The 72,089-nt window shown below is 33.9% G+C and overlaps 2 protein-coding genes and 1 long non-coding RNA gene across 4 annotated transcripts in view; 2 read left to right on the top strand and 1 right to left on the bottom strand.

Moving 5' to 3' along the window:
* The first annotated feature begins 10,243 nt into the window (after window positions 1-10,243).
* Window positions 10,244-21,532, top strand: LOC143258593 (docking protein 5-like). Of its 2 annotated transcripts, none has more exons than XM_076517794.1 (8): window positions 10,244-10,293; window positions 10,396-10,479; window positions 12,963-13,065; window positions 14,015-14,237; window positions 14,812-14,928; window positions 17,333-17,522; window positions 18,501-18,654; window positions 19,245-21,532. In XM_076517794.1, exons 3-8 carry the CDS (start codon window positions 13,006-13,008, stop codon window positions 19,551-19,553), a joined length of 1,053 nt encoding a protein of 350 aa, XP_076373909.1. In that variant the 5' UTR covers window positions 10,244-10,293; window positions 10,396-10,479; window positions 12,963-13,005; the 3' UTR covers window positions 19,554-21,532. The 2 variants fall into 2 exon arrangements, with proteins under 2 accessions (XP_076373909.1, XP_076373899.1); XM_076517784.1 differs by having other exon boundaries at window positions 12,963-13,071.
* Window positions 21,533-28,411: 6,879 nt separating this feature from the next.
* On the bottom strand, window positions 28,412-59,563 carry LOC143258603 (E3 ubiquitin-protein ligase ZNRF2-like). The gene is made up of 5 exons (XM_076517808.1): window positions 59,159-59,563; window positions 53,088-53,440; window positions 32,802-32,897; window positions 31,592-31,697; window positions 28,412-29,969 (listed from the first exon to the last, which is right to left on the bottom strand). The coding sequence occupies exons 2-5, from the start codon at window positions 53,428-53,430 to the stop codon at window positions 29,912-29,914; spliced, it is 603 nt and encodes a 200-aa protein (XP_076373923.1). The 5' UTR covers window positions 53,431-53,440; window positions 59,159-59,563; the 3' UTR covers window positions 28,412-29,911.
* Window positions 59,564-70,585: 11,022 nt separating this feature from the next.
* The window catches only part of LOC143258589 (uncharacterized), a 49,385-nt gene continuing 47,881 nt past the window's right edge, over window positions 70,586-72,089 (top strand). The window contains exon 1 of the long non-coding RNA XR_013032401.1: window positions 70,586-70,832. This is a non-coding gene — a long non-coding RNA (uncharacterized LOC143258589). The remainder of the gene's footprint in view (window positions 70,833-72,089) is intronic.

The raw sequence follows: 72,089 nt of genomic DNA, 5'->3' as shown, positions 1-72,089 counted from the left end.
AAGGTCTCTCGATTTGAATAAACATAAAATGCAAGAACAACAAGGGACCTGTTGGTCCATCTAGGATGCCTCATCCACTAAACTGATTTATAAAATAAACTAAAACCAGCCCTTGTAACTCAAAATATTTATCAACACTTTCATTCAACTCTCTTATTCAATACATCCACCACGTTCGAAGACAGTCCTTTTCAAAGGCTAACTCACCTGCTAGAACAGTGAAACTGTTTTAGCTGAATATGACTGCTACCTCGCCAAAATTTATATTTGTGTTCCTAAGTTTAGGATTCTCCCCAATAAGTGTGCAAAAAGTATATATTGCATCAACACTATCAGTTCTCATAATCAGCTGGAATACCTCAACCAGATTCCCTCTTTCTTTTCTATTTTCATAAGAAAACAATTTTACACCTCAGGTATTATCCAAGAAACTCTCCCAATCTTTTAAAACAATTAAATGTCCCTCCTAAAACAATAAGCCCTAGACTCAAAATATAGTACTCCAAATGTGCTCTAGTCATTGACCTATATAACTTATTTATGGTTGTATAACTAAGTACGATAATGTTTAGTATGCAGTGATGGTTCGGAAAAAAATGGCTGCTGTATATTATGTATTTCTCACCTTAGTCTCAAATCTCTCTTGTAGAATCTAAAATGCTTCTATAAACATCTAACTTAGGTTTTCAAAAACTATTAAGACACTAAGTTTATCAAAAAAAACACACCAGTAAAATAGAGGGCCAACAAGTAGCATAATCGCCAAATGTTCTGCTGATTATTCTGATTTTGGCTTCAGAAGGACTTACTTACCAGTAGTTGAAGTTGTAGCGATGATTTACACACCACAATGTTGAATTTTAAGTTTAGGAGTCCAGAAGCAGTGTAGCGTTTAACTAACATTAACACATGGTGTCTGTCAAGACGACTCATCACGTCAGGTTGTGAAACTACTGTCTCCATAGCGAATGCCATTCATCAGTATTGATTGTTTAACACATGGTGTCCGCCAAGACGACTCATCACGTCAGGTTGTGAAACTACTGTCTCCATAGCGAATGCCATTCATCAGTATTGATTGTTTAACACATGGTGTCCGCCAAGACGACTCATCACGTCAGGTTGTGAAACTACTGTCTCCATAGCGAATGTCATTCATCAGTATTGATTGTTTAATTTATAAAAAAAAAAAAAATGTACTGTGTCCAATCACGTGGTTTGCCATGTTTGGATTGAACACAATAATGAAAAATTGGATTCGGATGGTGTTATGTACTCCGTACGGTTTTTCTACTGCACAATGTAGTATTGTTTTGTTTTGTTTTCATTTCGCGCAAAGCTTCGCGAGGACTATATGCGCTAGCCCTCCCTAATTTAGCAGTGTAAGACTAGATGGAAAGCAGCTAGTCATCACGACCCACCACCATCTCTAAGATTATTCTTTTTACCAACGAATAGTGGGACTGATCGTGACATTACAACACCCCTACAAGTGCCCTAACCATACCGGGTCTTCCATAGAGTAATAATAGTAATAGTGTTTGTACGAGTAAACAGGCTGATTTTATTACCAGAAACAAAATAAAATCTCTATAAAGTAACACAGAATGTCGGTTGGTCATTTCATTATAAGGGGTTGGATTCCCCTCGGTGGGCTGAGCAGATAGCCCGCTGTGGCTTTGCTATAAGAAAAACACACACACACACACACTCATTTCATTATAAACTAGTGTTTGCAAGATAATTCATTTGAACACATGTTTGAAATCCATAACAGAACTTGATAACATACTTTTACTTAAAAAAAAATGAAATTCTGTGGCAATTGTAAAATTAATTTTATCAGCTAACGCGCTTAAAAACACCTCATACTTTCCCTTCCATGAGATCGACGTTACTTTATATATAAAAACCACCAGAATACATGCTCATGTGTCACGTGCGAACTATTAGTACTCCAATATATATGTAAAAATGGCTCGTTTGGGTTGAGAAATTTTTTTACGTAGAGGAGCGAACAACGTTTAGACATTCTTCGGTCATCGTCAAGTTCACAAAGAAAGAAAGAGGCAACTGACCGGAAGCTGACCACATGTTTGAAAGGGGTTGTGTAACTGAGTGTCGGGATGTAGAGGGCGTGCTTAGATGTTTGAATATGTAATTTTATATTATTTTTAATATTGGTATAAAGGTGTTCCTTTGCATTGGTTTATTTTGGGCTTGAGTTGTTTAATAAGTAAGGCTTCTTTAATTTTGCGTTTGTTTATGTGTCTATAGTGCTTTCTCTACCCATAACCAACCGATTTTACATACACATGTTAGTACTCCAAAGTAGTAAGTGGAAAATGCGCATGCGTATTTATAGCCAAGCGCTTGCCGAAGAGTTCCGAGTCATCACATGGTAAATATGAAAGCAGAAGTCGAATAGTGTCACAACTTCTTCGAAGTGATTTTTTTAATACTTTATGTATTAATAGATTGATTTCTAATATTTTATTTAGTATTAAGTTAAATTTTATTGGAGGTAGTTGTACACCTTTGTCATAAAAATATAAATATATACCTTTATAATTTCTATTCAAACAAAAACCTCGTGCGTCTATTTCAATATAGACTATGGAATTATGAATATAAATATATTAAAATTGTATGTAATATCCAGTGAAACAGAAACCCCGTGAACTTATCTAAATTTATATTCTACAATTTAATGTTATATTTACCGATGGTCACAATGCAGTGACCAATCCAGTACGGGTGCCGTTACCCGGACCCAAAAATATTGGTATTGACCCAAATAACAACGAACAAACACAGAGAAAAGCCATTTGACATGCGCACTAATTTTAAAGATGGCTGGCCAGACAGGACAGAATTGGGGTAATTCTGATCTTTTATCCAAATATTATTGCGTACATAAATTAGTGGTAAGTCTAAGCACTGAAAATTATCTTATTCGCACCCAAATACTATTTATAATGTAATAAGTATTTTCTTCATAATACAACTTCTATTTAACAAACAAACACCATCCGCCATTTCCTATAAAGTTTATTTCAAAGTGTTCATACAGAAAGTCAGGAAACATGCACACGACCATTTCCAAAAATCACCTGATATTTGTTTTTTGCAATCAAGTGAGGTAAGGAAAAACGTCACAAATGCAGCTATGTACACAATATATTCACTTCTATATACTTACTTGTGTTTATAAATGTTAAAACGGCTGGTTTGGGTCGAGAAATTTTTTTATGTAGAGGAGCGAACAACGTTTCGACCGTCTTCGGTCATCGTCAGGTTTGTGAAGAATGACCGAAGAAGGTCGAAACGTTGTTCGCTTCTCTAAAAAAAAATGTTCTCAACCCAAGCCAGCCGTTTTTACATATACATTTTTCTCTACAAGTGGGTTTTCTCGTCATTACTTATGTTTGTTAATTTAGTCTCTGTACTAACACTTACAAAAACATACTGATTTTCTTTAAGAATATTTAAAAGTAGCTTATATTTATGCCTTTTAAACAAACATTTGATTGTAAGAAACTAAACAGTTACAGAAGTAAATAGCGGAACTTACATCGTTGATGTGTAAGTATTTGCGCACGTGAATTTCAGGGTCCACAATGAGGGGCATTCTTTTAAAGATTAATCCAGCACAGACAATGTAAGATCTGTGATATATAAGTTATTTCAAAACTTGAACTACCACAGAATAGATCACCAACTATCGAAACAAACGAGAGTACGTTGGTTCAGACATTGTGTTGAACAAAGAAGTTCACCGAACCGGATTGTGACCTCGTACGGGTTAGCAAGCGTTCGTCAACAACCTGCTTTGAAACTGGTGTCTCACTTCCGTGTTGTTCCCGTAGCGAAGCTAGGTATATCTCAGATTCGTAACAGAATATATGTGTACGAAACACACGGTTAAAGATGTGTTTTAGCCCTGTTGAATACGTAAAGACAACGTCACTTTGATGACGTAGAATTTAAAGTCGTATTCCGCGGCTTTTCGTATGAAACTGCAATCTAGTGAATAACAAAACCACACACACATACAGAAACAGATGCGATGACCTCAGTCGTTTCTTCTCTACAGCCGAAGGTATCACAACCAGTTTTAGTGGATTAACGTATTTACAGAACAACAACAAAAACAAGTGAAGGCATGTATATCCATGTTGAGTAATCGTAAGGTTACGTCATATATAAAAAGTGTCCACTAACAACGATCACATACAAGCATGTATATGTTCGTTTGTTTGTGAATTTCGCGCAAAGCTACACGAGGGTCATCTACGCTAGCCGTCCCAAATTTAGCAGTGTAAGACTAGAGGGAAGGCAGCTAGTCATCACCATCCTCCGCTAATTCTTGGGCTACTCTTTTATCAACAAATAGTGGGATTAACTGTAATATTATAACGCTCCCACGGCTGAAAGGGCAAGCACGTTTGGTGTGACGTGAGTCCTAAACACCTAGCCATGTACACGCACGTATATGTATACCATTGTAGTTATATATATATATATATATATATATATGTGTGTGTGTGTGTGTGTGTGTGTGTATGCGTACGGGGACCGAGACCGGTGAGTCGTTTGGATAGTGTTATTCCCTCATCTTGATTTAAAAAAACCAAAACAGAAACAAATTATCACATTACTAGTATTCATAATACTGCATTCTAGTGGTATTTAGGTTAATTTGCAATGTTAGCTATCTCTCACATTACAGAAATGTACAGTTTTTGTTTTGTTCAGTATATAACTCATTTACTGACACCCCCTGTTATGGTTGTTTGATAGAAGATATATACTGGTTATTCGGAGGTATCGGGTATTGCCATTGGTTTCAAGTGTTTTTTTTGGTATCATTTGCGGGTTGTACCGATGGGTTTGTTTGAATAACAAACATCTTATTCTCGTTATATTCGGGACTGTGATATACCTTATTTGCGTCGGGACTGTGTTATACCTTATTTGCGTTATGAAATTTCAGTTTTTGTCAATCGATAAGTGTGGTTTCAATTTGACAGAAGCTAAATTGAAGACTGTAGTACACCAGCTGAGGTACCTGTCTTTTGTCTAGGCTATGAAATTTGAATAAACTTTCATGACAAATAATAAACAAAAAATAATCCTGTCACACATAGCATATTATTACAGAATCCTTTCTACCTCATCCAAAGTTCTGTGTGCCCCGCCTTGCCAAGCGTGTTAAGGCGTACGACTCGTAATCTGAGGGTCGCGGGTTCGTGGGGGAGTTATAATGTGACGGTCAATCCCACTATTCGTTGGTAAAAGAGTAGCCCAAGAGTTGGCGGTGGGTGGTGATGACTAGCTGCCTTCCCTCTAGTCTTACACTGCTAAATTAGGGACGGTTAGCACAGATAGCCCTCGAGTAGCTTTGTGCGAAATTCAAAAACAAACCAAAGTTCTGTATAAGCTTCACGATATGTGTGAACTTAAAACATGGTATACACTGTGTGATGTTCAGTGTGACATTGTTGGAAAAGGTGGAGGTAAAATTAGGGGCAGTAGGTGTACTTTCTGTAACTCCATTTCAAGACGTAGCTATTATAGTTATTTCAAAGTGTTTCACGTGTGAGTAATTAATTGACAGTCATTGGCTGCAAAAGTGTCTTAAAGGGCGAAGTTGAAACATCCTGCGTCAAAGTAGGAAGTGAATCTATCTCGGAAACAGCTCCTTAAGTCAACGTTATGGTGGCTGTTGGAGTAGAAACCCCAGGGAGAGCGAGCGCATTTTCTTTTTGATTTGTATGAGATCGTAACGCCATCTATGAATGTAGTTAAAGTTAACTTGTGTCGAAGATTATAAATGCTTAAAAACAGCAATAATTGGGGTGGGATGAAGGAGGTTGCGAACTCCCAATTAACACTATTCCAAACTACTATGTTATACACTTCTTTTTCACCGGAGGTGAAATTTAAAAAAAAAGCAAACGAATTTGTGACGTAGAGACCTAATGCGTTTTTTGTTTTTTAAATTTCGCACAAAGCTACTCGAGAGATATCTGTACTAGCCGTCCCTAATTTAGTAGTGTAAGACTATAGGGAAGGAAGCCAGTCATCACCACCCATCGCCAACTCTTGGGCTACTCTTTTACCAACGAATAGTGGGATTGACCATCACATTATAACGCCCCCACGGCTGAAAGGGCGAGCATGTTTGGCGCAAAGGGGATGCAAACCCGCAACCCTCAGATTACGAGTCGCACGCCTTAACACGCTTGGCCATGCCGGGCCTGACCTTATGCCTTCTTTGTTTGCTGACCCAATTCGTGCTGAATAGGAAAAACTAAGCCCACAGTAAAGAGGACATTCATTAGAATTCTTATGTGGTGATCTGTGTACAATATTTAAACGGAGTCGTTTTTACTTCATTTTTATAAAGACCCTTATGGTATGCATGTCTTTGGCTTACTGCCCGAGGCTTTACCGAAAAATCTTGAATGGGCGAAGCTTCAGTCAAAGAAATCATTAGACTTCCACGTCACAGATTCCTTTTTCAAATTCATCTCTGGGGGAAAATATATATAACATCTATTTACATATATGTATGATCATTACACAGTTGTACCACTGTTATTTAATAATGAATTCGACGAAATGTAACATTATTCAAATACCTAAATTGACTTACATAACCGAATGGTAAGATAAAATAAACTTGAAACCCGATAGATAAGTTGAAAATTGTTTTGTTTTGTGTGTGTGTGTGTTTTTTTACAACGGGCTATCTGTAACTCTTGGCCGCCACAGGGAATCGAACCTTGGATTTTTCTAAATTGAAAAAGCAAGCTTTGTGGTTAAAATAGTTCTATCGATTAGCTAGCTCTTCAATATTCACCCACCCCTTTCTGTATTTTATCTTCTCGTATTTCGGATCAGTTTAGTGGCTTACATATTGGCCTGGTATTGAAAAGTACTACCTACACCCGCAACTAACAAACTTTTTCTCTTTATACGACTCTTATTTAGGTAGAGTTGGTCACTCTTAGAATTTCAATTTTTTATATAGTTTCCTTTGAATAATATAGTTGAAGTGTCTTATGAATGTGAACTACAGAACCAGTAGCACGTGACATTCACAATGCCAAGATACTGGATAAAGTCCTATAGAACACGGACGATATTGTAATGGACCTTCTGGTGTGTTATATCCACCTTCAGAAAGCGAAAGGACGAATCTCTTACACAAACAGGTAACAACTGTCTTTGGAAATGCAAAAGGTTTGACAGCACAATTAACCATAATTTATTATGAAAGGTACAAATTTCTTACAGTGAACCTAAGAATACTAAAAGAATTAAACCTGTTAAACCATCTAAAGCTACGAATGAAAATATTCACAGATCTGATGACATGTTGGTGATATCCAATACGATCAATGTCATTTTTGTTATATCAAAATACACAAGTTAGAATGTGTGAGGAAAGTAATGCACGTCAAACAATTTCCTGGCATGTTTCGTATTTTGTCCAATTTTATGTAAAAGCTATGAACTATGAGCTACTATCACTCTCTTAAAACTAGTTAACCCTTTTTTACCATAAAGCGCTCTCTAAAAGTGCAAACAATAAATTTTTTATTCGCTTTTCCATATAATATATCTTTACTTAACCCTACGCTCTGACAAACAAATACTGTCGTTACGAAACATTGATTTCACTATGAAAAGCCCCAAAGTGGCTCAGCGGTAAGTCAGAAGACTTATAACAGAAAACATTTGGTTTCGATACCCGTGGTGAGCATAGAAAAAATATTTCATTGGGTAGCTATGCGTTCAAAAGTAAACAGTCTCATATTTTTTTGTTTTCCTGAGATGTAAGATTTCCTCACCTGAAAGTAATTGAATAATTATCACCAAATAATTAATCTTAGGAAGTTTTTAAATCATTTTTAACGACCTTTGTTTACCTCTAGGTGTCGCTAACAGCATTATGACTAGAGCCAGAATTATAATGGCGTCAAACTTGGGTTTTAATTCTATAACTTTAATTTCTTCATGAAACGTTTTGTGCACAGATGGCCCTCGTGTAGCGTTGCGCGAAATTCAAAACAAACAAACAATACAAGGTTATTATTAAACGACCCACGAGAGAAATTCAATACACGTTCCACTATATTATTATACTGTAAAAATATGAACTGTGACAAACGTTTTATCTATAAATTAACATAAATAAATAAAGTATTGGTTTGTTTTGAATTTCGCGCAAAGTTACACAAGAACTATCTGCGCTAGCCGTCCCTAATTTAGTTGCGTAAGACTAGAGGGAAAGCAGCTAGTCATCACCACCCACCACTAACTCTTGGGCTACCCCTTTTACCAATGAATAGTGGGATTGACCGTCACATTATAACGCCCCCACGGCTGAAAGGGTGAGCATGTTTGGTGTGACGAGGATTCGAACCCGCGACCCTCAGATTACGAGTCGAGTGCCTTAACCAACTGGCCATGCCGGGACATAAATAAAGTACATTTCCAAAAACATAAAAATATGAGGATAGAATCCATTGACATCGTACAAAGAACATAATTTAAAATTCCAAATGTCTGAAATGAAATCACCGCGAAGTATTATACGCTGGCTCTCCAACTTTATAGATAGAATAAAAGTTAGAATCAATGTATCGGACACCTTCTCGGAGTATTCTACCCCAGAAGCACGTGTCCCGCAAGGAGGGGTAATTAGCCTTATACTGTTTATCGTGTATATGAGTGAAATGTCAGATCCAAATCTCTGCTTCTTTTCCTAGTTTCCTGATGATGCAGCTATGTGTAAAATTTATAACCGCGACTAAATCACATGAAATAACTACAGTAATAAATAGAAAATCAAAATAAATGTTCCGAAAACACAAATTAAATTATTCTCGAAACCAACCAAGACAAGTAAACAGCCTCCAAAACTGTACCTAAATAAAACCTTTCTCCATGTCCAACACGGTTAAATGTAGCTAAATCACAAATAAACAAACTCCAGACAACATAAACCTCAGTTAAGAATACAGGGTTCCCAGTTTCACAAACGCAGCCGTTTCACACAATTGTGGAAACATCCCTGTATTGCTAGGCAGACTTTTAGATAAGTCAATGGACTATTTCAAAAACATATTTAAAGAAAAATGTATCACTAAGCACATTGTTATATAACCCCAAGGCTCGACATGGCCAGGTGGGATAAAGCGTTCGATTCATAATCTGAGGGTCACGGGTTTGAATCCCGGCCGCACCAAATATGCTCGCCCTTTTATCCGTGAGGGCGTTACAATTTGACGGTCAATCTCACTATTCGTTGGTAAGAGAGTAGACCAATGGCATATTTGGTGCGACGGGGATTCGAACCCACTGGGCCCGGCATGGCCAAGCGTGTTAAGGCGTTCGACTCGTAATCCGAGAGGCGCGGGTTCGATTGTTTGTTTGTTTTGAATTTCGCACAAAGGTACTCGAGGGCTATCTGTGCTAGCCGTCCCTAATTTAGAAGTGTAAGAAAAAAGGGAAGGCAGCTAGTCATCACCACCCACCGCCAACTCTTGGCATGGCCAAGCGTGTTAAGGCGTGCGATCGTAATCTGAGGGTCGCAGGTTCGCATCCCCTTTGCGCCAAACATGCTCGCCCTTTCAGCCGTGGGGGCGTTATAAAGTGACGGTCAATCCCACTATTCGTTGGTAAAAGAGTAGCCCAAGAGTTGGCGGTGGGTGGTGATGACTAGCTGCCTTCCCTTTTTTCTTACACTTCTAAATTAGGGACGGCTAGCACAGATAGCCCTCGAGTACCTTTGTGCGAAATTCAAAACAAACAAACAATCGAACCCGCGCCTCTCGGATTACGAGTCGAACGCCTTAACACGCTTTGCCATGCTGGGCCCAGAATAATATGCACATGTGTAAATAACTACCATCGATTCTTTAATTTTAATACCTTTTTATATGATGCATATGTCGCGCAGATTTTCTTTCTTTCTTACCAACGGTAAAATTGTAAATCTTGGTATATTGTTGAACGTTGATATGAGTTTTCAGAACAGTGGTGGAAATGTTGTAGCTGTTTTAAAAAAAAATATTTCTTACTCGACAAACTGTAACTCATAATGCAAAATGCTTATAACCACCAAGTAAACATAAAATGAAACTAGTAAGTCTAATACTGTGTTTAATAATATTTTTCATTTTGACTTAAAATTTACAAGACTATTTTGTTTTATTTTTAACGCTAGGGGTCAATGAGTTTAGTATTCCATTTGACGTCAATGTTTATGATTACCTTGTAAGTCCTAAATATGTTCGGAATTATGGTATATATACATAATTGGTAGTAAATGTTGTAACTTTTTGTGTAATTTAAAAATAAACTGTTTGTTTCTTATAGGAAAGAAGAAATAGCATTTTGAACGAACAGTGAAAAATAACACAAGAGAGAATTGTGTTTTATTTTATTTGAACTGCTAAAAAAGTGAGTACGAGGTTAGGCCTAACTAAAGGTCTTAAAAAAGTTGATTTTAACATGTTAGCGTAGGTTTAAGTTTAGGTATTATTATAGACTATATGAAGTGTATAACTCTGAGGTTAGTTTCTAAAGCCAGTAATACGATAAGTAATAGTCACAGGAATATTGAGCTTAAGGCATAAGAAGGTAAGGAATGTATGTTAAATGTTTTAGTTTTGGTAGTACTAGTATAATTACTGTCACAGTGTGTGTGTGTAAATAGGCTGTTGTTACATGATTAAGTTATCTAAACTGCAGCATGAAATTTAGACATAAGAATTGTATCTGAATTCTACTGTTTGTTTGTTTTTTCTCTTCCCTGATTCAGAATTTGATTTTGTGTCTATACTATTTTATTTTTTTATTTTTGTACTCAAATGGGAATAAAAGGATGTCATAAAATTGGATACTGTTTACACTTACAAGTTATGGATGGAAGATATGTAATATTGTTTTACTTATTCTTTTAATTTTGAAATTTTCCTAATTGTAAACACATTTGGTTTGAGGTACACTCAAGCACATCAATATGTTGTGTATTATTTAAACAATACAGTTTTTAGTATGGTTAGTTATGTAACAGTAAGTCAGTGTTTATGTCATTAAACTGCATGTGGTATGATTTCAGACTAGAATAGATAAGTTATAATAATTTGTATAAGAAAAAAAAAGACTTTGAATGTTTAATGATTATTCAATAAGTTAACTGAACTAGCAGGGCATATATTACACATCACTGTATGATGTTTTGTTTACTTGATTTAAACCATTCATCATTTACAAAGTACCAAAATAATTTTGCTAAACATATTAAACCAGCTTTTCTTATATGAATAATTAAATAATCAGTCTTTAGTTTCTGCAAACAATGTTTAAAATGTTTATTTCATATAAAATATCCCAGTTGTAACACCTAATATTACCGTGAAACTGTTACTGCCACTTCAACTATACTGAATGTTACTGTCATGATCATAAAGTGGTGAAACAAGTGAAGTATTTTAATTTTTAACACATCATTCAGTGAAATACAAGAAAGAATTTTACATGGATCGATATTTTCCATTTTACTGCAGTTACATGTTCATCTTTTGAAATAGAAATGTAACAATTTATGGACATTTCATTCATTAAAGTTTGTAGACAGTTATCTAGACTGGTTTACATTTTTAGAATTGAAGGAGACAGGCAACACACGAGAGAATCCCTTCTAAAATGTGAAAAATCTGTTTTTCATACTTTTCCCACTGTCATTGATAGTAGTTTTATCTTATCTGATACAGTTGATTGCATGTTTACAGAGTATTCTCTCTGGTTAAAGAGAACCAGATACTGCTGAAGGTGTTATTTTTTAAGTTAAGGTAATATAAATCATAATTGTACTAATTTCTTTTAAGTTATTGTAGAGAATACACAAGATGCTCTAGTATGGAATATATTTTGTGATTCATTTGGTTTAAATTTAATTTTAAGAAACTTAAAGTTTATATTAAGTATGGACAGGACTGAACCAGTTAAATATTGTGTAATATATATATTGTTTATTAAAATTCAGTAGGTAATGATTTCTTTTCATGCACTTGTTCTTTTGTTAGAAGTTTTAACACATAAAGTAGGTCAGTTCACAGTATAATTTGTATGACTTTATCTACAAGTAAATACAGCTTTCAGTGATGTCGAGAAACCCACTTGTTGAGAAATTTATATGCAAAAACGGCTCGTTTGGGTTGAGAAAATATTTTACATAGAAGGTCGAAACGTTGTTCGCTCTTCTATGTAAAATATTTTCTCAACCCAAACGAGCCGTTTTTGCATATAAATACAGCTTTATTGGTTATATTAAGTTAGAAATTTATAGGTCAGTAGCATAAGGGAACTAAAGAACATGGACCAATGCCAAATGTTTTGGGTTAGACACATATACATACATATACAATGTTCATTCTTTCATTGGTAAATATGTAGAGTACTATACATATTTTGACTCCTTTATAGCATCAGAGCCATTATGCACCCAAAAGTTGTCTTTTTTACATCTAGATTGTTTTTGTCTTGTTTTTTTAAATAAAAGAAATGCATGATTGTACTTGTTAAAAGATTTATCTCTATATTAACTCGTGTGTGTGTGGTCACTTTAGAAGAGTTTGTTACAAAGAGGTAAATTTACAGAAAATGGTTTAACAAAAGAAAGCTGGTAACAGGAAAAACAAAACATTAAAAGCTTATTAGTAAAAAATTAAACTAATTAATTTGAGACACACAAGTGATATGAGCTTTGATTTTTTTTCTTTTTTGTTTATTAAGTGTTTTCACGAATTAAACGTATTTGGATGAATGTTTGGTCTTGTCGCCTGTTTTATTTCTAAATGATGAATTTGTTCACTTGGACATTTAACTTTTAGAGTCCTCCTTAAATTCTAAGAATAACTACATTTTTATTTTATTTTCAGAGAAACTGAAATGTGTCACTCAGGGTAAAAAGCACACAAAAGAATGGCTACTGATACAAGAGACATTGCAAAACAAGGTTACACGAGAATACGAAGTCGTAAAGTAGGGGTAATATTTTTGTTCCTCATTATATATACCAACATAAATATATCTAGAAGTTTGAAGCATTTTGTGTTAGAAAAAAAGAAACACATTTTCATTGTTGTTCAACAGAAACAATAATTAATGATTATTTTTTAAAAGTTGTTTGTCATACTCTTTCTACAGAGAGTATTATGAATTCTTGTTTTAATGTCCAGTTCTAAAACATTTACATATAATTTAAAACTCAAATTTAAAATGTAATAGTGAAAATTTTAAAAATATTTATGTAACTATAAATGTTTCAGTAACAAAGTTTAATTTTATTATAATATATTTCTGGAAATTAAAATAAGTATATAGTATTTATAGGGCTGAAAAAATTTCTTGTTTGTGGCTTGTTGAAGGTTTTGGAAAACAAATCTAAAGAATGAGATGAAGTGTGGTGGTTACAGTAAGATTTTCAAAGGGAGCTTTTTATGTGCCAGTTGCTTGTTGTTTCATTTCTTTTAAAATTCTTGAGTTTATATACAGAAGTGTGTATGCTTAAATAGTGTGTGTTTTTGGGTGTGGTTGATAATGTATCCATTATCCAATTTTTCTTATAATATTAATAAATAACCTGTGTTATTTTAGAAGAGTTATGAAATGAAACTTCATTGGTTTTCAAATCCTATCTTATCTGTTTGTTTAGACTAACAGTAGATTTTAAATATAAAAGTGTGATTTATAAATGTTTAAGTGATATGATAATTGAAAAGATTTTCACATGCCAATAATCAATTTGTCATCTTTATTTCTAATCAAGAAGGATTTTAATGTGCAAACAATGCAATTGTTCTTTTTTAGGTTGTAGTATACGTTTTTCTGTCACCTCGTTTGATAATAATTATTTCAGTTTCATGTTCATGGTTGTGAACTATTTTTTAAAAAGAAAATATGATTATACCTGTCTTAACACTTGTTGAAGCTTTGGCAGAGAAGATGGATTGTATTACGACGAGCCTCGAGCAAAGGACCGTGTCGTCTTGAGAAATACACAGATGAGAAAACAGCTCGTAGTAGTGGTGCTCACAAGGCAGCCTTCTTGAATACAGTCAACAGTGTGTCAAGGTTGACAGCTAGTGTACGAAAACATGCCTTCATTATTTGCTTCAAAGATAACACCACGAAGAATTTCGCGTGTGATTCAGGTATTGTTTTTTATAACAAATCTCCTGTTGCTTTTTGTATCACTTCCTTGGAATATAATTTATATGAAACCCCTTTATTTTTTGTCTTCAAACCCACATGAGAAGAAGTTTCTCCTAAAATTGCATAAGCTTTTAGAAGTATAGATTTAATGCTGAGTATATCTGAAGTTTCATTGTTGTATTAGAAAGTTGAATGTTGTGTGTTGTTCATATTATTACAAAAGGTGTTGTAATAAGCTGTAATTGTTTAGATGTCAACTCATTTTATTATTATTACAGTTCAGCCAAAATATGTTCTAGTTAAAGAGACATTTATTTTCAAGATTTTAACAAGGAAGTTATTGATAGTGAAGTGAATATTTAAAGCCTACTTAAGGCCTTATGTCTTTAAAGTACTTTTAAACTTTTATGTAATCATGTGTTTTCTACAAATATTTGTTTGCATAACACTAATAATAATGAGTAATGAACCCTTTCAACATGCAGATGTTATGTGTAAATCTAACTTTTCCTATGTCAGGCTCTAAGTGTAACAATTTATATTTGTTCTTATGAGACTTCTTTTCTCCTTCAGATCTTGAGGCTGACACTTGGGTTAAAGTGCTGATTCAGGAGTGTTTCTTACCACAGCCAGGTCTTGCCACTGGGGAACCAGATGTTCTAAGTTCTGGCATTCAGAAGGAACTACAGGGTAAGGTGACCTGTTAAGCCAAAATGTTCAAAAATAACTGAAAGTTATTTAAAATAAGTCATTTCACACGAGCAGAACAAAAAAAGGTGAAGTTTAAGTGAAAAAAAATATTGAACTAATTACTGGTGACTTACAGAGAAAAGGAAACTGTGAAATGAATACTATTATTCCAGATATTAGGTATGAAATAAATGATATAATTTATAAAAATTGTGCAAAATTAAGCCGAGGAGACAAGGGTCCAGAGATTTAGAAGGTCAGTCAAACAACTTAGAATGAACTGTAAAATAAATAGAAGACCAGTACCATGATCTTCCCTGTTGATTAAAGTTATAAATTTACTTCAGAAATAACATGCTGTAGCAGGAAACCTGTTTCTTGTTACTGTTGGTATGCACTGACTAGTCTAGCTGTTTCATCACGTTTCTTTAAATACACTAGAAAATAACAGGTTTTTAGTATGTAACATAGTTGGATGTGATTTTAAAATGAAACAACTGTAGTAGTCAGCTCGTTTCATCTTTAAAACATGGGGATATTTTTCAAGTTTTTAGAAGCTTCTGTGTTAAGTTTACAAAAAGCTGCGACCCAGGTCTGTGTCAGGGTAAACGAACACTGAACATGTTAAAATAATTAATAACAATTAATATGTATTTTTGTATTTCTATGAGTTGATCAGTTTGATGTATCTGTAATGTAAAAATAGTAGTGTTTTTAGATTTAATTGTATATAATTGTCATAAGTAATGTATGAGGACTACTTTTTGCAATGTTAGTTTTTGTTTATTGTTAATTAATACAGCCAGGTTTTTCCAGAATTGTTATATTACGATACAAAGAGCTGTATCCCAGTATATTATAGACAAGCATTGTAACTGATGTTTGTGTTGCTGTGTGCAAGGACCTCTGAGTAGCATATCTTGCAAAATGCATGATTTAGTTACTAATGTGATACATCACAGAAAATAAAACTTTACATAAGAATTATTTTAAAGTTCCTGAACATCATAATTTGAACAAAATATTTAGAAAAAATATACTACAACGTGTTGTTTCTAAACAACTTTGTAATATTTTTATGTAGAACTTGTTTTGTACACAAATTAGTGAATTTTGATAGACCTGTTTGAAGGCTTAACAAATTCTTGGTCATTTAAAATCATTGAAATTTAAATAATAAAAACTAAATTTTGTCTAAATCATGTCTTACAAACTGTAATATTTTATTATGGTTCATTGACTGCCTGCTCAACCATCTGTTGGTTCACTGGTATATACCTTTATTTTTTATTTTGAGTTAATTCACACGCACCTTGGTGATTGCATCTAGAAGGTGTAGTTTCAATGTTTAAAAAAGGATAGCATCAACCTAGGCTTAATATTTTGCTTCCTCTGGAAAAAACATTACTAAACTTGTGTAGAGTAGAAGAAACAGTGCTGGGTTGTGAAGTAAAAAAGTAAATATCATTGTGACTTTTTTCAGTAATATTTGGAATCAAAGACAAAGTGTAATGGTGCCCATAGTTTCAGTACTGTCATAATTAGTGCTTTTCAGTTTTATGTCTCACAAAGTGATTCTTTTCTGGAAGCTTCCATCAACACTTCAGTTGTTAGAGTAATAAAATACGATATAGATTATTCAAATACGAGAGTTAGAGCCATGGGAGGGGTCAGTTGATCACCCTAGTATTTTAAAACTTATGATATGTTCACCATGTGCTGATGGTTTTAATGAGCACTTGTCTTTTATGTAAGTCGCCTAAGTTATTTGTGGATGAAACAGGTCACATATTTTTTTGGAAAAAAAACTAACTGCTCTGAGTAGAGCTAACCAGATAGTAATTATTTAATTTAAGATGACAGTAACATTAATATCACCTATTAGAAGATTTGAAGTTTTTCCTCAAACCCTGGTTTAAATGCACTGACCATAGTTTTATTAACCCTGTGATGTTGGGCCTAGGAGTAAGGGTACTTGACTCTCAATATGTGAGTCACAAGTTAGTGTCCTACCACTGAATCTGTTTGCCCTTTCAGCCCTGGAGGTTTCATAATGTGAAGACCAGTTCCACTTTTAGTTGACAAAGAATAGCCCAAGAATTGTAGGTGAGTGGTTTTGAGTTGCTGTATTTCCACCTAGTTTATCTCCTTTAGGTTAGGGATAGCTAGTGCAGATATCCAGTGAGTGGCTTTGTCTGAAGTTCAAAAATAAAACCTTGTGATGTTGTGATGAACCCAGATGTAGAGCATTTCAGATTTTATAAAGTATTGACACTGTTCTTCAACCAGTCTTAGATCTGCTACAGCTCTCTGAGAATGTACGAAATATAAAACATGATGTATTGATGTGTTTTTTATCTGATTATGTAAGGGAATGTAATATTTTCATTCATTTGGTTTACAGAACAGTTTCATGTTTATCTAATGCCAACTCCAAAACTGGACGTTTTTGGAGAGTGTCTGCTCCAAGTGACGCATGAAAATGTTTACTTGTGGGATGTGACGAACCCTCGATTAAAGTTGGTTTCTTGGTCGCTAACTGCATTACGAAGATATGGGAGTGATCCTACAAAATTAACTTTTGAAGCAGGAAGGTTAGATACTTCATATGAGAGATAGTACAAAGCTCTGAATTTAAAACTTTCTTCAGTTAACGTGTACAAATCTTTTGAATTGTTGATAAACATGTCTTGTATAATTATATTAATAGGGTTATTATTAACTAATTGTGTTGGTCAATCTTAATAGTATAAATATAGATGTACATAGAGCAGACTAAATTTCTTGTTAGTGTATTAATTTTAGTTTTATGTAGTATTATAGTGTTACATTGTTGTTAATAATTAACTGAATTTTTAGTTGAAACTGCTGACAGAATTGGAGTTAAAATACCACTAGAAGATAATGTGTTACAAGAAGTAAAGAAGAAATAAACTGTGGATTAGCCTAAAATAAAAACAAACAGGAAACAGATGTAAACCATTAATCTCAAACAAAGTACAATCTGGGTTTCATCTTTGTTCAAGTTTCACTGGATGACTTAGTGATGACAATCTTGGATTCATTAACTGCATAATATTCATTGTTGAATGTACTTGTGAAATGAATAGATAATATTAGTTGATAAAACCATGTTCCCCAACCTATTTCAATAAATGCTGCAGCTCTCTTGTTTTTTTTTGAGTGAGACACAAACAGTGCTGTTTAGGTAATTACAACTTTAGTATAGTTCCTGCTTGTATTATGGTAAATCTTTTTATATTAGCTTTAAATATTGCTGAAGTTAATTTTGTAGATGGTTATGTTATTTTTCTGTTTCTCACTTCTAAAAATTTTTATCACAAAGGTAATAGATAATTGTCACGAGCATTTTGCTCACTTGTACTAACAACCATTTATCTTTGTTGTACCATCTGTTGAGAAAATTCTGCACTACATCAGTTATTAATAAGTCATTTTTAACGTGCAAAGTCAAAATATCACTTTATAATGAATGAATGTTTTAAAGGTAATGGTAAAACTGCTAGTGATACCTATAAGAAGGTTGTGCAGTGTTTGTTTGTTTTTTGTAGACACTGTAGTACTGGAGAAGGGATGTTTGTCTTTCATACGTTAGAAGGTGAGAAAATTTATCGAAAAATTCACCAAGCTACATTAGCTATAGCAGAAGCACATCATCGGCATTATAAACAAGTAAAAGTTCCAGAAGGGACCCACAAAAATCAGGTAAGTGTCCACGGCTCACATTTATACCAAAATGAAAATTGTATGTGTGGTACTTAGTCCCACGTTTATTTACAATAATGAATTATTTAACAAAATCTTGTACACTGTCATTTATGACATATTAATGTTTTCCTTTTTCTCACTGTTAACTGAAAGTGAAATAATTTTTCATTATTCATTATCATGTTCTTAATTTTCAGGGTTAAGATGTTTTGTAAATTTTTTTTATTGGTTGTTTGCATGGTTTTTGTCTTTTGTTGTGAATGAATATAAATTGAACTGAATGTTTTGTAAGGGTAAGAATGGTAAAACGTTTAACAGTTGGAATATATTTTGACATTTAATTACAAATGTTTGAACCTGCAGAAGTGGTAACTGTGATGGTTTTATTGAATTAGTGAATGGTGTCCACATAATTTTAATGAAATAATAAACTTGCACATAAACATTTTGAATTTCTCACAAGTGATTTTGAGAAACAAGTTTCGTTTTTTGAAGAACTGGTTCTAAACTTTATTCTCCAAACAAGCACATGGCAGTCTGCAAGAATGTCTTGTTAATAATGTAAGTCTTACACCCAAATCTTTCAGGATGGCTTTTGTCTACAGAATGCCCCAACTTACAGCCCTATTGGTATGATGAACGTTGTCAGGGGAGTAACGTATTCAATCACGCACGACACCGAGTCGCCCGTTCATCGAGTTGATGCCCAAGAAACTGACCCTATAGAGCATGCCACTCTTACTGAAGATAAACAAAATCCAGAAGAAAAGTTGGAGATGGATATTGTTGATGGACTCAAGTGGACGGGCAACCAAGGGGCAATGTCAAAATGTAGCTTACGATCACACTTGTTGCAGTGCGAGTCTCACCATCGAGCATCTGGTGACTCAGAATAACATGGTTACTCTCTCTCTCTCTTTTTGAAATATTTATGGAAGAAAGCATTTGGTGAAACGTGGTGGTGGGACTCTGGGAAATGTACAGAAGAATGCTGTTACAGGAGAAGCTACCTTCAATTTTTCTGCAGCCAGAAGATAGTGATTCAACTCAGGGTTAACTGTGTTCTTCTACATATGGTGTTACAAACAAGTTAGTTCCTTTTACATCTATATTATGATGAGGTAATATTGATGTCAATCTCTTTTACTGTAGATGTATCTGGAAAGTTCACTTTCATCATTTATGGTAGTTCTGTTTAGTCAGTAGGGCCTTTGATAAGTAAATTTGAAACAAAATGTTAAATTGTTTTCTTCTAAAGTAGGCATACAGAAAGTTATTGTTAAACTTGTTGTTCGTTAGGTATCTGCTTGTTTTCACAGTATCAGGTACACACACTTTGTAGAGTTTAATCATAGTTGCACAGGTGTCTTTATTTGTTTAATTAAGCATTCACATTTTGAAACTGCCTTCTCAAGCATATTCAGAAAGTGTGTTGGACATTTACTTTGTTAGATAGAACTTGTGTTAAAAAGAAACAGAACTGACAGTCTCAATACTGTTTCAATAACAAAAATAAGTATAACAGTTACTTCTAATAAGAGAAACCTACTTTGACCAAGACTGAAAACATAATATAACCATTGGTAAGTAATGAAGTGTTAGAAATGTTAAGAAACGAGAGGCAGACATTGATATAAGTGGTGAGGCCCAGTTGCAAAATGACATGTAAAGCTAAGGTCTCATTTTCCCTGTTTAAATTTCCGTGAAGGTCAGTGGGAAGTTAAATTTGTTTGTTTTTAGTGGACATAAAATGTTTAACCTTTGGCAAACATACAACACTTCAAAAAAAAAACACAAAAAACCTTTGTAGCCATCACAAACATTATTGTTATAAGTGTCCCTTAAATGAAAGAATTCTGATGATGACTTGTGAAGACGTTCCATTCTTTATGTAGGAATGTGGATCTTTTCTAAGTGCTCTAACGTGTGTGTGCTCAAAGACGTGAATTTTTCAACCTCTGCGCTACGTTTTGTTATGACTAATCACGTTACTTTCGCACACACTTGGATATCCTGTTTTCATGTCTAATATTAAGTAATGTAATGTTAAATTTTTGTATCAGAGATGTACAAGAAAAGTTGTGGTGATGAATGAAGCTTTGTTCTGCATTAGTTGTGTGTTTCTTTTAAAAACCACAAGTCTGTGATTAGTTCTTAGCTGAAAGTTATAGTATGTATAGATATATTACTTGTATAAGATAAGTTGTTTTTTTGTTTAGGTTTTCAGAAATATTAAAACTTTTTGAAATGTAAGTACAGTTTAAATTAAAAGTACTTAATATTTTTAATTAGCAAAGTGCTTGGAATGTACTTTTATGTCCAGTAAATTTTGGCATGCAATTCCTGAAACTGTTTTAGGCTTTTTGTTGGGTGCCACGTGAATCACCTACTTTCCGTTGATGGTATATGCCCTTTCCACGAGTATTTTCGTCCCAAAGGAACTTGTAACCTTTTTGAGTGTTTCTTTGCCTTAATGTCTTGAAATAACTTTGAGTAAAATATAACATGTCCTATGACCAAGTATTCCCATTGTATGCACATAGTGCCTATTTTGTGCTCACAAAGTGTAAAAACTATGGGGATAGTGTTACTTGTTATATCAACAAATTGCAATATATATATATATATATGAAAGAAATCATTTTCAAATTTATTTACTAATTTCAGAGTGACGGTCACTATGTTTACATAAATGGTGTTACACTTTGATGGTAACACAAGTGGTAGTGTGATCATAACAATATGATGTGCATTTTTCAAATATTAATTTAAAAGGCTGTTTCTTAGTAAAGTAAGCCCATTTTTTAATTTGTCATAATTTAGGTACAGTTTAAGTTTGATGTAAATTATTGTTATATTAAACTCAAGTGACTTATTTTATGTAATTTCATGAGTACAACACAAATAATCTGTGACAACAAACTTTATATAGAAAATTATAACATTTTACTTTCTGATTTTGTAATTATTTTCAATCATAACAAAGATGAAGTTTTCACAAAATTTAATCTACTTCCATTCAACACGTTTTTCACCGTTATCATATTTGTTTCAAATTCCAGTATTTCTAGGTGTGAACCTATAAATTAACACACATGGTCAGAAAAAGTTCTGTTTTCAAATCTGAAAATTTAAATTTTCACAGTTTATAAACTACTACTAAATTTGTAGGGCATACTATAGAGATCTAAATACTTTGACAATACAGTTGAGTAAACAATGTTCTTTACTATCCAGATAATAATAAAAGCTAATGTTTCTTTTACTGCTAGCCCTGATGAGATGAGCTGCAAGTGTGAAAGGTTGACTGAAATAAAAGTCACTTTTCTTATTATCTGGAGAAGAAAGATTTTTTTCTAACTTTATTACTAAAATACATTCACAGGAACTGTACTAAAATACATCAACAAACATAGAAGATATTCACATAACAGCATTAATTTTTCTATAATGTTTGTACATTTGAAACAGCATATGTGGAAATTTTAAATTTTCTCTCATCACTATTCTTAGTTTACTTTCGTACAGTTGTTAAACATGTATATTTTGAACATAGATGCTTAAGAAACTTCGACAAATGGCACACATTATTAATGTCAAATTTATACAGAATACTAGTTAAAAATTGATTTAAAGCTAACACTCAAAATTAAAGTAATTTTTGAAATATGAGTAATCAAACTGATGGAATGTTAAGGCTATACTTGTCAAGAGAAAATAAATAATTTAAAATAATGTTTTGTTTAACTGTACAAAAAAACAGATGTGAATGGTGTACAATTTACATTATGTTCATTCATAGTCTCTGAACTAGAAGGTTCAACAGTGAATACCAGTAGATATTTTTCTACGTTATCTTGAGTATAAGAATATACTTACAATACTAAGCTACCAACTTTCTCAGAATGCAATTTGTGAATATATTTCAATATTATATATTATACAGATTATTTACTGTGCCAAAACAACTTCTCTAGTATGAATTTACTGAAACAATTGTTGCTGTATTATAAGAAAGCATCTCCTGTGTTATAAGCATAGCTTGTTAGTTTAATTGATTGACATATTTAATTACTTGTGAGCAGAAATTACATTATTTTTGACACATATATTAAACATATAATTAGTGTTTTCCAAGTTGTGGACATGCCCATATTTAAAGTTTGGATAACACTGGATTAAATTAATGTTTCAAATTATTTTTCTTAGTTATTGAAACAATCAATTCCGATAATACTTATCATCACAAATATAAGTAACAAATCAGTGTTAGTGTTTTTGTTTATTACATAAATTGACTAACTGAAACTAGGGTTTCTGATGCATGATGATAAGAAACCTGCTTGAAGTAAAAATGTTTTCTCAAGACAACTGGTATGGATATTATCTCTTTAAATAAAATAAAGTACAGAACAACTTGCAATAACCTATATTACAACCACGATAAGAAAAGTGTGGCATCTTGTAACAGGTAAGAATCTACGAGCATAAAGGTCATTGGCCCCAGATGAAGTATCTGTCTTGAAAATTGACAAATCGTTTACGCTATTTGCTTTTATGATATTATTTCAACCATTAACTTACCCGTATAGCAGAAGAATGAAACTTGTATGCGTGCTATTCCATATGGCAACAAATGGTATAAGTGCCAGGATGCAGGACTCATTTTTTGTAAATTTGGATGGCTGAAATATATGCTAATAAACTTTTCTTCATAAACCAAATGAATTATGGAAAGTGTTAAGGAAGAAGGCTGTGACTTGAATGTGGCAGCTTTACACTGGATACTTTTGTGATGAAATCAGTGTATGCTGCAAGGTTATCGTCATGATGCAGAATCATCAGGTAAGGCATGATTAGACACAGCAGTGTTGTAGTGAGGTTTCAGAATTGCTTAAACATAATGTACTGAGCCTCAGTAGAAAATCATTTGTAATGAAGAAAAAATAAGTATTTGAATTCATCTATTCATATAAAATACAGTTAGATTTGTGTTCTTAATTGTTACCTTCAGGGAGTACGCGTGTTTTGAGTAATGTAAGAAACACTATTGTGCTAATCTTATTTCACACTTTAGCACTGTCCTGTTACTACTGTTGTTAGGTAATTTGTTAGGTGCTCTCTTAAACTTCTGGCTGGAAATCTTGGTTCACCCTAGAAGAATCTCCACAAGAAAAGTCTTCCAAATCTTTTCATTACAAGACAGACATGTAGAAAACTCTGATAAAAAGACTTTCTGTAAGGTCTGGTTTTATACTATTTCTTTGAATGCTTACGTGTTGGGAAGCTTTAAGGGGGGTGGGGTGGTGGTTTTGTGTCCATTTAGAATAGTGAACCCTTTGAATCATTATGTGATGTACAGATCATTTATTGATATTTGACTTCTTCAGCAATACATCTAGAAACAGGAATCTCTTTGTGATGTCTAGTATTGTTAAAACCTTTTTTTACTCAGATGAAATTTAACATCTAATGTTTTTTGTGTCACACTAAGTACTGATGGATGCTATGTGTAACGTATTTATACAAGAACAAAGAAAACTGACTCCAAAGATAAGAGTAACACATTTAACAAAGTTTATTTGATTTTATCTTTTTACAAATAAAAGCAATCTGCCACTTCATTTCTAACATTTCACATATATATATACTATGTAAAACAAAGCCTTAAGAATTTTAGTTAGAAAAAATTTTAAGGGCATCTGTCAAATATGTTACTTTTATTCCAAAGATTTTTCTTTATAGTAACTAAAATACAGTTTAACCTTTTACCTGGTTGTTAAAACTTTCAATATGTGTTGAACCTAAGAACACAGTTCAAATCAACTTGTAACAACAGTATGTATGTCAAATTGTAATGAATAAGTTGTTTTTTAACTAGAAATATACAAAACAAATTACACTTAACAGTGTCACTTACTGCACCAGGTAGGTAGCTTTGATTTTTTATCATTTTACCTTTGGAGTAGTGTAGCCAAATGTATGTATTATTATACTGAATAAAAACTGTTTAACTGTATTTCAAATTATAAACAAAAATACTGTGTTTAAAGGAAGCATAAACTACAAAACACTATTCTAAATGACTAGAGTATAAAACACAAACATAAATCTAAGTGTTATATACACATGTAAGTCACCAATACAGACCGTATTTAATTTCCAAAACAGACTTTTTATGGTGATATCTACTCAATTATATTACAAGAGATCTGTCACAGTAATTGAGAGAAAGATAATGGAAAATAATTCTAAAAAAGCTGCTTCTTAGTTAAGAATTATTCACACGTCATTGAAACTTAGGATGATGATTCTCTCGAAACTGAAAAGTAAGAATTGGTCGACTTACCCTAACCAGTAACATCAATAGTTTATGTAAAACAGCTGGACTGAAGAACAATGTATACTGTAGTTTTTATGTAAATTTGTAAAAGCAGATCTGTTGGCTCAAATCAACACATAATAAAAATAGTTTTGCTCTAACGAAGATATTGCAAAGTTGACACAAACACAAATAACAAAACACAGTAGGTTACAGTTACATCTTCATAACAGACGTTTGTTCTGCTTAAAGCTACACAAGGTCTAACCGTTTGTGCCTTCCCTAATTGTGAAACAATAACTAGAAAGATGGCTACTACTGAACGCCAACTAATGTAATGGTAACTCCTTTTACCAAGTACTCATAGCCCCAAAGTGTGGAACTCAATCTTACAGCAATGGATTATGGGCCTTCTGATTGACAGTCCAGCCAGCTAACCACATGGCTATGTCTCAGAAAGAACAATTTGCATCACAGATTTACCTTCATTTAAAAGTTTTTTTGGTTAAATACATTTACTTAAATGGAGATTATTCTAATATCGATAACACTTGAAACAAAACTCAAATGAGAAAAGCTAAATAGGGTAACTAATATATATATATATATATATATATTAATGCTATTTGTACAACAGTTATTGGGCAGTGTAAGAGACTATAATTCCATTTCATACTGAGGCAGCTGGGCAGTGTAGGAGAATATGTAATGAGGGTAGTGTGTAGCAGCACAGTTTAGTTTTACACTAAGTTCCCCACACATAATACAGCTGTGGAAACAAAATGAGATGAAATCCTCAAATTTAAGATATTCAAAATAATTTGACTGAGAGCCTAACAATTTACTTAGTTTTAAACTTTACCCTATGATGTACATAACAGTTAAAAACTGCATAAGTAAAAGAAAGTGGTTTTAATTCATTGGCCAAAAGATCCCCTTTGGAATGGAATGGCTTTAAGTCAAAGCAGACTGCATTTTTAGGCTATTCTATTAATATATTAGGACTGTTGTAAGTATACGTGTAAGTTTCGTTATTACCACAGACAGCAATCTATACTTTTTAAAGATGCTGCTAATTAAAAAAAAACCTGTTGTTTTGTTTGAACAAAAAACAGTAGTGTTCAATCATTACATATAACTGTACATTGTTTTGTTATAAATTTCATTTATTAACAGTCTAAACGTAGTTTTTAGTTTATGTTGTATTCACAGTTATTGTTGTCTTAGTACAAAGAACAAACTAAAACAGTTAATAATACTTATAACAAGGTGGTTGCCTTCAGATGTAGAAACAGTAAATTAAGTTTAAGAGAAAGTTCAATAAGTACATGAATGATAAAGGTTCACTTTAAGTTGTTTTTTATTTATTTATTAATAGTTTTAGTTTAGTTTAGAGGATGAAACAGCCAGGATGGATCAGTAGGTCCCATGTTGTCCCAAAATGTTACATCATTATGTTAGGCCTATTATATTTTATTTACCATAACATTTTTAATCTAACCCCTTCGAGATTTTTCAAGAATTAAAAGTTTATCTTAACAGTATTTCAATCAAAATTTCTTTTTAATAACTAAATGTTTTAAGTAGATATGGTCTACCTTATTCCTGCAGCATAAAACTTTGGTTTTCAATAACGATTGTATGTAACCTTAAGGAGACCTGCAGAGCATTTCTCTACATAAACACTAATTTAATTATGCATGCACTGACATTAATAATTGCATAAATAAACTAGTATTAACACAGAGAAACATGCCAGTGTTATTTCTCGTAAGTGATAACTTCTTTCCACATCAGTAAATAATTAAAAACACACACAATGATTATGTGGTCTTAAGAATCTAATTAAACATTTTACACGAACACTTACAATGATAAAGGTTCTGTTTACTAAACTGATGTTATCCTTTCCCAATATTTTTATCCAACCAGCTAGTTAGGTTCCTGTATTTTCATTAGCTGTTCTGTACAATATTAACACTTTAAAGTACATTTAAAACAATACACTTCAGTCACTGTGTTTCAAAACCTCCCTGTTTGACTGGTACTGATCCACCAACTTGGGAACAACTGAACTTCATTTACTTTTCAACAACATTACAACCAGTGTAGGAAGGTCACTTGAAAATGACCTATACACACATATATGTAAAGATTTTACTCTCAAATGTGGGTTCAATATTCCTAGTACACTACTAATCAGAAAAAACTGTCCACACTGTACCGACACAATATAGAAATAAAAAATTAAACCACAGAAATCAGAACATTTATGGGAATTTTGTATTTTGAGAAGGAGTTTATCTCTGGTGATGTAAAACAGGGATCTTACTGTTGAACATGAATCCACAAAGTGTACGTGATCATCGTACTTTCCGTTACGTCATAATGCATCCACACAACCAGCCCTTTCATATTAAATTTATTCTCTGTGAATAGGTTTGTGACAACCAATTATCTATTCTCATTTCATAATCCAATGAAAGATGTCATTTTCAACTGTTGTAGGTGTTATAGTATTGCAAGTTGTAAGCATTCAATTAAAACTGTTTGTCCATACGTACCTACGATGACAATGTTTTGTATATCAAGCTATATGCTTCTACAAAGAGACTTAAAAAATGTGATATAATAAAAACCAGAAAAGTGACAAAACCTTACACTTTGAACCATGTTCAAAGTCACAAAAACTAAAAAAAAAATACCACTGCTCACATTTCTTAATTAAATGTTTTTATTAAAGTACAAACCAAAGCCTATTTGACTAGCTTGATAATTGGTGAGTTAAGGGCTTAAGGCTTTATTAACCATAATGTTGTTTGTAGCTAAAATGAGAAAGAATTCCAGAAAAAAAACAAAACGTGTTGTTGTTTGAAATCAAAGAATGCTGTTTTTGATTTGGATGTGAGACTTCTGACCAAATATTAATAGTCACTTTTAATCCAAGGTTATTGGTCTTTTTTTTTTATGAGTGGACAAGTAAAACCACTGCTGACTTAATCTAAAGCCAGTGATTGTTTCTGATCAGACATTAGAATCACAGCTAGCAACAACAAATATATATCTAAAGTTGGTTTTCAGTTTTAAATAAGAAAGATTTACAACTGGAACAAAGAAGTAGGACCAAACAGGTTGGAAACAGCTACAAACACCAGTGATTTGGTACTCACACCAAGACGTAGCTACAAACACCAGTGATTCGGTACTCACACGGAGCCATAGCCACAAACACCAGTGATTGTACTCGCACCAAGCCACAGCTACAAACGCCAGTGATTGTACTCACACTGAGCCACAGCTACAAACGCCAGTGATTGTACTCACACTGAGCCATAGCCACAAATGCCAGTGATTGTACTCACACTAAGCCATAGCCACAAACACCAGTGATTGTACTCACACTGAGCCATAGCCACAAACACCAGTGATTCGGTACTCACACCGAGCCATAGCTACAAACACCAGTGATTGTACTCACACTGAGCCATAGCCACAAACACCAGTGATTCGGTACTCACACCGAGCCATAGCTACAAACATTAGATTCTGTCTTTAACACAAACTCCCCTCTGAACATTTAAATATCTATTTTATCCACATAAAAGAACACAACAAATTAAGATACCTTCATCTATTCCAAAGCTATACGATAAAAGTGTAAAACCTACAGAAGGCATCTCTGTAAGTCGGATGAATTATAAATGACAGCTACTGGGTTATCATACACATTTCTACTCTAAGAATCATTCTGTAAGTTATCCCAAAATGATGAATGTTAATAAAATACTACCATAAATAAACATATAAAACAAATTATGGGAACTCACAATATTATTATATTAAAAGTGTATAGTTTCTTTATGTTGTCCTCTAAGTTTTTGAAGGCAATTTTGTATAATGGAAAAAAAAAAATTGTATTACCACTCAATTCTTTGGAATGTTCATAAAATAAATTTATCAACATTTGGCCCAAAAGTTCAAAAATGTGCCTTATTCCAACTGTAAAAGTACCCTATGTAATTGCTCAGCTGAAGTTCGAGGTGAAACATCCTATGTATAAATGTTTAATATATTTATATTATTTACATAAATAAACTGATTCTTCATATTACTTTCAGTAAGAAATAAAACTTTCTACTTACCCAAAAGGGGGCTTTATAATAAAATAATGTGGTCATCACTGGGTACTAAGTGTTATAAAGTACCACTAAGTGAGTTTCACAAACTCAGCAAATACAATTCCAGAAATTCAAACAAAAATTTCCACTTTGAAAGCAAAAATCACAAGTGAAGCTTCCAGCTTTATTTGTAATAAAACCAACTATTGTGTAGAGCTACAACAATAATATATAATTTTAGTTGTCTCATGATTATGTCCCCAAAACTCTTAGAGAGAAACAAACTTGTGTTACAAGTAGGAGTTTAATTATGGTTAACTTTCTTTGTAATATATGTCTGTACACGTGGGCACAAAATACTAGATAGTATACAAAACCAGTCCTTTTGTTCTGTAAACTGCACTGAAGTGTGTATAAAACTAGAGAGACATTTTGTGAGAGATGGGGAAATACAAGAAATATTACACATCCTAAAGGAGACAACTTTGCAACTGTTTTCTACTTTACAGAAAGGCACAACGTTATTTAGACAAACTACTGATATATACACCTATCGGAAACACGAACCTTGCAAATTACAACAGATCTCTTGTACCACTTGCTTGGCTAATACAGTGGCATACAGAAACAATAATCTTACTATGTGTTTGAAGACATACACTTGACATCCATCCACGAATCTTTCACATTGGTTCTCGCCTTTTGAACGTACCCCAACTGATAGACATTTAAATGAAATAGTTAGTAGTACATACACAGCTTTAACTAATTCATCTTCACCTACAATTTGCGCTTTTAAGAGCAAGTTCCTCTGTCAGTCATTTGGGTGTTCTGGACAAGACCTGTTCACTTGGAACCAGGCATCAATACATCTAGAAAAAGAAGTTTTTACTTTAGAAACATTCAGTTTACTTTTGTACTTGATCACGTTAAAGTTTCTTTACATAAATAGAAAACTTTAAAGAATTATTTGGAGTCAACTTAAATGAAACGTTTAATAGAAGTGTAGTGGGTGGATAAATGATAAAATTACTTGATATAAGATGTGAGGAATTTTAATTTGGTCACTGGAAAATTTTACTTTCATATTTCATGCATAGTAAGTGTAGTTTAAAATTAATATTATACTGAAAGTAATTACTGTTTATTAATTATGTTCACACAGTTGAACAAAATTGTGAAGATAATAAACCATGAGATATAATAAAATAGTGTAAAATATGTATGTAAAAACAGCTGGTTTGGGTTGAGAAAATTTTTTATGTAGAGGAGCGAACCACATGTTTGAAGGTAGTTGTGTAACTGAGTATAGGAATGTAGAGGGTGTGCTTAGATGTTGGATTATATTTATTATTATAGGTATAAAGGTGTTCCTTTGTATTGGTTTATTTTGGGCTTGAGTTGTTGTATAAGTAGGCTTGTTTAATTTTGCATTTGTTTATGTTTGTTTCTTTATTTAGTATTTGGGTGTTTTTCTATGGCTATGTTGTGTTTATACCTATATTAATAAATATAATCAAACATCTAAGCATGCCCTCTATGTTCCTACACTCAGTTACACAACTCCCTTCAAACATGTAGTCAGTTATCGGTCAGTTACCTCTTTCTTTCTTTGTGAACCTGACGATGACAGAAGAAGGTCGAAACGTTGTTCGCTCCTCTGCATAAAAAATTTTCCCAACCCATACCAGCTGTTTTTACATATATATTTTTCTCTACAAGCAGGTTTTCTCGTCATCACTGATTAATAAAACAGCGTATAATCTCAGTTTTCAAACAACACCTCTGATAATGTACAACTTTAAGTTTTATTACTAATACAAGTAATGTTTGTAAATAGAAGTGAACCATTTAACAACTAATTCCAATGTAACATTAAAGTTCTTTAATATTCAGTTATTCAATGTTTCACAGCACATAGAAAATTCTTATCTCAAAAGAGTACCAAACCACATTGATGTCCGTATCCTCAGCTGAGCATAGCCTCTGGCTGGTCACGTATATTTCTCTCCTACTGTTCAGATTTTACAACTTACTTTTCTAGGTATTACAATTCTTTGGGTGACGTTATTTCTTGATGAAATACTTGTGCAATACAAGTTCAAAGCAGTTAACAGATATATGAAAATTAATATAAATTAACCTCATCTAAGAACTCAGTACATGATTTTTACAGAAAAACTTCTAGTGAAATAGAAACTGTTAAATACATTTTGTTTTTAAGTGATTTTAACACTACATTCATTATTTTAAAAAAAAGTATTTCAACCACACTATGTCAATCCCATCCATTGCCAAGAGCTCATCAGGCTAACTGAGAAACATAAGGAGCAAAATAAAATGTGTTAAAAGTACATTACACCTAATACCACTCTCTTATTAACAATAGAACAGGTTAAGATCCATACTACATTCTTAAACTTGTGACTGAAAATCTTTAGTTGGTGAAAATGATTGACAAATCTCATGTGCTCTAAAAGAATGGATAGCTTACACTTTATGGTATATACAAAGACATGGGAGTCTAGCAATGGTGTCTCCTTGTGCAAGTTCTTCTAAGCAGATCACACATTCTCCTTTAGCCTCTGACAACACATCCTCTGAAGAAAACAAACATGATAATGTATCTACAAATTATCTTATGATCCTCTGAATACAAAAAAAAACAAAAAAACAGCTCTTATTACAATGAGGTCTCACACTGATACACATCTGTTGATTACAATCTCTGAACAAAGAACTTTGAAACATGATTCATAATGTTAGAAGTAAACCCCACTCTTTCTGTTCCTGGAAGGAAAATCTACACAAATTCTGTGATAAATTTTTGTCAGTTAAATGGGAAGAGATTGATAATGCAAATGAACCATAATAAATTATTATTGAATTAAGATGTTTTATTTGCAGGTACAAGTGTGAGAAAATCTTTAGTTAACTAAATTATACACAGATTCAAATTATGTTCTACTGATAAATTATTTTTTGTACAAAATCTTTTAGGTTTTTATGTTTGTTTTCTACAAATCAATATTACTTCATTATGATTGGTCGGTGCTGAACTTCTTATTTTCCACAATATTTTCCTCTAAGCTACATTATTTGTAACCTGATGTCAGAGGTCTAAACTTCTATCTTACAATTAAAGAATTTAATCATTAAAATCCCTGATCTTACTTTTAAAGTCAAAATAAGTACGTAAGAAATGTGGATTGTAAAAGCACCTATTTTCCATATAAATCCATGAAAAGCAGGCCTGACATAAATGACTGTAATCATAAGTAGAAAATATAAAAAGTGTTATGAATTTAAATGAAGAACAGAGAAAATAAACTCATGTTCTCAGGAAAACAGGTTTTAAATCAATTAATCCCAAAACATTGTTTTTACGTGCTGTGTAACTCTACGATTAACTCCAAGACAATAAATATATTAAGGAAAAAAACTGTGACACGAAATGGAAAAGTCAGTGAACCTTCAGTGGTGAGAAAAAATTTGATATATTCTATTAAATGTTTACTTTAATTCAAGACTTAGAATACACAAACAACTAAAATACATATACAGTTTAAACTCCAATCTCTGGTATTCCTGTAAAACATACACAAAAAGGAGCACTGTTGCAAATATGTTTCATATTATTGTAATGTTTGGTGATTTTTTTAAATGGAGGATAAGAAACAGTTAAAAAGTCAGGTCTGAATTACCATTATAATTAATCCTTGGTTTGGTCAAGCACATTACCAGGTGGTATTCAACGTCATCAGGAATCACAAACCTGGAACAAACTGGACACTTAATCCCTGAAAAGTGGAAAAAAAAAAAAGTTCAAACATAACCATCTATTCTGGTATAAATCCACATAGCATAGATATAAATGTGTTCAAGTGCAAACAAGTACCACTGTTACCTAACGGTTGCAACTAAGCTTTGTTAAGCCTCGGTTGGCCATCCGGTCTTTACCGACAGAACTCACAAAATGGCTGTAAAGAGCTGAGAACCTCAATCTTGTCTGATCAAGTATGCCACATGTGTGGAACTTTGGTTAACTGGAAACTGGAGCATATTCAGCTATTCTAACACTCCAGGTATCGTAAGTTCAAATATATCTTCAGAATTAAAAGTAAAAGAAAAATGTACCAGAAATTTTTATTTCGAAATCAGCTTACCAAACCTGTCAACAAACATAAAAAACAAATGCAAGTGACAATCATAGCAAAATTTCTAAGTAACAAAAAAGAAATGTTTATTAATATATCAATCACACTTTATCAAGTCCATCAAGGCTTTTTACCAGAAGTGTTCAAGCAAATTTAGATATGACAGAAAGCTTTGTTCTTTTTAGTGTTTAAAAATATTTACAAAATTACCAAATACATTATGATGTATAAGTAGTCGGTCTCTAATTACTACATCTGTAAATAAACCTCCAAGATACTAAAATATTAAACATGCCTGTCTTTAGTTTGTTTTTTGAATTTCGCGCAAAGCTACACGAGGGTTATATGTGCTAGCCCTCCCTAATTTAGGAGTGTAAAACTAGACGGAAGGCAGTTAGTCATCACCACCCACCGCCAATTCTTGGGCTACTCTTTCATTAACGCATAGTCGGACTGACCTTAACATTATAATGCCCCTACGGCTGAAAAGGCGAGCATGTTTGGTGTGACGGGGATTCGAACCCGCGACCTTCAGATTACGAGTCAAGCGTCCTGGTCATGCCGGGCTGACCTACAGTCTTGAGTTTAATACTATGTATCATAATTTAACTAGATGTTATTGTATTCAATACAGCGCTGATAACTGTTTTATATTTCTTTTTCGATGAACTGCTTAAAACTGAAATAAAATTGATACAAAATGCATTTAATGTCATATACATGTAGACCTAAGTAGAAAATAACGATTCTGCTTAGTAATAAACTAATATGTCAGTCATAAAATTCTGCAGGTGTCAGAAGAGGAAATATTTACCTTACAATTAGAACTTAACAGTGTCTGGTATTAATCACCATACACACACAAAATGGTTACCCTTACTTAGTTACATTTGTCCATATTCTTTTATCTTACCTAACTGATAATGTGTAATTAAGTGTTATGACACGTATTTTAATATAACGACGTAACATTTTAACAAGTGGACAATGATATATCTACTTCAGGGGCCAAATTAGAAATTGATTATAGTGCATGTTGTATGCTTATGTATATAATAATAGAAATAATTACACCTAAAATAAAGAATATTTATTCTACCATTCTTCATCATGGGCGATTATAAATTATTTCCTCTGATACAATTATTACAATGTTTATTAATGTACTGTACGCCTGTCTAACGTATTTTCAAACACAGAGTACGCCCAAATCGTTAGATGGCGCACATCACACACTTTCCATAAGTTTACTAAATTCATAAAACAGTAATTTTTTACTAAATTATTGACCGTGAGGTTAATTACTAGGCACATTATGAAGCACTCAATTCACCTCACACCATTATTACGTAATATTCTTGCCTTTGTAAGTAACAAAAAATACTGACAGATTGAAATATGCATTAACAATTGCTGGAAATACAGTTAATGGAAGATGTCTTTTTTTTTTTTCCACTTTACATTTAAGAGGCATATGGTAGCTTGCACTGGGTAAAAATTAAAAGTTAAAAACCGAAGAGCTAGATGGCATTAGAAAATTAACTGAATGTTTAAAAGCAGAATTAATAAAGTTGATAGGGCAAAGAGGAGACAGAGAAACAAAACAGTCGTCGCATTGTCGACTCTCAGAACTGGACAAGGACACTATGACTCAATAAGATTAACACAATAACGTCGTATAAAGTTATAAATTAAGACTTCAGTTACACTGCGTTTAAAGCTAAGTAACTAATTAATTTATCCAACGTTTTATAAGTTGTAAATAAAAATCGTATGATAAACACAAAATAATTTGAAATCACGTTAATCTGAAAAAAAATCGCCCTCTATCTCACTCTCTATCTGTCTGTCTGTCTTTTTGTTTGACGCATTTCTGAAACCGCTACGCACTAGACTAAACCAACAAAACTACCATTACACGTATACGTCTGGAAATGTTATCCCAGATGATTAGTTAAAGAATGCAGTGTTAAAAATTCATTAGGCTTAATACCAATGCCTTACAACAAGGATTAATTAAAATAATGTTTTGCCAGTTTGGTAGAGATGTTCACCCAATACCAATCGTTGTTGTATTAATTAAGTTGTATAAATAACATGCTGTGCCCTCTGTCGGCCTTATGAGGCATGGTTTAAAAGAAACGTGCCGTTAACAATTGTTATGACAAACATAGTGCAGGTGGAATGTTATCATCACGCATTCGTTTAATTATTGAAAATCCCTAACGAACAAGATAAAATAATACTGTGTTTAAGAATCTAATAGGCCTAATACTAATAATATAATTATTTGTTATCCTATTAGAATACGACGTACCTATTTCAAGATTTAACAAATCTTTTGAAAATTACTCCTTAACCATTTCGTTAATTGTAAGAAAGAAAATTCAGCAATGCTTCCCGTTGCGCTGGCAGTTACTCGAATAGTAAAATTAATTTTGCTTTGAAACGAAAGATATATATACAGCGTTTGTTACCATAACCGAGATAGCATCCAGTTTTAAGTTATATTTTCTTCTACAATTATTAAAATGTTCAAACTATTTCATTGAAATACCTTATTACAAGAACGCATGTGTACGTAAAGGAGAATACGTCGAACCACATTACATCTGACACATCCAGTGCCGACGAGGACTTTCGACTTATATCAGGACTCACAAGGCCATCTGGAAGTACGACAGATAGTAGTAACCTAGACGCAACATGTATCATCAGTTAACAAAAACAGTGACTGTCACGGGGTGGACCAGATTAATAAAGTAATATGTGGTTAAATTACACGCAATACGATTACACGCGCGCACAATTTGTCGATAGAATGAATGCGTACCATACAATCTCACACAAACGGCGAAATTGTGGTACGGTAAATTTCAACCTGTTCCATAGAATATGGTTAGTAACTCGCTGTTAAATTTATTATAATATACTGGAATTTGAAGAGAAAATTATGGGATTCCTTTACCGTCTGTTCTTTGCTCACTGGACTAATATATTCCACTTACACGACATACATGGTTGTACCTGCAAGTCCCCCAGGTACGCAATTTTACCTGATAAAATTTACAACGCTAAAAACCGGGTTTCCATACCCGTGGTGGACATAGCACAAAAAGCCCGTTGTGTAGCTTTGTGCCTAATTTCAAACAAACAGAACCTGCAAACTTACATTTTGACGATGATCGCTAATGCAATGGAGAATAAAACAACCAAAATTACTTATTTTTATTTTCCAAGAGTGTACCGTGCTGCAGCTAAATGAATTTTAAGTTCACTTTTCCGTAATTAGTATAAAACATATCTTTATTCAGAATTGTTTAAATAAATCTTCACACGGGTATTCTGCGTTTAATTAGCGAAATCCTTACAAACGTGATGTATAAATGTCGTAAACTTACACAAATCTTCTGATACCTAAACATACCATAAGTTATTCAAAATTATCTGTACTCGCTAGGCCTTGTTTACGTGTCGTATCTCCTTAAGGGGAAACCATACCCAATTCAAGAGATGGTACAAACTTGCATAAGCTAATAATTAAGAGATTTATCTACCTGTATCATGTGTTGTGGTTCTTGACGTAGGTAGGCTGAGGATTTTGGGATACCGCACTAGAGTAATTTATATTATTCCTGTCTCGTGTAAAGGTGCTTGTTCAGCTCCAGCAGTCAAAGAAGCCATATAACGAATATTAAAAGGGCCAGTATTTCAGAGACAAGTATAATTCTACTTGCAAGTAGTTTTTGTATTTCTTTAATTGTACTTGCTAGTCTTTACTTTACTGTCCCCATTATGGATATGGCAATTTTCCTTCTGATATCAGCGTATCTGGTTAACAAATAAATACACGGTGTTATACAGCACCGTTGTCTCTTAGTGATGTATAGCGGACACTTGTATTTGATTGTTTGCTTTGTTTTTGAATTTCGCGCTACTTGTATCTTTCTATCGTACATCAGCCCCCCGCTAGTACAGCGGTAAGTCTACGGATTTACAACGTTAAAATCAGGGGTCCGATTCTCCTTGGTGGACTCAGCAGATAGCCCGATGTGGCTTTGCTATAAGAAAAACACACACACACTATCGGAGATCAGAGTAACTGAATACGACACACATAATGACCGTTTGTCAGGGAAAGTAATACTTGTAAAATGAAAACAGACTAACAAGAGAAAACATTAACGCAGTTTACAAAAATAATCGACACATCTCCTAGCTAAGAAGATACGAGGGAAATAACACTGAAACTGTAACTGATATAATAAAACAATATTAAAAACGGGGTTGCAAAGACGTAAAGATTAGGTATTTCGTTCTTTGCGCAGGAATTTATCTCTCAAAGGGTTTCATATACTTTTATAATAAATTCAGTTTTCAACAGACGTCAACCTCAAATGTTATCTGTAATTTAACATTCAGAAAAGAGTAGGCGAAACACAGTTCGGTAATTTCACCATTTTGAATTTCGGACGTGACGTCGGCCAACACACTATTGGTGGTTATTTTAAATTGTAAAGCTACAGGTAAGTATTACGCTCCATACCCAACTTGGAAATGAAATATTTTATAATATTAATACACAAAGCTACGCTCACTTGCCACCATATGTAGTCATCATAGAAAATCCACACACCATGTTTAATTTTCGTCGTCACTGAACATGTTGATGGTGTTCGTCGAATTGTAGCTTTCTTTTAACCAATAAGAACATATACACCATAAAGAAAAACATAATCCGTTCAAACGTGACTTTACAATGAATTATTTCAAAAGATGCGAGGAGAGAGAGAGACAAGTAACGTACTAGTAGCTCCGCCATCATCCTGTGAAGTTGGTCTTCACCAAAATACGTCAGATTTCTTTAGGCCCAAAAAGCTGGATGTTACGAAAGCAATAAAACCAGAAATACTGGTTAAATCGGTTTCCTGCAGGGTCCAATGAACTTGAAAAAGAATTTTGGTTGAAATGTTAACCCTTATATTAGTTTTCCAGTCTTTAGTAACCCCATGAACCTCCCTTTTAATTTTAAGTTCTTTCGTGGACCCCAAAATCTAACGATGTTATTTGTTTGTTGGTTCCCCCCCAAAAAAAAACAACAACAACAAAAGATTCCGTATGCATAAAAATCTGTTTTCTAAAATGAAATACTTTAATTCATATAAATGTAATTTTAGAGAAACAAAATTAATGAAATTTATGACATACTTAGTAGACACCATCTTTATAAACGGTGTCTTAAAAATATATTATCTATTATTTTTATATTCTATTACCCCAAGAGAGATGTTTTGGCTGTGTTAACCATTCTATTTGTTTCTTACAACAACACTATCCATTTTTATGTTCGACCACAACGTACACAACTTATTTGTATCACTTTTAAGCGACAGAATAGAACACACAGACAGATGGGAATGAACTCAGTGTAGCCGCGTGACAAGTAACATCGTATGTGTATTATGAGAAGTCGTCTGCCTGTTTCAGCTTGAAGGTAAAGCATGCTAAAGAAGGGTAGCTTAGCAACAGTTGTCTAGGTAACAACGTTTGGATTTGGTCTGTGGCGTGTGTATCATATTTTCAATATGTCTTCATCATCGAAGAACTCACGTAAATGAACCGACAGTTACACGATGTGTACACTACAGGTTTATATTTTCTTTTTGCAATCAACCAGCTTGGGCTTCCTCGAAGCTTTGAGAATTTGTGACCAAACTGAAATTATTATACAGAAAAAAAAAGTCTGGGAATTTGTACGGAAAGATAGCTGTTTATCAAGTAATTACAGAATATGTGAAGTGAGGCAGCCCGGTATACACTTCACAGAATGAAGTCAGTAGAGTGAAGGCAAAGGTAATATAACCTGGTATATAACAACGAGGATTCTTTGAGAATGTTTGCCCGAGATGACGTTGTCTTTCTATTCTCATAACTGTTTTTGCTGTTGTTGATTTTTAAAGGCAGTATCAGGACACAGCCATAAAGGTTTCACGCGCACCACAGACCACGTCGAGACACTTTTTTCTAGTTCGTTTGTTTTGAATTTCGCGCAAAACTACTCAAGGGCTATCTGCGCTAGCCGTCCCTAATTTAGCAGTGAAAGACTAGAGGAAAGACAGCTAGTCATCACCACCCACCACCAACTCTTGTGCTACTCTTTACCAACGAAGAATGTTTGGTGCGACGGGGATTCGAACCCGCAACCTCCAGATTACGAGTCGAACGCCATGACAGGCCCTTTTGCTAGTTATGGCACGAGATTCGATTATTATAAAATCGCTTATTATATGAAGTTTAAATTTTCTTTAAATCTCCAGAAAGTATCAGTTTATAATGAGAACGGTATGTGTTAAATACCACAGGAATCTTTTATTCTGATTCACAATGTACAAGATAACTAGGCTTAAATAGATATTTTTAGCTATGACAAAGCAAAACGACTGTTATAAAATAATGCCAATTTCCAATCGTGCGTTTATTCATATGTATTCTATTATTGTATCATACTAAATGACCCTAAAAATATTCATACTAATTGTCCAATTTCTGTAAACAAAACAGGCATGAATTTAACTTACAGTAACCTGTTGACTAGAATTCATGATGTCAGAAAATACGTATGTTCAAGAAGTCTTTAAATAAATCGATGAAACCCTCTTTAAACAAATGATGGTGATTAAAAGAAATCGAACACTGCAAGTGTGAAAATAAACCAGAATTATCACATGAGATTAAGAGCACAGCTTTACAGTGGTGTTGACTGACTACAATACAACTACTTCAAGAAACAAGTATATACCATATAAGAATGGAATATGTGGTGTCAGCATATTACAATATACCTTCTGACCCATTAGGAAAAGTATACATCTTTGTTTTTACCTTTGAATTTAGCAATTAAACAAAAATAATATTGACGTACTTCATATTTCAGTGGCTACTTATGGAAGATGTTGTCTTCTAGGTCCACGACTTTATTAGTTACGGGTTCTATTTTTGTAAATTATGGATAAAAAATATTTACAAAGTACCACCAAGATTTAAATAATGTAACTCAGAATGGCTTGTAAGGGTATTAACACTTTTACTAATAAAGCAGAGTACAATGTTTCGACCTTCTCAGGTCATCTTCAGGTTAACAAAGAGTTTGCAACTGACCGTTTCTGGACAAACGTCTTAGGGACACGAGTACGAATGTTGTTCTCTGCTTTATTAGTGTCAATACCCAGCCGTCCTGAGATATATCTTACTTCAAGTGGGTTTCTCATCATCACGAACATTTCAATTAATTATACAAACTAAGGTCCCACTATATATCTTTTATAATTAATTTTTATATTGACTATAACACGAAATAAAACAAAATTACCCAATACATTTGTTTTAGAAGTAAGCCACACCAGGGTGTTTGTTATGTCCACTACGGAGAATCGAACCCCGAATTTTAACGCTGTAATTCGTAAACGTACCGCTCTCCCACCGGATAGCTCCCTTGTTGGTCAGTATAAACCTACGGGCTTACAACGTTAAAATCTAGGGTTAAATTCCTGCGATAAACAGAATGCAGATGGCCCACTGCACGTGCTTGCACCGAAACAAAAATAACACCGGTCGGACTCTTTAAAGTTTCAACGGTGCTCCGACTAATGGATTGGAGATCATATCGGATCAGATGATTCTAAATCTAATAAATAATGGAATCCACACCACTAATTTTAGAAATCACACAAACTCTGAACAAACATTAACTTGAATTACCTACTCATGTGTCAAAGCACATTCACTTAAAGTTCGATCTTCATGAATAATTTATATTAAATATATTCATCAGCCACATGCGCAAGAAGCCAGTCGACAATCAAAGGCGAAAAATAGCCGTACCTTTTGGATTTAATTGGTTAAATTAGTCAACATTTATACATAACAAATAAAATGGAGTTGTATCTAATAATTTTATAATATTCTTGTTTTAACACTACTATACTGCATTTCATTTTTCTGTACTAATGCAACCATGCTGGCAGACGCACCTACGTTTACATCACAAAATCATTTACGTCTCGTATCTTTCCCCAAACACAAGGGGTGGATGTCATAATCATTGCCGGATTAAGGGTTTTATTCGCCCTATTTCTCACACTTCCCATAACACGAAGTGTTCTAAGTCCTATCTTATATATTAAGTACTTATCTGACGTTCAGTAGCAGCCTCAATGTACAGGTACACTACTTAAGGAAGTTTGTTTGTTTGTTTTTGAATTTCGCAAAAAGCTACTCAAGGGCTATCTGTGCTAGCCGTCCCTAATTTAACAGTGTAAGATTAGAGGGAAGGCAGCTAGTCATCACCACCCACCGCCAACTCTTGAGCTACTCCGTTACCGACGAATAGTGGGATTGACCGTCATATTATAACGCCCCCACGGCTGAAAGGGCGAGCATGTTTGGCGCGACCCTCAGATTACGAGTCGCACGCCTTAACATACTTAAGGAAGTACATCGTACAGTACGAAACAATCTAACTTGAGATACATTAGAACGTCTACTTAACCCTAAAATTACAAATTTGTTTACCACTGACGGGCTTCACAGTGAGTAATTACGTTTCTACTTGCTAGAACACTCGGTGTAGAAACAGTAAACGGTGAAGTTTCTCATTTGTTGAAGTAATATAGGCAGGAAAACCCAGGGGTACACTTTGTGGGATTCATTACAACACTGATGACACTTTAATACATTTTGTTCCTATGGCATGTTGTTATACAGATTCTGTACGTAATAAAGTGATGGACCCACGAACAGTTTGTTGCGTAAACAGTATTTAAAAATGTGCTTAAAATCTCGAGGGGGTCCACACGAACCCTCACGGTAATTTTAGGATTAACGTGTACTAATTCAAGAACGTTGATATTCTGACAGTCAGTATTATAAAAACGTTATATAATATGTCTCGGGTCTTGGAGAGAAGTTTGTTTTGAATTTCGCGCAAAGCTACACGAGGGCTATCTGCGTTAGCCGTCCCTAATTTTGCGGTGTAAGACTAAAGGGAAGGCAGCTAGTCATCATCACCCACCGCCAACTCTTTTACCGACGAATAGTGGGATTGACCGTCATATTATAAGGCCCCCAATAAACAGTCAAAGGTTTATTAGGTCACTGTTGTTGCATTTCCCTGGAACATCTAAAAGACGCATAAGATAATCGAACAGATCAAATATAAACAGAGTGAAGATTTTGATATAGATTAAACGATCAAAATATATCGTTTGAGTTTCTGAAAAAGAAACACAGCTATCGTAACTAGTTGATTCTTATTTTAATTTTAGAAGTTAATATCGGTACACATACAGGTATCGTATGTTATGTATATAAATATAATACGTGACAAACCGTCTCCAAGTCCTCACTAACACACACAAATCACGTTACTGTATTTACGTACTAAGAGCTTTTCTGGGGAAATAGAGTAAATTTTTAAGAAGTAAGGTGTATCAAGTACGTCGCGAGCGTTTCAAAAAAGAACGGCGTTGGTTGGTTGGTTCGTATTACGTACAGGGCTACCTACCATATTTGTCACGTCCCAGTGGCCTGATCAGCTCTGTTATGAGAGAAACGCGTCGTATTCAATGGATATGGTGGACAGTGTGGTTGATGGTTGAAACACCATGATACAGTGTGGTTGATGGTTGAAACACCATGATACAGTGTGCTTGATGGTTGAAACACCATGATACAGTGTGCTTGATGGTTGAATCACCATGATACAGTGTGCTTGATGGTTGAAACACTATGATACAGTGTGCTTGATGGTTGAAACACTATGACACAGTGTGCTTGATGGTTGAAACACTATGATACAGTGTGCTTGATGGTTGAAACACCATGATACAGTGTGCTTGATGGTTGAAACACTATGATACAGTGTGCTTGATGGTTGAAACAATATGATACAGTGTGCTTGATGGTTGAAACACTATGATACAGTGTGCTTGATGGTTGAAACAATATGATACAGTGTGCTTGATGGTTGAAACAATATGATACAGTGTGCTTGATGGTTGAAACACTATGATACAGTGTGCTTGATGGTTGAAACAATATGATACAGTGTGCTTGATGGTTGAAACACTATGACACAGTGTGCTTGATGGTTGAAACACTATGATACAGTGTGCTTGATGGTTGAAACACCATGATACAGTGTGCTTGATGGTTGAAACACCATGATACAGTGTGCTTGATGGTTGAAACACCATGATACAGTGTGCTTGATGGTTGAAACACCATGATACAGTGTGCTTGATGGTTGAAACAATATGATACAGTGTGCTTGATGGTTGAAACACTATGACACAGTGTGCTTGATGGTTGAAACACTATGACACAGTGTGCTTGATGGTTGAAACAATATGATACAGTGTGCTTGATGGTTGAAACACCATGATACAGTGTGCTTGATGGTTGAAACACCATGATACAGTGTGCTTGATGGTTGAAACACTATGACACAGTGTGCTTGATGGTTGAAACACTATGACACAGTGTGCTTGATGGTTGAAACACCATGATACAGTGTGCTTGATGGTTGAAACACTATGACACAGTGTGCTTGATGGTTGAAACAATATGATACAGTGTGCTTGATGGTTGAAACACTATGATACAGTGTGCTTGATGGTTGAAACAATATGATACAGTGTGCTTGATGGTTGAAACACCATGATACAGTGTGCTTGATGGTTGAAACACTATGACACAGTGTGCTTGATGGTTGAAACAATATGATACAGTGTGCTTGATGGTTGAAACACTATGATACAGTGTGCTTGATGGTTGAAACAATATGATACAGTGTGCTTGATGGTTGAAACACTATGACACAGTGTGCTTGATGGTTGAAACACTATGATACAGTGTGCTTGATGGTTGAAACACCATGATACAGTGTGCTTGATGGTTGAAACACCATGATACAGTGTGCTTGATGGTTGAAACACCATGATACAGTGTGCTTGATGGTTGAAACACCATGATACAGTGTGCTTGATGGTTGAAACAATATGATACAGTGTGCTTGATGGTTGAAACACTATGACACAGTGTGCTTGATGGTTGAAACACTATGACACAGTGTGCTTGATGGTTGAAACAATATGATACAGTGTGCTTGATGGTTGAAACACCATGATACAGTGTGCTTGATGGTTGAAACACCATGATACAGTGTGCTTGATGGTTGAAACACTATGACACAGTGTGCTTGATGGTTGAAACACTATGACACAGTGTGCTTGATGGTTGAAACACCATGATACAGTGTGCTTGATGGTTGAAACACTATGACACAGTGTGCTTGATGGTTGAAACAATATGATACAGTGTGCTTGATGGTTGAAACACTATGATACAGTGTGCTTGATGGTTGAAACAATATGATACAGTGTGCTTGATGGTTGAAACACCATGATACAGTGTGCTTGATGGTTGAAACACTATGACACAGTGTGCTTGATGGTTGAAACACCATGATACAGTGTGCTTGATGGTTGAAACACTATCATACACTCTTTTCAAAAGACTCCTAGTGAACTGGCTAAAGTGTTTGTTTTTTACCGTAACATCCTAACGCCCCCACGGCTGAAAGGGCGAGCATGTTTGGTGAGACTACGTTTCGAACCCGCGACCCTCAGATTACGAGTCGAGCGCCTTAACCACTTGGCCATGCCGGGTCCCGAATGTAGTGTTAAAAAGATAATTGTTCTTTTATGAAAAGTTCGACTGGTTATAATCATGTCTCGCTATCACGTGTAAAGAACGATTCATAATATAACAGTACTTACTGATAACAAAATTCGCACAGGTTTAGTTTAAATAATAACACGATGTTTGTGTAACAATTAGCAAAAAAACAACAACAAAAACCCAGTGAAATCACAATTTTCTATGCAAAATGAGGAAGCCAGTAGCTTCTACTTTAGCAATGTAAGACTGGAGGGAACGCAACTAGTCATCACCATCCACCATCAACTCTATTGCCAACGAATAGTGGGATTGACTGTCCCATTATAACGCCCCCACGGCTTAAAGGGCGAGCATGTTTGGTGTGACCCTAAGATTATGAGTCGAACGCCTTAACACACCTGGCCATACCGGGCCCAAATTATTTCTTCAACCCTAATGGTGTGATTTCTAACTAATATTTTTCATGGCACCTTATCAAAAGCCTTTTAGAAGTTTAACTACGACTTTTCTATCACCCATGAAACATCCTCAAAAGTGTTAACAGAACTGTAAAACAACAATTAACTTTTCATTAAACTTTAATATACCGTTCTTAAAGTTAAAAAGCTTGTTCAAAAATAATAAATTATTGATTCTTTAACAGGCTTACAGAGTAGCGGTGTCCGTATATTAGATGGTCTTCTTGTTGTTTTGAATTAAGCACAAAGCTACACAATGGGCTATCTGTGATCTGCCTACCACAGGTATCGAAACCCGGATTTTAGCGCTGTAAGTCCGCAGACATACCGCTGAGCCAGTGGGGGTATATTAGATGATACTGAACAAGTATTTTTTTGCCTCTTACAACACAAAATGTAGAAAAATGACCCCCCCAAAGGGAATATAAAAAGCCCCTAGCTGTAATTATTAGCATTACTTGCATATATAAAAAGCCGTTTAAATACACGATTATAAAATTAAAACACAGTATTAGGCTGCTGGAAGAATTTAATAAAACCTTAAATATGTGAATATAGAAAATACGATTCCCTCCTATAGTATCTTTCCATCTGTAGTGAGTGTCACGTGACAGGCAACGTTACCATGACTATCATGTTGTGCCAGTTGGTTTACACTAATTATACTTTTACGTGGTATTTACCTCAAAGAAGGTCAAAATAATGTCTCGAAGGTCAACGATAAATATAATTATAACTAAAACATTAAACCCTATTAGGGAGTTTCTGGATACCTGTGGACTACATTGGCTTTCGTGTCTCGATCGATTACTTGTATTCAGAGCATAGACATTGTACTAAATTTCACGGGGAATACAATCAATAGAAATATACGTCAATGTGTGTTCCTTATACGTTTCCATATTTTTTGATAAATCAGCATCAAACATGACAGTAGATACAGAATGACATGAAGAATGACAAATGGGGTTTGGACCCTCCGCCCATATAATTTCCTGAAGACAGTATGTCTTTCTTCACAGTACTGACACCTATATATAATTTTATTGTACTTTTAATATCTGTCATGTTAAGAAACAAACAGAAGCACAACTTCCTACCCTTTGTTACAAAACTTTTTATTTCACATCGGTACTCTAGCTCGTCCAACAAAATTAAAAACAACTGGAAACTATAAAGAGTTCTCTTCCTAAGTTACCAGAAATATCTCATTTTTCTATAAGATAATAAAACAAAATCCTAACGTACATTTCAAGAAGAGAAAAATTCACTTTTTAAGCATGATATATGAAGATATGTTACATAACTACACGGTATATATGTATCTCCTTTTCCTCAAAAGCCAGTCATACATAGACTATTTCTTCTCATAAAACAGTCTGGAGTATGTGTAAAGATACGTATTGATGGAGTTTCGAAAATCTGATTTAAAACAAGTATTCCTGAGATAAACGCCACATGTTGTCTCAATAATTTGTTACTTTTGAATATTAATTACTGTAGCATTCTCTAGATTACGGTTTTAACTGTACATGCGTGAAAACATGCGCAGTAATTTTTGTTCGGTTGCTTGTAATTGAACACAAATCTGCACAAACGGCTGTTTTGGGCCCATCACGGGTATCGAAACCTAATTTTTAGTGTTAAAAGTCTGCAGACGTGCCGTTGAGCAAATGAAGACATGTAATAATTCACTACTGGTTTCACAAACAAAAATAAATAAGGCTTAAAAGAACGAGTCATACAAAAAACACTTTAAACAGGTTTTCAAAAGCTCGTTGTTACAATAATAATAAAAAATAAATAAACGCGTCGAAAGGGCTACAATTATGTAACCTTTGCCTAAAAACAAATTAATCGACATTTTTTAAAATAACCTCAAAGCTTGACTTACAGGACGAACATCGAAATGTACGTTACTTCAGAAGTAAACTTTTTACGACAATCTTTACGCAAACATTTATTAGCTTTCTGCGCATGAGCCCATTGACTAAACCTGAGCATGAATCGCAGCCTAATATAACTGTCCTAATGCCGCAACTTATATTTAGGGCATAAAGGTAACCAAATCAGGTGTACAAATTTATCAAAGGTCGTCTCGATCTCTCTCACTATATATATAAACTGTTAGCATCGCCATATCATTTACCTTTGAACTAAAACAACAAATTAAAACACGACACTCTTACGCCTACCTGATTATCTTCTGAACCTACAAACGTTATTAAAATAATTTATTTTTAATATTAATTCTATACACGTTACTCTAAGGCACTGAATATAAAAAAACAACAAAACTGCTGAAAACACAGAAACACGACACGTTTAACGAGAAACCCTCAAATGAATTTATTTTATAAGAGAAGTAATTAGGTCTAATTATCCACTGGTATCTTCTTTTATATTTCACGAATGGTCTTTCTCGTACAACTTCGAACCTTGTAAGACAAAGTGCAAAAAAACAAAAAAAAAAATAAAACAGCCACGACTGAGAAGAGGCGTTAGACCAGATTAAAATTTAACTTTGCTTGGAGAGAAAACAACCTTAACAGCTTTCATTTTGATAACATAAGAGCGTATGTAATGTGTGTAGGTTCTATGTTAATCTAAACGGTAAAATCAAATATTCATGGATGTGGGGCGTTTCTTTTTTTTTAAAAAAAAAATGTAATAAGTTTAATCAACAAGTCACGCAACAAATATATTATAAATCCTAGTTCAACTTGGAGGTATCAGATAAATTGTTAAAATAAGCAAAAAATGTTTGAGTTTTTGAGCTTTGCACAAGGCTACTCGCTAGCCGTCTCTAATTTTTAAGTAATCGAGGAATAGGAGGTTGTCAACGCCACCCACCGCCAACTGTTGGACTACTCTTTTCGCTGTACTGGTACTGACCGTCACATTGTAACAGCTGGATTTGAATACGCGTCCCAAAAATGCGAGTCGAATGTCGTAACCACCAAGCCATGCTAGGCCTGAAATTCTCTCTCTTTCTATGTATATATTTATACACCACACACACCAAGATCGTACAAATGTGCCATTCGTACTCATGTAATCTCAAGTGGTGATTTAGTAAAAACGAGCCGTTTTTACAAATATATTTGGGTATTATTTAGCTAGATAAGTTGTCCAACTGTTAAGATGTGACCGTGAAGCCTAATCTATCACTTCTCAGTGAGTTTTGTAGCTCTTCTTATGAACCTCAGATGTTAAGTTCGATTTTATATGTTTATATATTAAAATACATCTAAAATTAGTTTCCATTTTACTTCGATGCTATTTCGTAATAAGTTTTATTTAATATATTTGTAATTCCGATAAATTTTCTCGTTTATATTAGTTTGGTTTGTTTTGGAATTTCGCGCAAAGCTACACGAGGGCTATTTGCGCTAGCCGTCCCTAATTTAACAGTGTGATCTAGTTTCCATACCATAGAAAAAAATGAAATATTTCGTATACGGCACTTGTAATGTTGACAAAGTGTGTGACTAGACAACAAAACAACGACACACTAGCTGTTCTAACTCTGTCTTCACTAACACCGTTGAATCATCTCTGAAAACAAATTACAGCTATCAATTCTTACTTAAAACATAAATTCTAATTTTATCAACGTGGCCGAATGTTTATGAATTATCTTAACATCAGACAAATGCTTCCGCATCGATACGGACCAGCTAGTAACAGTAATAATGAAGTTACGCGAGTCAAAAAGCGGTTGTTAATAACTCCAGTGTACACTGGAAACAAACTTCATTTCAAAATATTCAACTGCAATTCTGTGCTGAACAATTAATCACGCATATTGGTTGTTGTTATTAGTAAAGCTACACAATAGGCTCTGTACGTTTAAGGCAATTCTGTAAGCCTTACTCATAAAGTTGGAGATCTAAGAACACCGTAGCTGTAACTGTGAAACTTTATCACACTGCACGTTCCACTTTGAGACTGGAAAGTTATCTACTGTTTGTTTCACGTATATTTGTGCAACGTTGCTCGTCTCGCGATGCACAAATGTTACGAACGATGCCGACGTACGCCGAATGTTACGATAATATCCGAACAACTGTACGATGTCTCCCTATGTTAACGATAGAGATCGACCATTGCAAGTCCCGATTCGTTCTTTTTATCATAACAAGAGAACTCTAATAAAAGTGGTTTAAACAACGTCTGTAGGTGAATGGAATCCGAGGATTAACATCTGACTTTTAGCACATGAAGAAAAAAAAATTCTGGAGAGGACTTCCACTAACGGAAGCACTGAAAAAACAAACAAAATATAGTAGTTGGTATAGTCATCTTGAAAAAAATTAAATAGGAAGTCTTAGCTTGGAACAGCCTCCAGCAATCATTAACATATTACAAATAATCAAAAACACAAAATGAAAAAAACTCAAAACACTTCAGATATTTGGAAATATCCAGTTATCCACTCTAACTTGGGTTTAGCTCAAAGGTTATGTTGTTTTTTTTTAGTACATTATCAAACAAACTTGCATTTCATCTTTAAAACAACCTCTATTTAAATGAAATAAAGTACACTTCTAGAGAATGAAAACTTGTGCCTGTCTTTCTATGTTAAATAACTGATAACAATAATAAAACCTACACTGCTGAATTAGGTATAGTTAGAAAGTTAATTTTTCATGTAAACATGCCATCAAAATTTCTAAATTATAGAAAAAAAAACACTATACAATAAATATCTTCAATCTTATGAATCTTTGAATATATATATTTTTTTTCACAAAATTAAATTCATTTTTTTCCACCAATCAAACAGCCAAACCTTCTGAATGAATATATACAACAGAATGCTGGGCCTGAAAGATAGTTATTTCATACTAGTCCAGTTGTATTTGTATATAATAAAACACAGCTTATTGTATCATTCTGTATTATCAATCAAACACAGAAACTTAATGAACAATGACATTATCAAAAGAATTATGTCACGATCCATTCTTGTCTTATTTAGCACCTATTATCATAACTTATTATATTTGTAGCTGTAAGTGTTGGCAAACAAGCATCAACATTTACACTATATTACCAACAGCTGTTTACAGATATAAAGGTTGTTTTTTTTTTTAAATCAAGTTTTTTATTTGGCACTGAATGCATTAATAAAACAAGGAAAAATAGTGAATTGTATTACAAAGTTTGAGGTGTTAAATACACAGATATATATACCTTCTCTTACCTGTACAGTTTTAAAGAGCTCACTATAACATACGTGCATGCAAAGCACCCAATATCACATTCCATTACAATTGAAAGTAATGCTATTTTCAGAGTGACACAAAATAACTGACATTAGATGGTGCTCTGCTTAAGTTTGCAATATCTGTAATACCTAGTTAGGTGCACATAAGCCTGTCCTTACGCATTAACGTGTTGATGCAACATACTGTCAATAGCCAATAATTATCCTCTAATGAATTGTATATTTATCGTCTGATAGAAAGTGAAAATCTACAAAAGTGACCAATGCCAGGAGCTTGGGAAAAGATTAAATATTATTTGAAACTGACTCAGATGTACTGATTTACATTTAGTTTTATTATCAACTTTGGAAGTTAGATTTTTACCTTGTGTTTATTTTTCCTAATTCATCATGTCAAAGCTGTACCAAAAACACCTTTTCAAATTAGATATTCTGAAGTTGTGTCAAGGTTATATCATTGGATTAACAAAATATTTATCTAATTTACAGATTATGTTACTTGTAAAAATCTGGACTCAGCAGTTTTGATTTGTGACTATATTTTACTTCAAAATGTTTAAATATATTGTTTTTAAGTATTCTGGCATTAATCTTTCTGTTATCCTTAGTGTCAAATAAAAGATTCATTATAAGTCTACAGCTCTGACCATATAAATTCACTTAAAGCATCACTGTGGGAAACAAACAATTACAAATGAAACTTACCATGTTATGATTAGATTTTGTATAATATACACACACACACACATTATTTTAGTCTGAAACAAAATTAATGCATATTTTGGAACAGTGATAAGCAGTGTCCACTACACCATTACAATTTCTAAACTCAATAATAAAAAGGTTTAACTCAGAGCCACAAGCAGTTTCAAATCATTTAGCTTACACTTTGTGTTCACACTTTTGACATCAAAGTTTACTGGTGTTTAAGGCTAATGAACCCACATCTTTTAAGTTAGGGACCACAGTATTATAACCATTTACTGTAAATGACATGCTGTTAGAGTGAATATTCCAATTACATCTTGGTAACTTATTAAACCTATCCCACCGAGTGAACTTGAATACAAGATAACAACCCCAGGGTTGTGATGCCAGACACTGACCTCTTTACTGAAGTTATCATTGTCCTTCTATCAATATTTTCTGTAGCTACACCATACAGTACCTTAGTTTCAAGCAGTCTTATTCCCTTTAAATATAGACGAAGACCTTCCATGGCTACCATTTTTATTTTACTAGTGCCAAGAAGGTCAATACCTTGTCATACATCTAGGTGTTAGAGTCTTGTTTTCTGCCATCCACCTTGGTACCATTCACTCTTAATTTGAGACAGTACAGTCTGTGAATCAGTTACAAATGTTATGTTGATGACATTGTCCATTTGCATTTCCCTGATTTCAACAATCCAGAAGAAGGGTTGCTTTGTGGTTTCCATCCACATTCTTGGGCTACTCAATACTCTTCTAGCATTATGCAAAGTGTTACCACTCCACAAGAAGATAAATGTCCAATCATATCTCCCTCTCTACCTGTAACATAGGACATCCCTGTGGCAATAATGACCAGTAAAATGCCTCTTCTGTTTCACTCTCTGCCTAATTTCTACATCTCAATGGTGCCTCATATTTATTCCACACAGGGATGTTCTATGTCAGCTTATATAGCTGCACAGTACTCGCATTGGTCATTAATAGTACACAAACCAGGATAGTGTGGATACAATTTTAGTAGATCTAAACCACATGCCTTTCCACTTGATTTCCTGTTGCAACATAAAATCAATTGGCATTAATGTGGCTGATGAAAACAGTCTTCTAGTGTCTGGAAATGGTTTAACAATATCGGTCTGTCTATTGTTGTGTATGCAAGTTGGTTATGGCTTTGGAAGGATTGATGACCATTTGCTTTGACTGCTGAGGAACGGTTATATTTTGCTTTTCACTTTTCTTAAACAGAGCCACTGATTGATCTGTTGAGACTTCATCTGTGATGTAGATCTTGAAGAGGCCTGACGATACTGTCGATCCTTGGTGGCAATCCAGTCCAATTACCAGCTTCCATGGTAGAAACAAGACTCAAGATTGGGTTAATAAAACTGAGGTTTATACAGGAGTTTGTCAAAGTGGCTTTCACCAACTCTTGATGATTCACTGGGGTCCAAATGTAGAAAGTTAACAGTTGTACTGTAAAGGATATAACATAACCCCTTATCATTAGTTTCCATACCTTCCCCCAGGCACCATGGGGTTTCTTACAAGTGTAAATTTTCATATAATTTCATTTTTAAATACAAAGCAGTGCTAATAAATATGTAAATCTTTGACCCAACATGCTCAAAATATAACACATGTGAGAAGGATATATTGGATTTAGAATAATAAATATGTAAGTGGTATTTACCATTAAGGGACATCAGCTGAGCAGGCAAAGAATGGGCAGCAAAAACTCTGTTAAAAGACGCATCATCAGGAGTGCTAGTCTCCGAGTCAGGGGAGCCAGGCCCTCCCAAAATAGCACCAGGTCCTGAGGGTATGCCAAGAGGCTGGCTAGAAGTCCTATTTACATGCAACACACTAGTGAGACTCCGAGTTCGTTGTCGTGCATCTGCTGCACTGGTACCGGTCCTCTGGCCATGTCCCAATATTCCAAAATTACTTGTACTGGTTGTAGATGGAGAGCCATTGGCTTCATTAGCTGAACTGTTACGGACACTAGTACTAAGCTTTGTTCCCATAGTTCCCATTGTCCTCTAACTGTATAAAGTTACATACAGTTCTTGATTAAAAAATTATACATAGAGATTACACAGTTAAGAGCACATTTATTGGTCACTGAGTTTTGGCATATATCTTAGAACATACATACATTTAACACAAGTACCAGCTAGACACTTCAAGGTTAGATTTGTTCAGTGTGATCTATCAAAAAATAGTGTTAGGAGGTCAATTTCAAGTTAGATCTTATATTCCCATCTATCCTTCAGATTATTAAAAAAAAAAAAGATACATTGACAATAAGTAAGATAAGAGTTTAAGAAACATAACACAATGTTAATACATGATATTAGGGGTAGTTACAACATTACACTTACACAAAGAGCTGCTACAATTTGTGGTGACATGAGAGCTCAGGCAGATATTTCATTTAAAAGACACAATTGTATGTATAGCTTGTGAAACTATATGCTGGTTTGTGAGTAATATTATATAACCTAGTACACATTAATGTTTACGTATGTAAGAAAAAACACCTGTCTCCTTATATTACTCTGTTATTTCTAAAGTCCTTGTCTCTTTTATTAACAAAAATGGAATTTTGTACAAATATTCATCACAAACTTTCCCAATTTTTTTATGTTTCAGATTCATATGAAACAATCGATTCATAATAGTTTTCTTTATTGTTTTATATCAAACATACAGAAAACAATGTTTATGTAGTCCTTCAAGCTGTTCTGACACAAAAACAAAATCTTACATCCAACTTTCATTTTTAAGGAAATCATCTATTTTCCTCTTGAGTGCTCACAAGGTGTCAACTTTCACTATTGTTGATAAAATAATGTGATGACAGAACTAGAAAAATAGAGTTGTTTTAATATGAATCAATCCCATTTTCTCCTAACTTTAAAGTTGTATCTTTTCATACTGTTATCTTTAGAACACATTCAAAGAAACCAGTGACCTTTGCCTTACAGGTTCCCTGGAAAACCTAGTCAACTTCAATAAGATCACTCTCTCTTCTTTTCTCAGTTCAGAGGTCAAAACCTATCACTGCACAATAACTTTTCTGTCCTGATAGTATGTAAATACGCAGCACTATGTGAAGTAATTTAAAGAAAATTTAAAACCAATTTTGTGAAACACAAAATTTGTAAAGCTACATGTTTTGACACCTTAATTAACGTGTCCTTTTCAAATAAATATTGGACAAGAAAAGACGTGTCACTATTGAAACATTTATCCATGCATTTAGTGTTGTTCCGTAACAGTGGATCTAAGATTTATTTTAGACAGCCTTTTCATCCTTAGAATCATCCCAGTAGTCATGCTCAGACACCAACACTGTACATTGTATTCAAAATCAGTCCTAACAAGTGATTTGTAGAAAGGTAATCATTTGTAATCATTGTTTACAAGTACATTCTTATCTACTAGATGCACTTCTACTAACAAATTTCTACTTCAGTGACTTGTGTGACTTATCCATTACCATGCCATGATCATTTTCCTTCTGTTATGTTCTTATAGATGGTATTGTACAATAAACTTGTATCCATCTAACATCACTTTACAATCAGCAACATTAGCTCTAATTAGTCAAATATTTTTCCATCTCACCAACTGATCCAACTCATTCTGTAGTACCTCAACAGTCATGTTTTTCCACAGTCAAATGTTTTTCCATTTCACCAACTGATCCAACTCATTCTGTAGTGCCTCAACAGTCAAATAATTTTCTCAACTCACCAACTGACCTAACTCATTCTATAGTACCTCAACAGTCAAATATTTTTCAACTCACCAACTGACCTAACTCATTCTATAGTACTCAACAGTCAAATAACTCATCGCCAACTGACCTAAGTACCTCAACGCAACTAGACATACACTTGATAATTATATTCCCATCAAAATTAATAATACAATAAAAACCAAAGATCCAAATGCTTGCCCTCGATGTACTCCAGTTGTAACAACAATAGTCCAGTTTTAATGGGCTCTCATTAAGAACTGTCCACTTTCTTCCATTCAGTCATCATTCCCAAAGCCCCATCAACACAAGTTTTTTTCTTCAACTAATCTTCTGTGTGGTTACTTATCACGCGGATGCAAACTTTATATAATTAAAATGCAACATCCTCAAATAAAGATAACATGTCAGTAATGCCAAACTTTCCACAGATGCATCTTTGTTGGACTTCTTTAATAACATAATATTTCATTAAGGCTATTTTTTTCATCAGACTTTCTAGACTTTTTTCACTATAGAAGTAAGGCTAACTGGCATATGACTCTTGTCACCCTCTTTAAAAATAAAAGTAACACAAGTAATTATCACACAGTTGGCCTTGAACATAAAGATGAACAATGAATGATACCTGTTAATGAGTTTACTGACGAACTCAATAACAATTCACAATATGCCCCACCCATTAAGCATAAGAGCAATAATAACTGGGGTGTGCTAACTTCTTATCTTGTTTGATCACTGGTTAATTAGAATGTTATTTACCATCCTATTTTTTAAGCTCCTTTAAAATACCCATGGTTTCATATGACACACCTTTTCTGAAGGTAGCCATTTTTTATAAAAGAAATGAAGACAACACGTAGTAACTCAGTACTCATCTTCCTTTATTGAATCATTAATTTTTAGCAAAAATACTTTATTAGAAATTCTTAATTTTTCTATATAAAAGCCTTGTAATGTTTGCTGAAAGCCTGCCAGTTTTTGTTGAGATACACAAATCGTATCAGATGATGTATTGATACAACTACATCATGGCTTCACTATACGACACCTGTATCATACTGCTACATCACCATACCTTTAGTTACATTAGAAAAATTTATAGGAGTACTAAAAAAACCTAAATCTATATTCAGGGGGTGCAGATATTATGCAAGTGCAATATACAACTTGCACAATGGAAAAAAACATCTTATTCTTCACACCATGATTTGTCAGAGCCTGAATCAAACTGACACACTTTTAATATGAATACTTGATTACACATTCAGTTTTTGTGCCAAAGAAGCTCGACATCACTGAAGAAGCTTTTGTTTTGTAGTTACATTTCATGAAGAGTCACGACACATCTTGTTTCATTCTTCAAAATTTACTTTCTGAAATAAATAATTACAATATATTTTATTTTTATCTTCATATGAATCAATACATCAAATATAATCAATGATCACCCTTCTCAAAATGGTCTCTTTTGAACCATGACTTTTTCATGAGTGGTTATATCTAAAATGGCAGCCATCCTGGTAGGTTTTCCAATTCAAATGTATAAAACCACCACTGATAATTGAAAACTTCTCCCCTCTTCACAATTTGACTCCATGTAAGTCCAGTCACTGGGTGCACAATTAAGTTTTTCATAAATTATAATACCAGTATTCTTATTAGTAACACCCGATTTGGCTGTCTGTTCAGGTGGCCTAAAACAACTGGCAATTAAAACCTTTTAAATACCATCTTTTATGTTTGCAATCCTAACAGGCGATAGTTTAACTGTTTTTGTAGAGTCATACCCCCTCTTCCTATTACCACTAACTAAACTTTTAACCTAAATTTCAAAATAATTTCTACTTTCAAAGTTCTGAAACTCTTATCAAGTTTCAAAGGTTCCTATTAGATCATAGTCTTTGATTTCATTAAGAGCCTCGAACTCCTTACATTACAGTAGTAAAACCATCTTTACATATTTATCATTTTGGTTTTAAAACTATTCCTTAACACATGCTCTGAATCTCCTCTTAATAACTGGTAGGGCAAAATATGTCTGAAAATTAGACAATTTTTTTCAACAGAGAAGCCAAACTTTGCAACAGAATCTCTTCATACTGGTAGACACATGAAAATTGGGCAATTCAAAAGAGATGTTGGAAAGTCAGGGTTAGCTATATGAATATAAATGTTTGATCAACTCATCTGATACTCATAATGGACCCATTGTTACACCTCAAATATCTCGTTTTATTTCATAGCTTCCTGAACTAAGTAAGTTTAAACTATTTTTAATTAACATACTTATTGCTTTCTCAAAAAGTTTACTATTGCTAACTAGCTTGCTTAAGTTGAGCCAATCTTTAGCATAGAAATTACTCTCACCTTAAAAATTCATGCCATGGGTCCAACACACACAGTCCACCTTTTGTTCTCAGTAAATCCTCAATATCTTTCATTTGAGCTTGAGTTAGAATTTTATACAAACATCTGTTTCCATCCTAAACCTCTTAAGTAGTTTTGCTCTATGGTTTAAAATCCCAGTATCATTTGGTTGTTCATGTCCCTTGGCAACAGACACTAAACTATCAACACGGTCCATACTTTACCACCTAACAAGCAAATTCAAGCCCTTGTCTTTCTATTCTTCCCTGTATCCTCTGTATAGTTACTGAGACAGTCTTTCACTACCTCATGCTCAGTTCACATATTCAGGGTTCAAATATATCAGACTACATCTGATATATTACCTCACCTTTTAATTACCATAGCTCCTTGTTAAGTACAACAATCATAATTTCATCTTTCCTTATGGTAACTTTCACCTTAAGTCTGACCAATAATTTGTTTCCTTCCCTAACTTTTGCTTCCAGCCTAATGGTCAATATACCCCAAAGCTATCTATAAGTGTAACATATCCACAAATAAGCCACCTTGTGAATTGTACCTTTCTGAACATCTTAAAAGTAAAGCTTACAATTCAACCCACAATTTTAAAACAAACAACTTTTGTTATTTATAATTTACAATCAGTTACATACAACTGTGATCTTAACATTTTATGGTGTAAATAAAGAAAACAAATCTAATTGAAACTTATTCATTCACCAATAGTCAAAAAAATTATTATGATACAAATACAAGAAAATGTTAGACATCATTTACAGTTGAAACAATTTATACTTTTATATATTTTTTGCTGTTACTGAAATATTTTATTTATATGTAATTAATGTATATATTTCAAGGAAATAGAAAGATGTAGGAGTTACAATGTTAACAGTCTTGCACAATTTTATTATCATCACTTAATAGGATAAAGTCTGTAAGTTTACAAAACAATACTAAAATTTAGCCATAGTTGATAATTACAGTACATACATAAAACACTAATGACATATGAAATTAATACAATCATTGAATTTGAGATTTGCAATTTTGATATTTGGTATTAAATATTCTGAAATTCTGGTCTGCATTAAAAGTTTCAAAATTTAAATTAACAATAAAAATTGTATTAAAAGTGTAGTTGAACTAAGTGCAGGTCAAAACAAATTGAGTTTGGGTTCAAATGTCACTGTTTCCAATCAGTTTCTAATTTATTTTAAATTAGTAACAGTAATAATAAATTTATACTTAGATTTATGTTTCAACATAAAATACAGGAGGTAAATATGAATGACAATTATAAATAATGTTGAAAGTGATCCCCGTTGGCATCAATACAGGCTTGGATCCTTCTTATTTTGTTTCTAAACACCGCTATCAGTTGCTGGCTTGAAATAGACTGAATGAAACATGATTACAAAACTGCACAGTGACTTTCCGAACACCCTGTATTTAGTATTACTGCCAACATACCACAACAATTTGTACTCTAATTAGTAGGAACTAAAATTTATATCACAAAATGTTTTCTTTGGACAAAATAAGGTCTGTGTTACCAAATTCAACTTTAGTTTTTGTTGTAAATAGGCACAAAACATAAACATTAAACCCCGACTCAGACTTACCTTTTTATATGAAAATATCAGGCTTAACTTGTGGGCTTACAATCTGATTTGCTAATACGTTTACCACAATAACACCTTGCAAGAAAGGTTTTTCTTTCGTTGGCTTAACTGTCACACGTCGTGATACAGTATCCTAGTCACTGTGTCAGTATAACACACTGAAACGGAATAGGAACACATAACACACTAAAGCAGTTTCATGAGCTAATGTTTCTCTGACTAAAACAAGTTTTCTGAAGGATTGCAATATTTCAATCATCCTTTAAAAAATTAAAATACGATGGCACAAAATATGAGTCTCGTAGTCAAAACGGAACACAATACGTCATATTTTAATTCAATATAATACAATCTAAAGTTATCTCCGCAAACATTCGCCCAAAACCTCAGTAGTCGTACTGCAATGTGAGTAATAAAATATCAACAACGCATGACATATTATGTACAGCGCCCTCATGATTTAAACTTTTACTCCTGTGAAAATGACATAAAATGTTTATGTTAAAGCAATAATTCAATTATGGCTTCTATGATTCTCCATTGCTGCCTGTACCAATTTCTCTGTAATCAGCTTCTCATGCCCAGTCTGTATGTTTCTGTCTCTTTCTTATTCTTCATGTTCTTTAGATTTTACCTATTATAATTTTCGCTAACCTTCTCTTAGATTCAAATACACGTTCAAAGTAATACATCTTCCATTTCCTACAGTTGTCTTCCAGCTTTTTTTTTTTTTTTTTTTTTTTTTTTACATATAGCTGTTGGACATGCAGGAAACAAACAATTATCTTCTTTGGATACATCTAAGCTAATATTTTAAAATGAAATCTATTAAGTAAATGTACCTATACATACTAGTTGTGGATGTACTGTCATAAATGTGATGAGTGATAAAACATTATCGTTCAATCACACTAGTGCAGTAGCAATAATTCTGGAGTTGTCCTAGCGATTAATAGCATTTTTCATAACCCTTAATTTTACTTTCGGAATTAGTATTTAATAGTTACGATCTCAGTTACACCAAACATACTCGCCCTTTCAGCCGTGAAGGAGTTATAATTTGACGGCCAATCTCACTATTCGTTGGTAAAAGAGTAGCTTAAGAGTTAGCGATGGGTAGTGATGGCTAGCTGCCTTTCCTCTAGTCTTACACTGCTAAATTAGCTTTGCACGAAATTCAAAACAAACTAAACCAAGTTACGATCTTTTATCATTTAACTGAGTGCATATACCAATCACGAAGTTATGCTAAATCTTTTAATAACTTCATAATGTAATATTAAATTAAATGATAAGACCAGACAACATGAAATACGCCATGAATAACCTTTATTACAACGCTGGTATCTGCACTTGTTTTATTGTATTACAGACTGCCACTTTACTGAATTATTTCAACCGTTTGCTTTTCAAATCCTGTAAGAAACTCACTAAATTCAACATTACTTAATTTACAAGAGATATCGTACTTATCCAGAGTGACTAGTAGCAACCACAAGACTGGTTATTCTCATTTCAGTATAGATGAAACTGTAACCTATAATAACCTTACAGAATAAGTATTATTCACTTAAGAATAACAAAGGGTTTGTTGTTTATAACTGAATACAAATCTTCACAAAGGGGTATCTGTGCTCTGCCCACCACAAGTGTCGAAATCCAATTTATAGCGCTATAAGTCTGCAGATTGTGCCACTAGGAGGCAGAAACAGGAACAAAGCAACTAGAATGAAATCATCTTAACGGATTTCTCGACCATGTGTCATGTGAAACTTATGTACAGAACAAATAATAAATTCAGTATAATTCCAAAAATATTATAAAATGATAGAAATGCATGGCATATTCATATACTAAAAACTCTGTCATGATTTAATATATACTTATCGTATTTTCAGGGAACATCACACCTCTTCACTTGTTACATAAAAGTTGTGTTGAATTCGGTTTCATCACTGATTCCAACTGGCTGAAAACTCTACCAGTCATTTAGTACGTGATGCAGAAAAAACATTGGTGTTCCAAGTAGAACGAAATACTTTGTATGGGAAGTCAGAGAGGCTTCTTTTCTAAAACACACACACACAAACAAACAAGTTACTTTCAAATACTCACATTTAGATTTTAAACGTAGCTTAAACAGGAATTACCAAACCACACGTTACAGTTATTTTTGCTTTTTTTGTGTGAAAATATATGAATAGAAAATAAACAAACCTGGGGCCCAAGTTATAGATTTGTTACACATTAATGAAGTATATTATTTAGTAATGAAGCTCTAAGAAACAGAAATATTTCCAATATATACAAATCAATAATGTTCCCTGAACTAGAAAGGCATCATTCTTCTTCAGAAAATAGTAGATTATTAAGAATGTGAAATACAATAAAACAAAAGAATTATCTCCATCATCGTTGTAAGTGATTTTAATAATTAATACGAGTGTTGATTTTTTTGCATATGTGACAGTTTCAGATATTCATATAAAACAAATATTGCGAAGATTAAAAGTTAACTTAGTGTTGAAATATCGTCCCAGTATTTTGTGTTTATAATTATTTATAGTTGATACTATAACCTACTCTTGTGGTTTACTCCCATCAGGTAATTTAGTATATCAACTGTTAATACAATAAATATTTTGATTCGCCGTTTGTTACTAAATTATACAACTTCCAGGAAATTCCGCCTGTCCTCAGTAAATTTGAACAAAAACTTCAAACAAACAAAAACAAAATCCATGGCAGGGATTTCGGTTTAAAATTATTTAGCCCCAAACAAAGGTACATGATGAAAAAAGAAAGAAAGAAAAAATCTTTTATATGTATAATACTTAAATAATTTAAAAATAAAATAAATAGTGAAGATTTAGTAAGCTACAAGGAAACAGTCAAGGGCAAGTAGAACAAAATCAAAAGTCCATATGAGACCAAGGGTCCTTCAGGGCAGCGGAAGATCTATAATGTTAATGCCAAGAGTTGGATCTAGGAAGAAAACGGGAGAACCTTGAGAAAACTCACTTTCACTAATTGGCACCAATATTGCTAGATAGAGACCTATGTGACTTACTTAACGTAGTGAAGAAAGAAGGAATCGGTGACTGAGATTAGTTTTTTAAGGTCAATCCTGGTCAAGAAGGTGAATTTTCTTGTTGACGTTGTATTTTCTTCCTAATTATCACTAGATGGGTTGACAGAAGAAGTTGATGTTTGTTCCACTGAGTTGTTGTGTCTTGGCAGAGGAGTAAGAGATGGGAGCGGGTTTAGCTGTTGGAGGATGTTACTCGACTGGGTGACGGAGGGGCGAGTAATTGGGAAGTTTGGCAAAGGAGGCAATAGAAGGATTCGAATGTCTGGGTGGCTTTACTTCCGACGGTAAGGTTTGGTCTCCGGGGTTTGCATGACGAGGGTGTGGGCGTTGGTTCGTGATAATGAGTCTCGAATTTTTAGGGCTTCAGTTTGGGTAAAGAGGTCAGAAGTTGAGACTGACTTGGGAGTCTGATTTGTGAACGTGGAAGAGCTGACCAGAGACAATGGTATGCGTGTTTGGATGTTGGATTGGGACCTGCTGGTTGGGGCGAGAAATAGGTCGATGACGATGTGGTGATTCGGTTAAGAAGTGAAAGAGGTGGTATGTAATTCCATAGTTTAGGATGAATCCTGCTATTGTTCTCGAGGTGGTAACTATTTTCATGAAATCAGTTGGTAATCCTGTGGTTTGGTTATAAATACAGTGAACGGCAAGAAATTGGGTTTTATAGATGGATCATACTGATAAATGGGAAAATATTCCTTTGAAAGACAGAGAAAAGATAGCTGGAGCTTCGAGGACTAGCGCATGTGATCAGTTGGATGAAATCTTATTGGCTTCGCAAGTAGTTAACCCGGAAACGGTTACCGATTATAAAAGTTTGTAGTGATGGACGAATAAGATGATTTGACGGGTGAGAGGAAGGAGGGAAGAAGTCAGTTGGAAGGCCATTGAGCGAATTGATCACGAAATAGAATATAAATGATTTAACTGTCTTTAATATCATGTCGGGCATAATGATTAATAAATAAACGAACGCAATTATTCAATCTCACAAATTTCAACTAAACTAACTAAACTAACGTGGCAGGGGTTCAGTTTAGAGAGAGAGAAATCAGAAGAGTTCTCTCTCCAACTGGGGTGTTCAGGAACTTTATAGTTCCTCTTCGTCCCCTTACGTGAGAAATGTTTTAAAATATCCATGGAGTTTTTACTTTATTTTTAACATTTCAAAAATATTTGTGAGTGAGAGGAAGGACGGGAGAACTGGACGAAAGCAGCGAAAGTGAAGTGAGCCAGACTTTAGCTCGAGGATGGAGAACCCTGGCGGCTGGCGAATTGGTTTTTTAAAATTTACTGTAATTGATTAGATACCCTTGACTGGGTAAACGGCCCTTTCAGAATGAGGCTGGGACCTACAGGTCCGATGCCAGAGATTTTGCTGTGGGGGGAAACGGGAGTACCCCGAGAAAACCCACTTTCACGGCCTGGGCGCCGAATAGTCTACCCAGACCGTGCCCGGAAGTAGCTGGGAAAGAAAAACAAACAAACAAAAAAAACACAAAATTAATAAAAAAAACAAACAAAAACTGATGAACTACGTTGATGGTGTACGTGAAAACTGTTAGCTGCAGTCTTGTAGATCGGGTGGCAACTTCATCATGAACTTGTTTCCACACTTGAAGCCCATTGGTGCAACTGAGAAACGTGGCCTTGGTGGTGGAACAACTGGCTGTTCTTCGGTGAGTTGTTCTTCGCTGGTCTGTGATGCTTTGTTTCTTCTCGAGATTTTGGTTTGAGTTTTCTGCGTGGAGGTGGATTGTTTTTTCAGTTTGTGCTGTCGCGTCGATGGTTATCTTCGTAATGGTTTGAGTCTGGCTGGTTGTTGAGTTCTGTGGAACTGGGATTGAAGTCTGGCAGGAACTGTCCTTTTTCTTTCTTGAACTACTGCAACTTGGCGTGTTGCCAACAATGGGTGTTGTCTTCTTCTGAGTCGGGTTGTCTGGATCCGTCTTCGTGTTTCTTCTAATACGGTCTGGAATCGGCGGTATTTTGGTATTTTCCTGTTGGAAGATTTCCGTTGGTTGTTTACGATATCTGGGTGCTTGGTTTGAACCATTCTTGAGTGGTCGTCGATGTGGGCGTTCGGCTCTAAAATGAAATATATGATAATAGCAGCCATCTCGTAAAATACAGTCGGCACTGTACTTCGATGTTGTCACTATCTTCATGAAGTGTGTGGGATGATTACTGTTCTTAGAATAAATTCGATGAACTGCGTATACCTTGGCTTGTATTTGGGGTTCTATGGTTTGTCTAATTTCTTCAGGTTGAATTGATGGGTCGACGCCCCTGAGGAATACAGAAAAAAGATTGACTGGACTTTTCGTTGGGGAACAACTTACTTTAAATTCAGTGTTCCATGGCTGGCACAGATAGGTTTGGTCTGCAATAGTGGCTGGTTGGATGAGGATTCCTCCCCGGCGTAAAATACGGGTCCTGGACGGTTCGATGGTTGCCCCAGGCTTGGCTCGGGCGATCAACGTGGCGACTTGGTACGGCGTGAGGTTCGGCGGTAAGCCGTCGACGATTACAGGCGGCACTAACGGCCTGACTGGCGAGGATGAACGTTTCGTTTTGAATAGCATATTGGCACGTCTGACTTGCTCGGTGGCTAGCTCAGGACTCACCAAATTTCAAACTAAACTAAACTAACGTGGCAGGGGTTCAGTTTAGAGAGAGAGAAATCCGAAGAGTTCTCTCTCCAACTGGGGTGCTCAGGAACTTTGTAGTTCCTCTTCGTCCCCTTTCGTGGATTGTTATTAGGATTAAGTGGTGGTTGTTTTTTTTTATTATTATTATTTTAATAAATTAATTATCGTTATTATTCTTGACTTTTTGGGTGGGGAATGTCTCACTAAATGGTCTTTTGGGTGGAGGCAAAGGTAGCAGTGGAAAGAAGGAAAGGTCGGGACCTGTCTCGAAAAGAAAAAGTTGGGTAGATGTGAACATGAATGTAATTCATTCAAGTTCAGATCAAATCAAACGGCCCGATTCTGGGTCTGGCAAAAAGGTTGCCTGGGCTGGGATCTAGAAATCCAATGCCTGAAGATTTTGATGTGGGGGGAAACGGGAGTACCCCGAGAAAACCCACTTTCACACGACAGGCGCCGAAAGAATTTCAAAATGCGAAGAGTACGCTTCATAGTGTTGGAGTAAGTATTACACGAATGGTGTCATGGAAAGTTTTTTACTACACACTAATTCAGCATTTAGAGAGAAAACTTTGAGATATTCATATATATGATAATAATAATAAATTATTGGGTATTATTTATCAGTGATGTCGAGAAAACCCACTTGTAGAGAAATATATTTGTAAAAACGCTCGTTTTTACAAATATATTTGGGTATTATTTAGCTAGATAAGTTGTCCAACTGTTAAGATGTGACCGTGAAGCCTAATCTATCACTTCTCAGTGAGTTTTGTAGCTCTTCTTATGAACCTCAGATGTTAAGTTCGATTTTATATCTGTTTATATATTAAAATATATCTAAAATTAGTTTCCATTTTACTTCGATGCTATTTCGTAATAAGTTTTATTTAATATATTTGTAATTTCGATAAATTTTCTCGTTTATATTAGTTTGGTTTGTTTTGGAATTTCGCGCAAAGCTACACGAGGGCTATCTGTGCTAGCCGTCCCTAATTTAACAGTGTAAGACTAGAGGGAAGACAGCTAGTCATCACCACCCACCGCCAAATCTTGGGCTACTCTTTTACTAACGAATAGTGGGATTAACCGTACCTTTTTATAACGCTCCCACTAAATTTATCACAGTTTCTACTGCTATAAAAATTGTCTTAGTTTAATTCACCCACATCCACGATCTTATTCATATATACAGATTGATGTTTATAAGTTTGGCTTCTCATGGTATAATTAGATAAGCGATGTTTGTAAAACTTTTATGGACAATTTTCTTGTTAAAAATATTATTTAACATCATTATTGTTAGTGTTTTATACTGGCAGTAAAGTATATTACGTTATCATGTTGTGCTCAAGGAAAATCTAATTACAATGAAATTATCATCTCTTTAGACACGACATGGCCAGGTGGGTTAAGGTGTTCGACTTGCAATCTGAGAGACGCGGGCTCGAATCCCCGTCGTACACAAACATGCTCGTCTTTTCAGCCGTGGGGGCGTTATAATGTGACGGTTAATCCAACTATTCGTTGGTAAGAGAGTAGCCAAGAGTTGGCGGTGGGTGATGATGACTAGATGTTTTCCATCTGGTCTTACACTGCTAAATTAAGGACGGCTAGCGCAGATAGTTCTCGTGCAGCTTTGCGCGAAATTAAAAACAAACAAAAACCTCTTTCGATTTGCATTCGCTATTTATATAGATATAACGTAAACTATTTATATAGATATAACGTAAAATTCCCTTTAATCCACCACACTTCGTGGATGGATTTAAAGACTGGTCGACTATTACACCAAGATCCTTTTCTTTCAAAACAGTGTTAACATTACTCCAATCTAAATTATACTTGTAATTAAAATTATGATAACCCACGTACATTATCTTACATTTATTATCATTAAAACCCATCTGCCATTTCTTTATCCAACTCAATAGATGGTGATAGTCCTTTTGTAAATCAGCAGCATCTTACTCACAGCCAGCAACACCCGAGATCTTGATGTCATCTGCAAATTTAATGTTTTGTCAGATAAACAACAAAAACAGAGTAAAGATTCTAAGACCGATTCCTGAGGTACCCCAGTTATTACGTTTATCCAGTTTCACTGAACTGTTATTTAGTAACAACTATCTGCTTTCCTTCATCAAGTCACTCTTCTATCCAGTTAGCTAATTGATCCCGAACAAACCTTTTATATGGCACCTTGTTAAATCTTTTCTGAAAATCTATATACGCTAAGCCTACACCCGTACCCTAATCAGAAAAAAGCAGTAACTTCTTCAAAGGGTGTCAAAACACTTGCAAGGGAAAATTTTTCCTCAAGGAAACCATGTTGAATGTCTAATAGAATCCAAACTTTTGTTGAATGACTTTATAAAATATCTTTTAACATACTTTCCAAAACATTTCCCACAATCTAAGATGGTATACCTAGCAATTAAAACTAATTCTGAATAAAAATAGTTTCATTATCACCTTAATAAAAGAAATATTTATAACTTTTATTAATATATTGCATCAAAAACAAATGATTACAGGTTAGAATTAGTTCTCAAATATAGTATTTTAAATTCTTAAATATATTTGAAATAAAATTCAAATAATTCCGTGGAGGAGGTCTGGATATTAATACTTATCAAAGGTGTTTTAACTAAATATTTATGTCTATGAGATATAAATACAAAATAATGTAATACAGTTAATATTGGGTCTGCATATTATTACTTACCAAAAATATTTTAAATTAATATTATTTTTTAAGAGTTGACGGATGACGATTATTTAGCATCGTAACAGTTGCAAAAAACACTTCCTTTGTTTTAGCGCCGTCTATTTTACATAAAACTATTTGTAACAAATTTCAGCATTATCGCCAGCTCTTGACCAAAACTAATTTTAAATGAACTCGTATAGCATTTACTGGCATCTCTTATTGTAAATTTTAACTATTTGATATTATTGGTTGTTTATTGTAAGCATAAATTGTAATAATAAACGGCAATTCTGCGTTCTCTTATTAACTTCAAAAAACATTTGCAAGACAGCAGATAATTGTTAACAACGACTATATTATCTTTAATTAGTAGTTTTTGTTTTTACTATATTGAGAATTCGTTGAAGAATTAATATACCCCGAAATATTCGAACCTTGCAATTAAAATGTTTCGTCTTTTGTCAATCGTCTTTTATTTTGTAGTTGAAGATTTTTAGTTTTTTTGTTCAGGTGATTTAAATATTTTACATGAAGTGCATTCTGTTAATTTAAAAAGCTCATGGTGTGGAACCTACAAAATTAAACTTTGCTGAGAAGCACCAAACATGGGACGTAGAAAAGTGGAAGAAGGTTTTGTTCTCTGATAAGAAAAAATTTAATCTGGATGGTCAAGATGGCTTCCAACGTTACTGGCACGATAAGGATATCCCACCGGAGGCATTTTATACACGACACAGTAGAAGATGTTCAATCATGATCTGGGGTGCTTTCTCCTTCCATGGAACAATGGAGCTTCAGGTCATACAGGGGCGTTAAACAGCAGCTGGCTACATTGGCATGTTGGAAAGAGAATCCTTATTGACTGAAGGCCCTCGCTTGTGTGGAAATGACTGGATCTTTCAGCATTACAACTTTGGAATTCACAATGCCATCAAAACAAAAAACGTTTTCATATCAAATAACGTGATTCTTTTGGACCATCCAGCGTGTTCGCCCAAACTCAATCCCATTGAAAATGTTGGGGGTGGATAGCAAGGGAAGTCTATAGACATGGACGTCAATTCCAAACAGTGCATGATCTTCGTGAAGCCATTCTTACTACTTGGAATAATATTCCAGCCAGCCTTCTGCAAACGCTTATATCGACCATGTCAAAACGAATGTTTGAAGTTATTCGCAATGACGGCCTTGCAACTCACTACTGAGATCTCTTGCTGGGCATTTCCTACCTTGTTTAGGACTTTTTTTTGGTATGATCTTAAACTTTTGACCAGCTAGTATTTAGGCTAATTTCATAATATATATGCAAAAACGGCTCGTTTGGGTTGAGAAAATATTTTACATAGAAGAGCGAACAACATTTCGACCTTCTTCGGTCATCGTCAGGTTCACAAAGAAAGAGGTAACTGACCGGAAGCTGACCACACGTTTGGAAGGGGTTGTGTAACTGAGTGTCGGAATGTAGAGGGCAGTGTTAGATGTTTGACTTTATAATTTTGTTTATTTTATTATATTAATATAGGTATAAAGGCGTTCCTTTATATTGGTTTATTTTGGATTTAAGTTGTTGTATAAGTAAGGCTTCTTTAATTTTGCGTTTGTTTATGTTTGTTTCTTTATTTAGTATTTGGTGTTTTCTATGGTTATACTGTGTTTATTTGATTTGCAGTGTTCGAAAACGTGTGAAGGTGACTTTTTATGTTCTTTGAATCTAATTTCCATTTTCTACTTGTTTCTCCTATAAAGAAGTCGTGGCACTTATCACATTGTATTTTATAAATAATGTTGGTGTGGTGTTCGTCAGTGTAGTTTTTACAAAGTATAAACCTCAGTTTTGTGCCTGGTTTTGAATAAATTTGGTATTAACTGGAATGTCATATTTTGTTACTAGTTTTGCCAAATGTTGGTTATTTGTCTGCTGATGTCAGGAATGTATGATATGCAGCAGTATATTGTTTCGTGATTTTCTGTGAACCTGACGATGACCGAAGAAGGTCGAAACGCTGTTCGCTCTTCTATGTAAAATATTTTCTCAACCCAAACGAGCCGTTTTTGCATACATATTTTTTCTTTATATGCGTTGACCAGTAGTGTATATATTAAATGCGCTTGGGTTAAAGAGTTTTCATTTCATTTCTATCAAGGATTCTTGAACCTTCGTATTTTTTAACATAATGAGTATTTATCGAAGGTATTTTAAATACAGATTTAAGTCAATTAGATATAAATAGAAAATAATATTAATTTGCATATAATTACTTATAAAACATTTTAAATTAATATGGTTTCAAGAACTGGCGTAATGACGATTATTTAGCATCGAAACAACTCATTAAAATTCTTTGTAGTGCGTGTTATGTATTTTATACAAAATTATTTTTGAAATCTTGACCAAAAATTAAGTTTTAAGAAATGGCATAGCTTTTACTGTCATCTCTTATCGTGAAATCAAATTATTTTGTATTATTCGGAATGAGATCAGCGTTACTGTCACCTCTTGACTAAAAATAACTTAATAAAAAATTATAGCTTTTGCTACCTTCTATTATCTTCAAATAAAACTATTTTGTATTATTGATTATTTATTATCATTGTAAATTATGATAACAGATGTTTATTAATTTTGACGAAAATTTTCAAGATAAGAGATGGTTGTTAACTACAACTGTACTAACATTAACTACTGCTGTATTTACTATTTTCATATTTCACTTAATGAGAAATACTCCGAAACCTTAGTACCTTGTAAATAAAATATTTCGTGTTTTGTGAACTGTTTTCATCTTTTTTTTTCGTGAAGAATTGTAGTTGATTTTTATATATTTTTCTAAAATAATATTATTCATTTAAATTAAATCTTATACGTAAGTTTATACTTTTAATATGAAAAGCTTTTGGTGTGAGATCTGTACAGTTATTATATATTATTTCAATTAGCTGTGATTTAGTGATTCTAAAGTGACGTCTGAGCACGTGCTTGACAAGATGGCGTAAAGTGAGACTTGGGTAATTTTGACTGAATATTTGTTCTTATATTGAATTAATAAAGCTGTACCTGTGTTAGAAACAAATATTTTGTGTTCTATTTCATTTTAAGAACATTTTGGAAAAGTCGTTTAAAACTGGAACACTTTTCATGAAGAAGAAATATTAAATGTGTTGAGAATTTTGGATATAGATCGGTGATTATTGATTCGAAGCTTATGCATTAATAAGGTAAGATAAATTATTGGTCTTATTTTAAAGTTGTATTCTGTGATTTATTAAGAGTGCGCGAAGTTTATAATAGTCCTGTAACCTTTGGTTCTTAATATGTTAGTTTATTTTGGAAAAGTTACCAAAATTTTATTCTGTTTATTACAGTTTCAATCAAAATCATGTTCACTGTCTGAAAGAAATACAAAGCACATTTATGTTTGTTATCTATAACAGTATCGCTGAATAACGAAAATGACACTCGTATGGCTTAGTAGTTATTGGGAATGTCCATTTTTCACTTTTTCTATCTTAATGTAACATATAATACTCCAAGTAGTATTAAAAACTATCAGTTAAACCTGAACAGCCCTCTGATAGCCCTTATTTATTATTGTATAAAAAACTGTGTTATATTTCTAGAGTACACTGTGACCCTCGTACCTCGTGGATCTCAACAGAGATTGGAAGGTCCAGAATGTTTCTTGATGTTATTTGTAAATTAAAATTTTATAAGTATAGTTTACGTTAAGTAACCGTGTATAAAGTGTTTATATAAACACAGCTACTTGGTATTAATAATATTTATTTCCTATGTTCCTCTCTTGTTTGTAAAGTAAGTGTTTGTGTTAGGTCACAATACACCATCTGAATATTCAGTTTAATGATCCAGTCAGTATAAACTGGGCTGTTTATAATATGTATTTTAAAAATGTTCTTTTTATCATTATGTTGAAGATAAAATTAAGAAATTTGTGGCTACATAACTATGTCTGATTTTATGTTCTTAGAAAACAACAAATCATGTGAAAGTCAGTGTTGCATACATTAAGTGTTTAAACACAAAGATAAACGTTCTGTTCTCTTAAACATTACTGTGTTATGTGTTAAATAAGTTTGTAGCCCTGGTAGTGTTAACTTTATTATACAGTTTTAGTTATACAGAATAGCATTATAGTTTTTCTTTGGACTGTCTTTAATAAAGGCTGTTAAAATATAATCTATGTCTTACAAAGTTATTTTGTTTTTACTGGTCTTAATTTCTTCTAATCAATCAATCAATCCACACAAGTTAAATGTTATATTATTATCTGTATCATTTAGGGTTAGCTGTAAGTGTTTGAACTGATCAGTGTTAGAAGTCCATATACACATAATCTCTCTGTAAACCAAGGAATCTTCTGTGTGTTATGAACAGGACATGTTGTAACCTTTTATAGATTCAGTAAGTTATCCCTGTATGACAACTTTTACATCACGGGTATCCTGGTAGACCAG

Source organism: Tachypleus tridentatus, chromosome 1, assembly GCF_004210375.1.
Source record: "Tachypleus tridentatus isolate NWPU-2018 chromosome 1, ASM421037v1, whole genome shotgun sequence".
Classification (NCBI taxonomy): domain Eukaryota; kingdom Metazoa; phylum Arthropoda; class Merostomata; order Xiphosura; family Limulidae; genus Tachypleus; species Tachypleus tridentatus.
Note: the sequence above shows the minus strand (reverse complement) of the source record. Positions and strands in the feature narration are given on the sequence as shown.

Coding starts and splice junctions, on each gene's coding strand:
- LOC143258593 (XM_076517784.1), top strand. CDS start 13,006: ATGGCTACTGATACAAGAGACATTGCAAAACAAGGTTACACGAGAATA. Junction 14,238..14,811: donor GAATTTCGCGTGTGATTCAG/GTATTGTTTTTT, acceptor TTTCTCCTTCAG/ATCTTGAGGCTGACACTTGG. Junction 17,523..18,500: donor TTAACTTTTGAAGCAGGAAG/GTTAGATACTTC, acceptor TGTTTTTTGTAG/ACACTGTAGTACTGGAGAAG.
- LOC143258603 (XM_076517808.1), bottom strand. CDS start 53,430: ATGGGAACTATGGGAACAAAGCTTAGTACTAGTGTCCGTAACAGTTCA. Junction 31,698..32,801: donor ACCAAGGATTAATTATAATG/GTAATTCAGACC, acceptor TGTTTTCTTCAG/AGGATGTGTTGTCAGAGGCT. Junction 29,970..31,591: donor CTTTGTATATACCATAAAGT/GTAAGCTATCCA, acceptor TTCTTTTTCTAG/ATGTATTGATGCCTGGTTCC.